We start from the raw sequence: 72089 nt of genomic DNA, 5'->3' as shown, positions 1-72089 counted from the left end.
CTTCAAAAGGATTTACATAAATTTCAAAGAGAGGAAAAAGTACATATAAGTTTTCAAAAGTTATAATTACAAATAAATGCTCCCTGATTTTAAATTATATTTGGAAGCTATAGTAATCAAAACAGCATGGTACTGGCATAAAAACAGAAACATAGACCAGTTAAACAGAGTAGAGAGCCCAGAAATAAATCTAAACCTAATTTAATTAACTACATTTTGGCAAGGGCCTCAAGAGGACCCAGTGGGGAAAAAATAGTCTCTTCAATAAATGGTACTGGGAAAACTGGATTTCCACATGCAAAAAAATGAAATTGGACCCTTATCTTACACCATATTAGAAAATCCACTCAAAATGGATAAAAGATCTAAATGTAAGACCTGAAGCCATTAAACTCCTAGAGGATAAGAGAGGGTAAAAGCTCCTTGACATTGGCCTTGGTAATGATGTTTTGGATATTACACCAAAAGCCCAGGCTACAAAAGCAAAAATAAATAAGTGGGACTACATCAAAATATAAAGCTTCTGTACAGCAGAGGAAGCAATTAACACAATGAAAAGGCAATGTACAGACTGGGAATAGATATTTGCAAACTGCATATCTAGTAAGGGGTTAATATCCAAAATTTATAAAGAACTCTTACAACTCAATAGCAGAAAAACAAATAAACCAGTTAAAAAATGAGCAAAGGATCTAAACAGATATTTCTCCAAAGAAGACATAAAAATGGGCAACAGATCCATGAAGAGGTGTTTAACATCACTAACCATCAGGGAAATGCAAATCAAAATTGCTATGAGATATCACCTTACACCTGTTAGGATTGGTGTTATCAAAAAGATGAGAGTGACAAATGTTGGCAAAGGTGTGGAGAAAAGAAACAGTACACTGTTGGTGGGAATGGAGATTGGTGCAGCCATTAGCAAAAAGTGCATGGAGGTTTCTAAAGAAGTCAAAAACAGAACTTCCAGGCCAGGTGCGCTGGCTCATGCCTGTAATCCCAGCACTGGGAGGCCGAGGCAGGTGGATCATTTGAGATCAGGAGTTCGAGACCAGCCGGGCCAAAGTGGTGAAACCCCGTCTCTACTAAAAATACAAAAATTAGCCGGGCGTGGTGGTGGGCACCTGTAGTCCCAGCTACTTGGGAGGCTGAGGCAGGAGAATCACTTGAACTCTGGAGGCCGGGGTTGCAGTGAGCCAAGATCACGCCACTGCACTCTAGCCTGGGCAACAGAGTGAGACTCCATCTCAAAAAAAAAAAAAAAAAAAAAAAAAAAAGAAAAGAGAAAGAACTTCCCTATGACGCAGCAATTCCTCTTCTGGGTATCCACCCAAAGGAGATGCAAACACCACCTTGTAAAGATATCTGCACTTTTATGTTCATTGTAGCATTATTCGCAATAGCCAAGATATGGAAACTACCTAAGTGTCAATGAATGAATGGATAAATAAACTGGTGAGTGTGTGTGTGTGTGTGTGTGTGTGTGTGTGTGTATATATGTATATGCACAATAGACTATTATTCTACCCTAAAAAAGGAGATCTTGCCATTTGTCACAACATAAATGGACCTGGAGGACACTATGCTAAGTGAAGTAAGAAAGACACAGAAAGATAAATATTACATGCACTCATTTATATGTGGAATCTAAGAAAAAAAAGTCAAATATGCAGAGAATAAAACAGTGGTTACCAGGAGTGGGGGTGGGATGGGTTAGGAAATAGGGAGATGGAAGTCAATGTATACAAAGGAGGAGACATGTAGGATGAACAAGTCTAGAGATCTAACCTATTAACCAGGACTAGAGCTAATAAAATTGTATGCTAACTGGGGTTTTTTTTTTTTAATGTAAGTAGACTTTAGCTGCTCTCATCACACACAATAAGGTAACTGTGAGATGATAGATATGTTAATTTGCTTCACCAGGGTAACCATTTTACTATGTATATGTATCCCATAACATTGTGTTGTAAACCTTAAATATACACAATACAATTTATTTTTTATAAAAGATGAAGTAAATGCTCAAAGAAAATTTAGGAAGAGAGAAAAATCTCTTCCCTTGTTTCCAACAGTGAGAATCAAGCCTCTTATTTTAAATTTGCTTCATCCTAGCAGTGTCCAGCTGCTCTCTCCCATATTTCTTTCCACGCTTAAGGGCTTAAGAGTCATTCTGATGCTTCTGTGTGCCTGTGGCATGGAAATATCAGGTGGACTGTGGCTCCATCTGCCCGGACACACTGTGCAGCCATAACCTATTTGGCTCTTGTCCCTTTCCTGAGGTTACAATCCAGGAAGTAAGGCACAGTTCTCCTAAATAGTTCCCCCAACTTACCTCCCGTTTTGCTGCTTTGTAGGGGCTCTGACTCAGAAGCAGGACCTGGGGCTCACCAATCAGGGACCCCGCTTTGCCTTTCCTCAGCAATCCTTTTTTTCTTCCCTCTCCTTTCAGTCCAAGGTAAGTTCTATTCTTGAGGGTGGGACGGAAAATCCTGCTTTTACTACTGGAACCTAAGCTCCAAGACCTGTCTTGCTCACTGCTGGATCACCACTTTCTAGCTCTGTGCCTAGCACAGAGAAGGCAGGCAATAAACGAGCGTCAGATGAATCACGTTTCTTTAGGACATTTTGTGTGGGCCCTGAGTCCTCTTCATTCTAAGACTAGACTGAAGGAACGCATTGCTTTTGTTTCATCCTCCCCTGAGACAATGAGCACAGATTAATTTATTTGCCTGAAGAAGGTAAAGGAAATGAATTACCTAAGTGGCTCAAAAACACTATAGTCCCCAAATTTGTAGTGTTTACAAACACAAGCAAATCAGACAGGCACCCATCATTCATCTTGGTGAATTTTTATGGAGTGATTTCCTGGGAGTTTGGGATTAAACTCTGGGAGAAATAACATCTTTTCTAACCTGTTTGTCCTTAACAAATGTGGCACACTCAAGAATTTGAGTTTTGCTTTGAAGAGGAAAAAATGTTAAAAAGGAAAATAACGGATTATTTTTATGTAATGCATTTGGGCACATACATTTCACCCTTTAAATCAATCTTGTACACAAGGATGTCAAACTCAAGCCATTTAATGTTTTTCCTGTCCTGCACATAAATGTTGTGATCTGTTTTTAGTCTAAAAAGTATAAAAGATAGAATGATGGCAATGTAAGTTTATATTAAGTGTTTTTTTCCTTCCAGGAAGTTGTAAATATGAATCTGTTTTCTTCAGCTAGACAGAACACTCCAATTGATCTTTTATAATCCCAGAGAGCTTGGGTATTATTTTATTTATGAAGCATAATTTCTTTAGCAGCTTAGGATTTTGTGACTCCCTCTTCTTAATCAAGCATGCATTTTCATAGGATTATAAAGGCATAATTAGTCAGCAAATAAAGGCTTTTTTTTAAAACTTAAAAAATTGCTATAAATGACAGGGCTTTACTGGCTTATATCCTTTTTGTTGTATTATTGATTTTTCTACTCGTAGGAGCAGGCCTCTACGTGATATCATTTAATCTTGTGTTTTATATATAAGTTAAGACTATAATTAGACGATAAAGAGTTTTGTGTGGGAATATGTTTGTCAGCATTTTTTAGCACGTTTTCAGAGTATGTGAGAGATGCTTACATGCCTTTCTATACACACTGAACATGCATTTCACATGAACTGATTAAGCAGGGTATATTATACATGCAATCTTCGTCCTGGCAGATACTCACTTCATTCTTTGCTGCTGTAACTCAAGGGCAAAAAGCAGGGCAGTTTTGCCAATCAAGGACTTTGCCATTGGGTCCTATTTTCTCTGGCATCTTCCAGATACTTCCAGGTGCTTCTCCTTCTTACCTTGTTTATTGAGGCCCAATACACACAGATGGTCAAAATGAGCTTTACTAGATAGAGGGTGAGCTCATTTTAGAACACCCAGTTTATACAATTTTGGTGTATTACAATTCATGATTTTTTTTCTAGCTTAGCAGACTATAGGCATCTTCCAAAACTATTCAGAATTTTCTCCATTCCTTTTTTATCTGGAGGTGCGTTAAGTCCCAATCTTTGAAGTCATAGTTGTAGGTTGAAACTGTGCTCCCATCTACTCACTTGAGCTACAATATTTACGTCTCCTTTCAAATCTCTAGAAGGGAGGTCTTTGTTGGGTTCTAAGTACATTGTCTTCACCAATTTGACAGGTGTTCCCTTAGCTCTTCCTGTCTTTGAAATATTGATTTTTCGAAACCTGCTTTCTATAACTTATGACATTGGCCCTGCTGTCTTCTATTCTGTGTCCTGATACTCTAGTCTTAGTCATTTCTCTGCATCTTAGTTTATTCTAGACAATTTATTTCCTTGCACTTGCATTTATCCTTTCTTGCTTTTTTTTTTCTTTGTTTTTTTTTTTCCGTAGATGGAGTCTTGCTCTGTCGCCCAGGCTGGATGGAGTGCAGTGGTGTGATCTTGGTTCACTGCAACCTCTGCCTCCTGGGTTCAAGTGATTCTCCTGCCTCAGCCTCCCGAGTAGTTGGGACTACAGGTGCCCGCCACCATGCCCAGGTAATTTTTGTATTTTTAGTAGAGATGGGGTTTTGCCATGTTGGCCAGGCTGGTCTCAAACTCCTGACCTCAGGTGATCTGCCACCTTGGTCTCCTAAAGTGCTGGGATCACAGGCATGAGCCACTGCGCCTGGCCTCTTGAATTTTCCCTCTGTTGTCTTTTCTCTTTTTGAAAATTTTTATTTTGTTTAAAAAAATTCTACTTAGGTCATTCTCACAGGCTTTCTGCCCTGCATATCAATTTTTAGCACCCTGACAGTATTTCCTGGACCCTCACCCCTTAACATTGCCCAAATCTTCCCAGGAATGCAGCTGTGAGCTTTCTTCTCCTCAGCCCAGACTGTACAGTATTCTGGACTTTATAATGTTCCATAGCCATTATTCAGTGGTTTATAAACATATGTTTTTAGTCATTCAAAAGCCTTTTTCATTTTTAGCTAAACTTTTGAGGTAACTGTGGATTCAGTTGTAAGAAACAGTACAGAGCAATCCCACATATCCTTTACTGAATTTCCCCGATGGCAACAGCTTGTAAAACTAGAGGACCATATCACAACCAGGGTATTCACACCAAAGCAGTCAAGATACAGAACATTTCCATTGCAACAATGAGCTCAAGGAAGGGCTTTCTCTCAACCGTGGCCCTGGCTCACGGTCCCTCGCACCATGAAGGACACAGAAGGAACCAGACCCTGACCCTGCCGCACTGCTCCAATTCAGGGTAGAAGTGGGAAGTGCCACAAGTAAGGCATCTCTGAAGAGGAAGTAATTGCCTTTTTTTTTTTTCCTGAGGGGATCAGAGAAGGCAAATAAAGGCAAACATAAATGAAAAATAAGAGACTTAATTCTTCCTGTTAAAAATAAGGGAAAAGACCCCCCTGTACTCCCCTTTCTTCGAGCGTTTACTTTAGAAAACTTGTAAATTTTTTCGCTGTCTCTTTGAAATGTGAGTAAATCTTTTAAAAAGTAAAATAAATCTTTTGCCAACTTTACAACCAAGGAATGCCTTTCTCAAGACTGGGAATCAAGCCTTTTGAGCGTAACCATCCAAGGACGGTTCTGTGGGAGAGCAGGACCTAATTTCGGCAGGCACCTTGCTCCTAAGCTACCTCCTATTATAAAGATGTGAGAAGTTTACTTTCCCTGTATATAAAGCCTATTAACTAACATAGATGGTCACCCAAATTATGGGTAAAGTTAGGATAAACCGTGTGTGACACATGGTGCTGTGAAGTCCTCTTATGTGAAGAGTAGCTGTTGTTCATCCTGAGAACATCCATGTAATGGGCTGTGTGTGCTTGGCTATGTAAAGGAAGAGCGATCTTTCTGTCTTTGCAGTCTCTTAGTGGATTGCTTGTGACGGGCATCACATTCTGGTTTAACGCTTATTCAATAGTAAAACGATTTTCTTTCTCATTTACCTTGGTGGAGAGGATTTCTAGGTTAGGAGATTTTTTTATTATTTTTTATTTTTTTTGAGACGGAGTCTCGCTCTGTCTCCCAGGCTGGAGTGCAGTGGTGCGATCTTGGCTCACTGCAACCTCCGCCTCTTGGGTTCAAGCGATTCTCCTGCCTCAGCCTCCTGAGTAGCTGGGACTACAGGGGCCCACCACCACACCCGACTAATTCTCTTTTCTTTTCTTTTCTTTTCTTTTTTTTTTGAGACGGAGTCTCGCTCTGTCACCCAGGCTGGAGTGCAGTGGCGCTATCTCGGCTCACTGCAAGCTCCGCCCGCCGGGTTCACGCCATTCTCCTGCCTCAGCCTCCCGAGTAGCTGGGACTACAGGCGCCCGCCACCACGCCTAATTTTTGTATTTTTAGTAGAGACGGGGTTTCACCATGTTGGCCAGACTGGATATTTTGTTTTTAATTGTATTTCCATAGCAAATTTCATGGAGGAGGTAGCGTCTGACCTTGGCTATGAAGGATGCTGTGTACATATGTTATAGGCAATTTATTTTAAGATATGTAACATTTCTCATTTGTAGTTTAACCCACACATGGGACCCTGTTTTAGACAGGTGGCAGGGGGTCTGCCTGGAAATTAATTTTAAAAAATCCAAGTGAAACTCACGCAACACAAAAATTAACCATTAAAAAATGTACAGTTCGTTGGCATTTAGTACACTCACCATGTTGTGTAACTAACACCTCTGTGTAGCTTCAAGCTATTTTCATCACCCCCAAAGAAAACCCAACCCATGAAGCAATCATTTCCTATCCTCCCATTCCCCCAGCCCCTTCAAACCACCAATTTGCTCTCTGTGGATAGCAGCACTATTCATCATAGCCAAAAGGGAGAAGCAACCCAAGTTTCCATCCATGGGTAAATGGACAAGCAAATATGTGCTACGTACATACAATGCAATGTTATTAAGCCATAATAGGGAGTAAAGTACTGATGCACCCTAAAAGGTGGACAAACCTTGAAAACATTACACTAAATGCAAGCCAGACCCCAAAGGTCACGTCTTATATACTGCTACTTATATGAAATATCCAGAATAGGTAAAAAAAAATTGTTTTTTGGAGGGTACATTTTAGCACATTTGGGAAGACATTTATATGGTAGACTTTGAACCCTTATGGGGGATGGTGTGGAGTGTTTTCTGGGAAACAGAATTAGTAAAGTGGAAGAGGCAGGAAATAGAAAACTTAAGGGGTGGCCGATGACAGAGGAAGCAAGAGTTTACAGAAATCCCTCCGCCTGGCTTTCAACGCCCACCCTACCTTAGCAAGCTTGTGTCTCAGTGTGAAGCTTCTCTGACAACAGGGACTGGTCCCTGTCCAGTCTTGGATATATGCCCTGCACAACTCTTGTAATAGTAACAGTCTAGTCCTCAGAATCAAACATTTAGTTTAACTTTACGTGTTTGAAATGCCTTGAATGCAGGACCCCGCTTTAGTTTTCCATTTTCACCCACTCTGGTAGCCTCCGTAGAAAGACTGCGTGGACAGCTTGAGGACACCTGTGCAGATCATGATCAAAGGGACCACGTAGTTCTAGTTTTTAAATAAAGTTCACGTATCTTTTTGTATTATTTTTGCTAATTATTTGCCTTTACCCAACGGCTTGAATGATTGAACTCTATTTTCAGGCTTAAATATTCCCTCTGCACTGCTGCAACTGGCCGGATAAATGTGCCTACTCCAGCAGCAAGCTCTCCACATCCCGTCCCCCTTTCTGTCTCCTCCTTACTTCATGCCCCCACTGCCTCCTTAGTTTTCAGCTGCCAGTGCAAAGCACCCCAGCTTTCTCTAGGCTGTGCTCTGCTCCCTGACAGCTGCTGTTCTCTCCCCATCCCTCTCTTCTTCCCTTGCTTTCAACTTCCCAGCCAGTCTGAGTATTTGAGCACCTTCCAGCTGCTTCACTGTTGTGTCATGCCGGGGGCCATGTTGCACAGCCGCGGCACACGTGTATATCCACGGGGACTCCTTTCTGAGCCTGCTGGGTGCGTAGAAACTGGTGTTCCAGAAGTGTACAGTTGAGTTTTTGACAAAGAGAAATTTTACAAACAAAATTGTGGCTGTACAAATTTTTTTTAAAATTATATTTTCCCATTGGCTTCACAGAAGAGATAGCACCTGACCTTGGCTATTAAATGCACAGTATTTAAAATATATGGATTAACAAAATTTTATTTGCTCACACCTTTAAGTGGGGTTAAATATACTTGGTAATTGTTTTCTTCTTAACCAGATTGTCCTTAAGGGCAAAGAGTGCGTGTCTTATATTTCTTTAAAATTTGCCCCATTTCCATCGTCCCACCAGCCCCTTAGACTTAGTGCTTAATGTTTTTAAACAAACAAATGAATATTAAAGTAGGCAACCTTTTATTGACTTTGTATCTTGTCTTGAAAAGGAGTTGATTACTGTTAAAATTCTCTTAAAAATATGTTTTGAGTTCTGGGAATATACATTGCAAGGTTCAAGTTTGTTTTGACTTTCTAATTGTATAATTAGAGAGGAGTAACTCACTCAGGAATTACTGTTGTGAATGATACGCTTTCCCTCTTGGATGTGAGGTTGTGTTCAGATTAAAGGCACTAATATGGTATACCAGCAATTACACAGTTTAAGGCAACTAAGTTACATCTATAGACCATATCACTTTACATGAATATAATACTTCTATTTCCATAAATAATTCCGAATGCTTGGAGAAAACACTAGTTTTTATTCCCAAAAATCATTATCTTTGAAACCTCCTTAAATAGCCGTAAGACTAGCAACTCATGCCTTGAAAAAGGTAGTCACTGATATCAACACTGTTTGAGAATTGGAAAAACATTTCCAGGACAAGCACAGTGGCTCACACCTGTAACCCCAGAACTCTGGGAGGCTGAGGTCGGAGGATTGCTTGAGGCCAGGAGTTCGAGACCAGCCTAGGCTACACAGCAAGACCTTGTCTCTCCAAAAAAAAAGAAAAAAAAAAAATTAGCTAGGCATGGTGGCACATGCCTATAGTCCTAGCTCCCAGGAGTTTGAGATTACAGTGAGCTATGGTCTCACCACTGCACTCTAGCCTGGGTGACAGAGCAGGACCCAATTTTGAAAGAAAGAAAGAAAGAAAGAAAGAAAGAATTAATTTCCAGTTCTCTTTGATAAATTCTCAGTGTTAACGACTAAGACAGAATCCATCCTTTTTTCAACTGTACGGTTCTATATGATATCTTTGATAGTTAAGCTATATTAGTTTATTACCATACATTTGGATAGTTGGCAATCAATAAGTTTTGTGCTATCTGTGAAAAATAATCTGGTAGTAAGATAAAAGTGTGTATAACTTATTTTCTGCTTCAGTACTTAACATAGTTACTATTTTCTTGAAGACTGTAGTTTTGTAATACCATGCTCTTTGGTGAGACAAAGTGTTCTGAAATTTGTGAACACTTCTTATTTCCTGGTAATTATTTTTTTTGTCCCCCCCAGTTTGACTTTTCTTTCTTTTTGGCTTCTTATATCACTGTCCCACATTAAAAAATTTAACAGATTTTAAGATGTCTTTTGGCTTAAATTGCAAACAATTACATTTGAAAATTAATGAACTTTGCGAAATTTAGTCCAGCCTATATGAAAAAGAAAACTGTTGTCAGGGTGAGAATAGATGATTCGTGATTTCAGATTCTGCCACACCTTTTACAAATATTTTTCACACCGTTGCCTTCAGAAAAATTCATTATGCTAATCCATCAAGCTTCAGTTCCTTCTTAATTGTTTTTTTCAAACGTCTCTTCTCACTGGTGGCTTGGCGCCATCTCTCACTGCTGACTTCAGAAATGAAATGTGATGATATGCTGACATACCGGTGTCACAAGCTTGGTTACCTTTGAAAATCATTATCTTTGAAACTTCTGCAAGTAGCCACAAAACGAGTGATTCATACCTTTTTTATTTTTTTCCAACTTTTATTTTAGATTCAGGGGAGTCCATGCGCAGGTTTATTACCAGGGTATATTGTGTGATGCTGAGGGTTGGGGTACAAGTAATCCCATCACCCAGGTACTGAGCATAGTACTCAACAGTTAGTTTTTCAACCCTGTTCCCCTCCATCCTGTGCCTCATACCTCAAAAGAGATGGTCATTGAAGTCAGTACTGTTTCAGAATTAGGAAAACATTTTCAGTTGTCTTTGAGAAATCCTAAGTGTCAATCTTAGAGCTTGAGGAAACAAACAAACAACAGCCAGAATTCACCACTTTTTCAACTGTGTGCTTTTTCTTTGATACCTCTGATAATTTAGCTATGTTACCTTATTACTGTACTTGCATGTTGTAAATGATCAATACGTGTTTTTTAAATTGAGTAGGGTATCTACAAGACACACTTAACTGCATAATTTATGTCTAAATATGTCTTGTATGTATTTTTTTTGTGTGACTCACTTATAGAAAGGACTTCCCTGTTGTGGTTCTTCGGTTGAGATAATTAACACCTCAAAATATCATATATAGTTCTGAATTTCTAGAGTTTTATTAGTTGTAAAGTGATTTTAGAAATGCACTCTGATTCTAAATGTTTGTCATGTGGACAGAAATTTTGCTATGAATAATACATTTTCATTAAAATAAAGACGTGTTTTTCATGCTATATATATATATATATATATATTTTTTTTTTTTTAGTGTAATTGCCCATTTGTTCTTTTTTTGTTTGTTTGTTTTTTTGATATGGAGTCTCACTCTGCCACCCAGTCTGGAGGGGAGTGGTGTGATCTCAGCTCACTGTAACCTCTGCCTCTCAGGTTCAAGTGATTCTCTTGCCTCAGCCTCCCAAGTAGCTGAGATTACGGGCATGCCCCACCATGCTGGGCTAATTTTTGTATTTTCAGTAGAGATAGAGTTTTGCCATGTTGGCCAGGCTGGTCTCAAACTCCTGACTTCAAGTAATCCACCCACCTCGGCCTCCCAAAGTGCTGGGATTACAGGCGTGAACCACCACACCTGGCCTGATTTTTTTTTATTGTATATTTCTAGTTAGGTGTTCCTTTGTTATATCAAACTCAGTATACCTATAGCTTGCCATATCATCTTTTCTTCTAATTCTGCTCTTCCTGCCAACTTTCCAACTTTTATTCCACCTTGAAATTTTAGAAATTTTGCTTAAACTGTCTTAGCTCTTTAAAGTCTAATAAGCCAAATCTTGTCTCCCAGATTTTTCACTTCTCCTGGGATTATTTCAGTCCAGAAAAATTTCAATTTATTGTTAAATTGCTGAAGTAACCTTCTGACTTCATCTCTAGTTTCCATCCCTACCACTCCAATTCATCTGGCATACAGATGCATATTAATTTTCTTAGGCAACCCTTGCATATTTTCTTTTGCAACCCTTGATAGATTACTACAAAGCCTAAGATTTCAAGAGTTCCCTGTGATCCTTAAGATGAGTCTGTACTCCTCAAAGAAGCTCTTAAGAGTCCAGGAGATCTCCAGGAGATCTCACTACATTGCCCAGGTTGGTCTCAAACTCCTGACCTCAAGCGAGCCTCCTGCCTCGGCCTCCCAAAGTGTTGGCATTACAGGCATGAGCCACTGTGCCCAGCCCCAGCTGCTTCCTGTTCATGTTAATACTTGGTATAGTCTTTTTAATTTCCACTTGTTGGTGGGTGTAAAATGCTATAATATTGGAGCTTTAATTCACAGCTTCATGAGTTTTTTACTGGCCTCTTTGGCCCATATTGAATTATTATCTCTGAGTTCCCAGGCACTTATCATCTGTGCTACTTACTACTTTTAGTTCTATGTGATATTCTGATGCCATTGAATTATTTCAAGAGTATCTCCCACATCTCCAGATGGGCTGTACCTTCTAAAACGGAATATTTGTCTCTTATTGTTTACTGTCTGGAGTCTGGAGTGCTTAGCCAAGCACTGGGCCCAAATTGATTGCTTCAGACCAGAGCTAAAAACTGCAAGGTTAGACCTTCTGAATTAGAAGTGTACTCATTTTTGTTAAGTCCACAAAGATTAAAAAATTCCAAAATGTAGATGGGTGCATTCACATGACTTTACTGAAGATGAGCAAAAACATTCCCTAAATATCCTGCTGGCTTTTATTTTTCCTAGTGTAAAAAGATGAGTATTGTTGAAATACATTCCCTTGTCTTCATGGCTTTTGCAAAGTTTCACTCTATACATTGCTTCAGTTATCCAATATACGTGACCAAGGTTAAATGGTTCTTGGTGCTTTATTTGTCTTAGTTTTTGTGGCTAGCTTGTGTGGTGCTCCTTAAACTGGTCTTTGGTGAACACCTCTTATTTGTGATAAAACAACAATGCCATCAGTCAGTTCTTTAACAATTGTGTTGTGCCAAAACATTTTGTTGGTTCTGCGAAAAGAAAGTGTTAGATCAATTACATGTTGATGGAAATGAAGTAAATTGATAAAGCATTTCTCTTTAATCAAAAGTAAGACAGCTTTCGTATTGGGTACTTATTAACTTTTCTACCTACTTTCAACAGTGAGAAAGATAAGCATATAAATCTCATTGATTTTAATCTTTGCTTTTCTAAAGCTTCACAAATTTGGAGTGATTTTGATAAAATTCAGTCAGAATTGTAGTTAATACTTTATGTTAGCTACATGTTTGCATATATTTTTCCTTCTAGACTGTAAATTCTCCGAGAGAGGGACCACATCTTTGTATCTCCAACACTTAACACAGGTGTTTATTAAAGGCGTAACATGATCTACAACCGCATCAGTAGCACAGATGAATCGCGCACACGGCATGTTGAGGGAAAGAAGCCAGACACGAAAAAGAACATACTGCATGATTCAGGGTTTGAATCCTAACTCTTCCCAAGTTACTGTATAACTTGGGAAAATTACAGTGTCCTTATCTGTAAACTGGGGATAATAATAGTACTCACTTCATAAAGTGTTGAGAGGATGAGAAATGGGAATGAGATTATCACTTGGAATTTTGGAACCTCAAAAGGTTTGATCCTGGCTTATTCTGTCCCAGATGAGCTTTGTGATCATGGGTGAGCTATTTAACCTCACTGAATTTCAGTTTCCTCATCTATGCAATGGGGATCATGCCCCATCTACAGAATTGCTGTGGGAATTATGTTTACATAGTGGGTGCTCCAAAAATGGTAGTTGTCTTTGTTATCATTGTTATAATACAGCAAGTCCTATGTAGAGAGGCATTGCAATGATATAGGCAAGAAAGTGGCATATGGTGAAATCATAGTGAAATTAGCTCAACAAACGATGAAGGGTTTGAATTCTTCTAGGAATGCCAGTGAATTCTCAGTCAGAGAAGGAAGTGACATCAAGAACAACAGCAAACAGATTCACAATCCCTTTCTCTTTCTTTCTTTCTTTCTTCTTTCTTTCTTTCTTTCTTTCTTTCTTTCTTTCTTTCTTTCTTTCTTTCTTTCTTCTTTGTTTCTTTCTTTCAATGGAGTCTTACTCTGTCACTCAGGCTGGAGTGCAGTGGTGTGATCTCGGCTCACTGCAACCTCCACCTCCAGAGTTCAAGTGATTCTCCTGCCTCAGCCTCCCGAGTAGCTGGGATTACAGGCATGCACCACCATGCCCAGCTAATTTTTGTATTTTTAATAGAGACGAGGTTTCACTATGTTGGCTAGGCTGGTCTTGAACTCCTGACCTCAGGTGATCCACCTGCCTTGGCCTCCCAAAGTGCTGGGATTACAGGCATGAGCCACCACGCTTGGCCCACAATCCATTTCATACAATTAAGTTCAAGTAAAAACTGAAAGGAAAAATAAAGAAAACTCTATAGCAAAGGCCATAACTTTTCCCATTGCAAGCCACAAGAACAAAGGCATCATTTTACATCATGGCCCAGTACACCCGTAATCCCAGCTTCTTGGGAGGCTGAGGCATGAGAATGGCTTGAACCTCGGAGGCAGAGGTTGCAGTAAGCAGAGATTGCACCACTGCACTCCAGCCTGGGTGACAGAGTGAGATCTTGTCTCAAAAATAAATAAATAAATAAATACATGCATACATACACACGTACATAAGTAAATGGATCGCAGCCTGCAGCTTGAAAAACACTGCCTTAAACTAACCTACAAGTTGAAACCTTTTTGTTTAATTAACTTTTTGTCTTCAATTATGCATCTTTCTTCAGTCTATCTCCTTTCCTTCTTCACCTCCTTTGACCTTTCAAAGAAAATATGGATTAAAATGCCTTTCCACCTTTTGATTTTGAGGTGAACGATGTTGAAGGGAAGCCATTTAAATGTGATATAGCAATAGCTTCTAAGATATTTATTATTGTTTATTTAGGTGTAAGTTGAAAGAAAAAAAATTACAATGCTATTTTGACAAATGTCTCAGTAAAAGTATTCCACAACCAGAGTCTTGATTTTATGACTCTAACTGGGTAATACAAACATTGGATTCATATAAAAACAACACTTTTAGACTTTGGAATACGCTGTTCCTCTGAAGAAAATGAAATAGAATAATAGAAAACTTGTATTTAGAACTTATCCTTGATTTTATTTCCTCTTTTTGATCCAGTTTCAAACTTATGACTGAAAAGAAAAATAGGATAGTCTTATACTCTGGTTTTGATTGTTGTAGATATCATAAAAATTGTAATATCTGAGATTTATTTTTTTAAAGCTCTATCTTGAAGTCTTTGAGTTTTAGTTTTTCTATGTTTTATTCGTTCTGTTTTTGAATTACACCACCCTAAATGACTATTTATCATCTAATATGTTGGATATAATACACTTGTTTCCACAGACGGTCTGGCAGAACAACAGTGCTGCCTAAATTTCAATTCAGGTGGGCAAACATTTGTGGTACACCTTGTAGCCGGTGGTAACGCATGGACTAGGGGCTGGGTTCATAAATCGAGGCCGTGGTCATTGCTTTCCTAGAGCTGGAATGGGGCATCGAAAATTGTCCTTACTGGTGGCTCACACCTGTAATCCCAGCACTTTGGGAGGCCAAGGCGGGTGGATCACCTGAGGTCAGGAGTTCGAGACCAGCCTGGCCAACATGGCGGAAGCCTGCCTCTACTAAAAATACAAAAAATTAGCTGTGTGTGGTAGTGTGCACCTTTGGTCCCAGTTACTGGGGAAGCTGAGGCACAAGAATCACTTGAACCGGGAGGTGGAGGTTGCAGTGAGCGGAGATCGCACCACTGCACTCCAGCCTGGGTGACAGAGTGAGACTCTGTCTCAAAAAATTAAAAAAAATTATCCTTACTGAATGAACCCTGTGGAGGTTGTTCAGCCCTGGTTGTATGTCCTTGTTGCGGTTAGCTAAAAATGTAAATAGGAGTCATTGAGACCTATACGTGCCCCAGTCCTAACCACTCTCCTTCTTTCCCATACCTACAGCTTCTTGCAGACCAGCTCAGCCCTGTGAGCAGGCAGTGGTTGGTCCCAGCTTCATTCACCAGGCACGCCTTGACCTTCAGCAGCTGCGTTTAGCCTGGCTCTGGTCCTTGGTCTCGCGATGCCCTTGAAGGAGCTCGGTCTCCAGGCACAAACCTCTACCTGAGGCTGGCGCTTGGCCTTTGATTCCATCAGCTTGGATTTGAGGGCTGTTTTCTGAGAGTGGAGTGAAGTTTGCCTAAGAGAAGAGATGAAATAAAGAGTCATTTGGATAGATTAGCATCAGAAAGTTTTCCTATTCTCTCTGCAGGAAGGGAATATACACTGGATGGATGTTACTGTCTCATCTTCTAACCTCTTCTCTTTCAAGTAATCTTCTATGCAGATGCAGAGGTAATCTTCTATGCAGATGCTGTGTTTTAAGAGGGCGAGGTTTTGATTTAACTGGAAGGAAAGTATCTCAGGCTGCCTGTCTTCTGTACCTAGTGCATCCCTATGGTGAAGGAAAATCCTGCTTTCTTAAGGTAGAGCAGTGATTTTCAGGTGATTTTGTGCCTCCCTTCCACCCTCATTTGGCAATATTTGGAGACATTTTTGGCTGACATAATAAGGGGTGGGGGGTGTACTATTGGTACCTACTAGGTAGAGGCCATAAACTTCCATAAACCCACAGGACAGCTCCCCAAGAATTATCCAACCAAAAATGTCTAGAGTGCCAAGGTTGAGACACTCTGCCTTAAAACCTGACATTTGGATGTTAGGCATTTCAAAAGTTTCAGGAAACTGCTTGAATTAGGGTGAATCTGATCTAATTTTAATTCCCTGTAACATTAATTCTGCCACTTTGATTTTTTTTTTTAAATTCAAACAGTTTCTATTTGCAGAGTCATAGATTTTAGAGCTAGACGATAGGTACCTTAGTAATCACCAACTCCCTTGCTTTTCAGAAAAAAATGAGGCTTAGAGATAGATACTTTTAGAGGAGTGACTTATCTAAGGTTACATGGTGAGCTTTGAGACAACCTGAGACTGAGACTCAGGCCTACCAAGTCAATGAAAAATACAGCAACTTCCTTATGTATTATTAGTTTAATCAAAGTTTCCCTATGGCTAAAGTGTAATTCCCAGAAGATAAAGATGCTGCTGCCATCCTCGTTCCTATTTCACTTCTCCTGAAACATTGGACAGTTAATAAATTCTTATCATGAATGCTCTTATTTTTAAGTATAAGTGAAAAATTGATTTTAAAAGTGACACATAGCTATTCAAGTTTGTTTATTTATTTATTTATTTATTTATTTATTTATTCTTTGAGACAGAGTCTTGTCCTGTTGCCCAGGCTGCGATGCATTGGCGCGATCTCAGTTCACTGCAACCTCCACCTCCTGGGTTCAAGTGATTTTCCTGCCTCAGCCTCCTGAGTAGCTGGGATTACAGGCATCACCACCATGCCTGGGTAATTTTTGTATTTTTAGTAGAGACAGGGTTTTGCCACGGTGGCCAGGCTGTTCTTGAACTCCTGACCTCAGGTGATCTGCCTCCCTCGGCCTCCCAAAGTGCTGGGATTATAGAAGACAGCCACAGCGCTCAGCCTGTTATTCAAGTTTAAATGTATTAAATCTTCTTAAAAAGGAGCATATATACTTCTTGATATTCAATGAAATCCTAGCTGACCTACATGCAGGAATTTTATCTAGATTAATTCTTTTAAGCTTTCAGCCAGGAGCCCTGCCTAATCACCTACCTGGAGAGAGAAACAGTGATCTCATTCTGAACATGGGCCAGCATTTCCCTAACAGCAAGTTCATGCTGACATTTGTGGTATCTCGGCTAATTCAGTGGCTGTCGTGTTTGCAAAATAGGGCCTGACATGTGCAGTTAATAATTTTGTTTCCAGGTGTTTTTCACACATTAAATGGAAATTTTCCTGTCCAAGTTACTAATTGGAAAAGCCCAAGATTTTGGCTTTTTCTTAAGAACCCTAAAAAAAACCCTTTTTAAAGGGAATATCATGTTTTGGAAACATATTGCTGAGAATTTATGTGAAATCGTGCAATTGTCTGTGTGGGCAATTGGTTTATGGTGTTTTCACCCAGGGAAAGATTTTTTTTGTTTGTTTTTGTTTTGAGACGGAGTTTCGCTCTTGTTGGCCAGGCTGGAGGGCAGTGGCGTGATCTTGGCTCACTGCAGCCTCTGCCTCCTGGGTTCAAGCAATTCTCCTGCCTCAGCCTCCTGAGTAGCTGGGATTACAGGCATGCACCACCATGCCTGGCTAATTTTGTATTTTTTTAGTAGAGATGGAGTTTCTCCATGTTGGTCAGGCTGGTCTCGAGCTCCCAACCTCAGGTGATCTGCCTGCCTCGGCCTCCCAAAGTGCTGGGATTACAGGTGTGAGCCACCGTGCTAGGCCCCACCCAGGGAGAGATTTTTATGTACCAAGTCTACTGTAGACTGTAGTTCAATCTCCAGGGCCTACAAGGCTGGCTCCTGTACATTCGTCTCAGTCTTAGCAGAATCGGATGCAGCAGCGGCAACCTGCTGTTGCAGCATTCTTTTCTGAAATACCAAAATAAAAACAGAGTCATTTATCAGTGAGGCGAAATTGTCCTAGATTTATTGACCTTGGCTGTGTTTTTTGTTTACTTTATTGTTGAATCTAATTTCAGCATCTTGGTGATTGTAATTGGCCATGGCTTCATAGTGCATTCTCATGTCATGAGGAGCTGTGTTAGATCAGCTCCAGGTGGGCTGACCCATTCCACCTGCAGCTCAGAGCCTGCAACAGCTGGTTGGCCTTTCATTTCCTGAATTGGAAACAACCCTCGCTCAAGGAATTCAGCCATTATGGTAAGAAAATAACTTCATTTATTAGAATTTTCCTTCACCTCATCAGACTCAAATTGAAGGCAGGAATTATGTAAGAAAGAGGAAAGTTACGACGTGCTGTATGGGCACATACCTCTTCCTGGTTCTTTTTGAGATGAGTGAACTCCTCTGCCGGGTTTCAATCTGCATTTCTAGATCATCTTGGACAAAGTCATGTCATTCCGGACTTGGTGCAGACTGTTGATGTCAGCTTGATGCTCCAGCGCAGGGTCAGTTCAATCTCAAACCTGGAAAAAGTTTCTAATGCTTTCAGTGGTCGTTAGGTTTGTATTATTAATATCATGCTGCATTTTAAATATTTTATTAGAATATTATAGAAATGCCAAACTTCTGTTCCTTATTTGTTGTTAATATAGTTTGCTATTAACTTTCCCCATTTTTGGCAGTATGATGGCACTCCATATAAAATGCTGCAAGCTTCGGGGAAGAACCTTTTCAGCATTTTTGTTTCTTAGAACACAGTGACCATACCTTGTTGGCCTCTTTTGTGTTGGGGTCTTCTACACACACATAAAGTAGGGAGTTAACTTAAAGAATCCTCAGAAACACATGCTGGTTCTTTTCAGAAACCTCACTTGAAATATACCTAACTAGAAATTCTTACTTACGGAAGAAAATTAAGTGGTGGTTCCTTCGGACATAGAATCAGCACAGCATTCTTGTAAATAATGTGCTTCCCTGAGGTTTTTAACTAAAATATTTTTCCATTGTTTAGGATTCTATCTGTTTCTAAGAAGAAAAATATTCTTTTATAACTGTGATTCCAGTGTAAAAAGAAGCATGGCTTCACATAGTGGGTTTTTTTTTCTTTTTTTTTTTTTTTTGAGACAGAGTTTCGCTCTTGTTGCCCAGGCTGGAGTGCGATGGTATGGCCTCAGCTCACTGCAACCTCTGCCTCCTGGATTCAAGCGATTCTCCTGTCTCAGCCTCCTGAGTAGCTGGGATTACAGGTGTATGCCACCACGCCTGGCTAATTTTTGTATTTTTAGTAGAGATGGGGTTTCATCATATTGGTCAGTCTGGTCTCAAACTCCTGACCTCAGGTGATCCGCCTGCCTCGGCCTCCCAAAGTGTTGGGATTATAGGTGTGAACCACCACGCCTGGCCTTACCTAGTGCTTATCTCCATAGCTTATGTTTTTCATCATGCTGCTAAGGGTAACTATATCACACTTTTGTCTGAAGTCCACAGCTGCTAGTTTTACGCTGATGGTCTGTAGCATGAAGTTGCATTGTCAGTGTTTGCATCTGAAATCTGGAAACGCAGGACACAAAAAGTTGTGTTTGATACACTTGCATTCTGAACCTCTGTATGCTGGTGTTGAGGCATGTCAACTTCAGGTCTTTCAAATAAATTTTATGTGTATACGGTTCTTTATGGAAAATAGCATATACCTCTGCTTTTGAGAATAAAAGAACTGTAAGGAATTTAGTTTACTTTTTCTTAAGTATTTTGGAAACATTTCTAGAATTCTTTCCGTAAAATGAACTATACAAAAGTAAACAAATTAGGAAAAAAAACATAGCTAAGAAGTATATTCTGTTGTTTGTTAAATTTCTTCCTTAATCTGCCAAATTGAGAAAAGTACAGGTATACGTGGAAGATGTTGCCAATCTTTTCAAATTTTGTCATTTTTAGTGTGGTTCTTTGTCTAGCAAAATGTCTTACCTTGTTTTTAAGTTCTGTAATTATCTGGTAATACTTCTTGTTGTCCTGTTTTTCTCCTCGATCATTAGCCCAGGCTCAAATTTCTTATTCCATTCTTTGATTTTATATTCAAGTGTATGTACTCTTTGCCTGCACCAGAGTTGAGAACTTGTCCAGGGAAACTGCAACATGGTCATCTAGATTTTACACTGTATCCTTCTTCTTACCAGAGAAGAACCCACCCACCTCCTCCCAAGTTGGTAGAAAATCTCCACCTGGGTCACATTTCTGCCTATAATTCTTTCTTTCCAATGATCAGTATCTAATTGCCATAGAGTAGATTTTGGGGCCGAGTGTGACTTGATGGAAGAGCTTAGCTCTACAAAGCCCAACAGAGAGAGTGGTAAGGGAATCATCAATTAGTAATTCCTCTTATGGTTGATAATGTGGCTGTTTCATCTCTGCTATAATTGTTTTAAATATTTTTAATGAAATATATAATAGTGTTATTATTTTGTTAATTATTTTTATTTTTTTATACTTTAAGTTTTAGGGTACATGTGCACAATGTGCAGGTTTGTTACATATGTATACATGTGCCATGTTGGTGTGCTGCACCCATTAACTTGTCATTTAGCATTAGGTATATCTCCTAACGCTCTCCCTCCCACCTTCCCCCACTCCACAACAGGCCCCGGTGTGTGATGTTCCCCTTCCAGTGTCCATGTGTTCTCATTGTTCAGTTCCCATCTATGAGTGAGAACATGCAGTGTTTGGTTTTCTGTCCTTGCAATAGTTTGCTGAGAATGATGGTTTCCAGCTTCATCCATGTCCCTACAAAGGACATGAACTCATCATTTTTTATGGCTGCGTAGTATTCCATGGTGTATATGTGCCACATTTTCTTAATCCAGTCTATCATTGTTGGACATTTGGGTTGGTTCCAAGTCTTTGCTATTATGAATAGTGCCACAATAATTATTTGTTAAACTCAATAGACTATCTTTTTATTAAAAGGCACAGAAAATGCCTTTAGGTATTTATTTCGTATTGGAGGGACAAAGCAGATAATATTTACATGATATCAGCCCAATTAAATTTGTGTTTTCCCTTAAGGAATTTCTGCACAAAGGAAAATACCTTTTTATAGGCACAATGCTTATAACACAAAGTCCTTTGGAATGATATGATAAATATTACTTATTTTCAGATGAAGTTATTTGAAACTAATTTTAGGGATTTCTGGAGAAGTAACAGAAAGGGGCAGATCCTTAATTTCTGTATCCTGTGTATTAAATATTTGAAGTATTTAAGAATAAAATTTAGGAAAATAATATGAAAATAAATGACATTCTTCTATTTTTTTCTTGAATTTGATTAATTCTAAGAAATAAAGATTTAAATTTATTAAAGCCTGTCTTAGAATTTTGAAATAGCTAATGATGTCTAACTTTTTCCCCTTATCTTATGAAAGTGTATGACCTCTCCCCTGCCCAAGAGAGTTAAAGAAGAATGGAGGAACTGACATAATAGAGTTTTGTGGGTGGATTTAATGTTAAATAGCAAACTTGTAAGTTTCTCCAGGTTCTTGTAAACCTCTGCAGTGACTGTGTCTTGCTCCTTTTGCAGTTCCTTTTGCAATCATAGAAAAAAAAAAAACATGATTTTTTTTTTTTTTTTGAGACAGAATCTCGTGCTGTTGCCCAGGCTGGAGTACAATGGTGTGATCTCAGCTCACTGCAACCTCTGCCTCCGGAGTTCTCCTGCCTCAGACTCCCTAGTAGCAGGGACTGCAGGCACCCGCCACCACGCCCAGGTAATTTTTGTATTTTTAGTAGAGATGGAGTTTCAGCATGTTGGCCAGACTGGTCTCGAACTCCTGACCTCAGGTGATCTGCCCACCTTGGCCTCCCAAAGTGCTGGGTTATAGGAGTGAGCCACTGCACCCAGCCCCCCATGATTTCTATATTACCAAATGCATTTTTCTTCATGTTTGTTGTCAGTGCAGTGAGATAAACCCAGAGGCTGATGGAGGATGTTTCTATCTATCGTTCGTCAATCAATCAATCTTTAATGAAAGCTGTTAGACAATATTTTTTGGTAAAAACAAATGTGGTGTGAGTTGATGTTCTTTCTCTGAATGCCTTTGCTTCATTTTACTTTAATGGAGAGTCTGAGTTCATCCCTATGGCTTCGAACATCCTAGTCACTAAATAAATATATTTTTTAACACTTTTGTTAAAATTGAAACAACTTAACACTCATTCTTAGAAAAAATATTCCAATGACAAATTTAGGAAACTCATATATCAAGCTGATATTGTTATTGGCAAGTGTGGGGCTATTGGTGGATGCTACTTGTATTTTAGTTCTGTTGCTTTTGCTTTTTTTTAATGACACAAAATATATTTAATACGTTAAATGAGAGACTAGGAAATATATTTAAATATCTTTCAGGCTGACATAATGACCGCAAATAAGTAAGATAAAAAAGCTTTGGTAAAATAAGTAGAATTAAAAAAATGCAGTTCTGTGAATTAACACAAGAAAACATCAGAGGAAGAATAAAGTTTCTCTGCCAAAGTTCCAGCTCAACAGAGCTGTGAATGTGATGTGGCTGCTGCTGTTAGACAATATTAAAAAATTTACAAAGCCCAGAGGTCATCTTCCCCCAGCTCTTGGCCCTTCTGTTTAGTTTTGCATGTCATATTCTAGAGAGAATATTTAAAAGCAAATATGTTAACTACATCCGAAACACCTGGCCCATATAATGAAGAGTATGGAAACAATGCCAAATGAGGCATGGCTAAAGAAATTAGGATTTTTGTCTAGAAAACAGGAGACACAATGGCCATTTGAAAATAGCTCTAAAGGGCTAAACCAGAATCAAAGAGCTGGAAGTTACACAGGGAGACAGATTTGGAAACGAAGACATTTCTAACATTACACCTGTTCTTAAATGAAATGGACTGCCTTACAAAGTCATGATCTTTCCAAGCTCCAGGCACCTTCAGCCAGAGACTGAAGACCTAGAATAATCTTTCAGGGAGAATTTCTGTTCTGGGTGGGAGGTTGGAATAAAAGTCACCACCCAACTCTTTAACATTCTGGGAATTTTATGTTGCTATGATTGTAATAGAAATCACAAAGCAATGATATTGAATCTTCATAGAAAATTTGGATGTGGAACAGCCAGTGGGGCAAGCAAAGTTACCTCATCTTGAATCGGTGTAACAAAGCCCTCATTTGCATAAAAACCATCATGGAGATTTAAAAGTCTAGTGTCTCGGTCTTAGGCAAACTAATAAAAAATCACATGAAGCAATTTATTTAAAATTAATAAAGATCATACGAAGCAATTTATTTACAGACACCTGCAAGCTAAAAGCAGAGTGTGTCTAAAGATGAAAGTGTTAGAATTAATTAACAAAAGTTGTGATAGTTATGGAAAAGCTCTTTCCACAGGTCAGTAAATTCTGGGCATTAATCATTTCAGTTATGAATTGCACAAGTAGAGGGTTTTCAAGGATGAGAGAGGATGCTTGGAAATGTGATTACATTTCTCAAAATATATGTTAATTTTTTAATAAAATTCTTTGCAGAGGATCACCTCACCACCTTACTGTTATAAAAATTTTAGAATGGCTCTTGCTTAGAATTACATATCATACGTACTTTCTGCACATATAAAGTTGGTTTTCGGCCAGGCGTGGTGGCTCATGCCTGTAATGTCGGCACTTTGGGAGGCTGAGGCAGGAGGATTACTTCAGGCCAGGAGTTGGAGACCAGCCTGGGCAACATATTGAGACCCTGTCTCTATTTTTATTTTTAAAAAATTGGTTTTCAATGAAATAGTTTCCTCCAGTTGCTACTACTGTGAGATTATGAAGCTCATTTCAAGATGCTCCTGTCCTGCTTAGAAAGCTGGTCTTCCCCTGGTTTTGCCCTTAACTTGAAATCCAGCTTCAGTTTTAGTGGCCAAAGGGCCATGTGGTAGCCTGCTTTCTATCTGAACTCAGACCAATGGGTATCTTTTTTAGTTCTTCTGGTCTCCAATGTCAACAGATTTCTCCTGTCTACATAGATAGAAAACTGTTCTGGAAATTTTGAAGCCTCCCTGTTTAGGCGAGGGAGAAGCGGTTTTGGAAAAATGAAAAAAAAAAAGTATTTTTGGGGGGTACCTTTCACAGAAATAGGCCACTTGGTGAGTCTAAGATATGAAACTACAGAACTTCACTTATTTTGGTAGAGTAGAATTCTAGCTCATGGAATTAGGAGATGGAGCTTTAACTTGTAATTTTTCCACTTTATTTAAAGGGAGAGGCCTTTAAATAAATGACCTCTCCCAGCTTCATTTTCTTTATCTATAAAATGGGAACAGTAATACCTACATCAGAGAGTTTGTGGATTAAGTGAAAAAAAATGTAAACATAGATACAAAGTGTTTATATACATAACACGTGCTTATGAAATATAAATTCCTTTTGCCCTCCTGTTTTTTCTCCTTTGGATTGCTCAAAAAGTTATTCTGCTTTACATCACTTATTATAGAAACATCTACATAGGTTAATTATAGACATTAATTTATTGTAATGCTTTTCCATCACAAGTGGAACCACATAGAGCTACACTTTCTCTAATTTTTTTTTTTTGTTTTTGAGACCGGGTCTCACTCTGTCACCCAGGCTGGAGTGCAGTGGTGCCATCACAGCTCATAGCAGCCTCAACCTCCTGGGCTCAAGCGATTCTCCTGCCTTAGCCTCCTGAGTAGCTGGGACTACAGGCACATGCCACCAGTACCAGCTAATTTTTGTATTTTTTTGTAGAGATAGGGTCCTACTATGTTGCTCAGGCTGGTCTCAAACTCCTGGGCTCAAGTGATCCTCCCGCCTCAGCCTCCCAAAGTGCTGAGATTACAGGTGTGAGCCACTCCTGTAATCCCAGCAAAACCCCATCTCTACAAAAAATACAAAAATTAGCTGGGCATGGTGGAGCACACCTGTAGCCCCAGCTACTCAGGGGGCTGAGGTGGGAGGATCGCTTGAGCTCAGGAGGTCTAGGCAGCAGTGAGCCGTGATTGCGCCACTGCACTCCAGCCTGGCTGACTGAGGCATGCAATGCACATCCTATCGCAATTTTGTCATAAGCTCGCATGTGCTTATAACAAAGCACATGTTATAAGCTTCATGTTCCTTGCGGTTCTGTCAGCAAAATAACTTCATCATGCCCCCTCTCTGGAAGTCCAAGCTTTGTACACAGGATACCTCTGGGCTTGTCCTTTACCTGCTATTTAAGTGCTAACTTTTAAAAAAGTGGTTGAACTATTAACATTTGCTTCTTTCCTGCCTTATCATTTCATATTGACATTGATATTACAAATGAGTACTTTGTTTTCAGAAGGGCTTGATCAATATTTTCTGTTACGCAAGTGTCATATCTCAGCCACTGAAAAGTTTTTAAAGTGGTTTATTACTTGTAGTATTTTGTTCCTTGAGGAGGTTGTGTGGATAATATTACTTGAGCTTCATTTTGGGTGATTTATATTCACCAGTTTGTCTCCTCCTGGGTGAACACTGTCTAATTCCACGAAGTCGTCAAGCCAGTTTAGGCCACTTTCCTTAGAGCTTCAAATACTTTAGCCGTTTACTCTGAGCTGCCTGCTGTGAACCTTGTTTCTTGTTTGTCATCTCTGTGAGGATGGATGCCACATCGACCATTCTCATCATTCTTGTGTATACTTCCCTGAGGTCAGAAAGAAAAAACAACCCTGTGAATCTCTGGATTAAAAGTCAACGGGTGAAAACCCATGTGCGAGGCTGGGTGCGGTGGCTCACGCCTGTAATCCCAGCACTTTGGGAGGCCGAGGCAGGCAGATCCCAAGGTCAGGAGTTCGAGACCAGCCTGGCCAACATGGTGAAACCCCGTCTCTACTAAAAATACAAAAAATAGCCGGGCTTGGTGGCGCGTGCCTGTAATCCCAGCTACTCAGGAGGCTGAGGCAGGAGAATCGCTTGAACCTGGGAGGTGGAGGCGAGATCGCGCTGCTGCACTCCAGCCTGGGTGACAAGCGAGAGACTCTGTCTCAAAACAAACAAACAAACAAAAAAGAAAGCCCATGTGCATGTGGGCATGAGCTCTCCCTTCTTACAGTAAATCCACTCTCAGAAAAAAGAAATGTGTTCCTCTCATTCAAAAGTTGAGGCTGAATGCAGTCGCTCATGCCTATAATCCCAGCACTTTGGAAGGCCGAGGTGGGAGGATCGCTTGAGCCGAGGAGTTTGAGACCAGCCTGGGCAACATAGTGAAACTCCATCTCTACAAAAAATAAACAAAATTAGCTGGGCATGGTTGCCTGCAGCTACTCAGGAGGCTGAGGTGGGAGGATTGCTTGAGCCCAGGAAGTTGAGGCTGCAGGTGAATCGAGATGGCACCACTACACTCCAGCCTGGGCAACAGAGCGAGACCCTGTAACAAAACAAAGCAAAAAAATTGCCTGGAGAGCTGAACTTTAGGGTCTCACAATAAACATATTCCTATTGTAGAGTTTTAAAATAATTTTAAGGCAAGTAATAATAATGTATGAACACCGTGTCCTTAACTTTTTATTCAGCACTGTAAATACGTTTTATGATCCAAAATGGTTGAATAGTTTCAGTTTTCAAAATTGAACATGCCCTTAGCAACACATTCTATTGTGTCTCAGTGTTCTAGTGTCTATGATTGGGCCTTTTCTATATTTGTAAACAATCATTCAGTACAAACGCAGCATCTTAACGCATGACAAGGAAGAACAGATGAGGGTTTTCACCTCGAGATGACTTTCAGAGTAGCCTTATACTTTTGCCTTGACATGAAAATAGTACTAGCCATGAACATAGGTCTCAGGTGGCCAAAATCCACAGCTAGAAGGTTAGACTTGAGAAGACCCACAGAGAGAGGCTTCGCTGATGTGGCCGGGATGGCTTAGGTTCTGCAGGCTGCTGACGGCAGATTTCCATTTCTGCTCTTGAGCTATGAATCCAGTTGGATGAGCTGGTTCAGACTTTTAGTATTTCAGCAGAGAAGAAGCATTCAGGGTTTTATTTATTGTAATGATTTGATGGTGGAAAACAGCTTTGACTTAAGCAACTTAACATTGCTCTTTTTCTTTGAGTAGTGGTTTAATGTTTATTCTGTGGTTAGCTATTAACCTTATTCTGTGGTTAGCTATTTAAGCAGAAGTCATAATGTACCCAGAGGTTCATTTTAAGTTTTATTCAATGTGCCCAGAAGATGAAAAACTGCATGTTTTGATGATAGGTTTGATATGCTCACACAATTCTTAATTGGTTTTATATTCGAAGATACATGTTCAGATTTGTCCTTTTATAACTTTACATTTGGCTTTTTATGCCACGTCCCATGTTCTTTCCTTGAGGACTGGCTTGTAGAGTTGATTCTCTAATTTGTGATATGGGCATATTAAATTCCTTGATTGAGAAAGCTCTTAGCCAGCCTGGGTTGGTGCTATGCCTGGTTCTTCCTGGGGCCCGTACCACCTCCTACCCAATCTTAACAGGTTTCATCATCCCAAACAAGACAAGACAAAGCCATGTGGCCTCAGGGATACTGTAGAAATGAAAGAATAGGGCTATGACCACCAACGGGATGAAAGATCTTAGCAGTGGAGACTGGGGAAAAGAAACACCAGCTTGGCGAAGTGGCAGGTTTTGGCTAAAGATGTGGCTAGATTTGGCAGGGGAACAAGTGCCTGAGGATCTCTTCTCTTTGGGGCTTTCAAGGTTTCAGGAAATCGGATTGCCATATCACATAGCCAATCTTATTTCTCAAGACTCTTTATTTGGCCCCTGTCCTAAATGTCCTGTAAACACACATGTCTGATTCCTATGTCACTTCTGATGCAGATTGTGAAATCAAGTCTTTACTATTAACAGCTTTTTATTGCTTGCTGTCTTCTTTGTGTTTTAGCTCTTCTTCTCTGCTGAAATGTGAGCTTTTTGAAGTAGGAGGGAGATTTTGAGTTTCTTTTTTACCTTATAAAATATCGAGTTCAGTGATGGACATATATAAACTAGACATTAATTATAAGTTGATTATTAAAATAATCACATCCTTCTTTGTGGGCTAAGCCGTTGACACAGTAGTCTAATTTCAGCTATCATGCCACTGAATTCTTGTGTGATGCCATTAAAAATGCCCACATTAAAAAAATGACTATAATCTGAATTGTATAAAGAAGGTAATGTGATACCCTACCTCGTTTTAACCTGATTGTCTCTCTTAGCTGAGAGAGCTGGACAGACTCCATTTTTGTTTCTTCACTTGCAGCTCCCCTCCCTTAAAGGCATAAGTAGTGCAAGCTGACTCCGAGCACATCCAGGAATGCACTTACTGATAAGATATCGAGGCAAGCTAAATCAGCAGTTCCTGAGGACGCGCTTGGGGGATGGCACCCAAAGCCCCTGCATTATCTCTTTGTGATAGTTTGAGCCCCTGCACCTGGAACTGTTTACTTTTCTGTAACTGTTTCTGTAACCAATTAATCTTTCTTAATTGGTTTGCCTGTTCTGCTTCTGTAAAAATTGCTTCAGCTAAACTCCCTCTCCCCTATTTAGACCACGGTATAAAAAGAAATCTAGCCCCTTCTTCGGGGCCGAGAGAATTTTGAGCTCTAGCCGTCTTGTTCGCCGGCAATAAAAGGACTCCTGAATTAGTCTCAGAGTGTGGCATTTCTCTATAACTTGCTCAGTTACAACAGTAAGATATAAAGAATGAACTGACATTAGTAATATAGTCATGCAGCTAGATCATAATTGATAGCTTCCTTCCTAGGTAAAATACTTTTTAAAAAAATAAGTAATAATTAACTTGCAAAAGTAAATTTATTGAAGCATAGAAACAATTAAAGCAAAGTTGTTAATTCAGCTATTTCAAGAGCATTCTAATGAGGAAATAAGAAGATGCAGAAAAATTGGCTAGTCATCCATTTCTGGACTGAAGCTTTTCCTGAAATTATCCAGAAAGATGCCTAGATTGATGCCATTTCTTCGCTTGTGTCCTTCTTGATTTTTTTTTCTTTGGAAGACACTTTTGTTGATCTGGAAGTTCCTTATTTAACTTTCACCTCAGAAATACTGCTGACTTGAGACGAGACAACCTTGCCATCCACCAACTCCTCTACGATGGTCTTAGTCACTCTAGTCTTGCTTGAATCTGAAAATCATGGGATTGCAATGTCAGTCTGGAAACTCTCACAGAAACACAGAGCAAGAGAAATTCAATCACATGCATTCAACGTGTTCTGTCTGGGTAAGATTATGTAAACAATAGCAGACCCTTTTAGTATGACAAGCAAAGTATGCCTTTACTTTTAAATTACAGAACTATTATCAATATTAAAAAAAGTCTACCTCGTCCTTGACCAGAACAGCTTCCAGATCTTGAGTCACCAGATGCCAGATCCCTGGATCCCATGTTTATGGATCGTGAGTTTCTACCACCAAATTCTGCAAAACTAGAACCACTGGAGAAAAAAAAGAATTATGTTTTCCTTTGCAGTTTGCAAAGGCAGGAGAAACCCTCCGCCCCGCGGATTCTTCATGATGAAGCTTTGGATGTGTTTATGTGTTTTAATTGGATTGTGTCTGTTGCTTTTTTGTTCAACCTTGCACTCCTGGGCTCAAGTGATCCTCCTGTCTCAGCCTCCCCGGTATCTGGGATTATAGGTGTGCGCCACCATGCCCAGCTAAGTTTTTTTTTTTTTTTTTTTTTGAGACAGGGTCTTGCTCTATTACCCAGGCTGGAGTACAGTGGCATGATTACAGCTCACTGCAGCCTCAACCTCCTGGGCTCAAGTGATCTTCCCGCCTCAGTACCCTGAGTAGCTGGGACTACAGGTGTGTGCCACCATGCCTGGCTAATTTTTGTATTTTTAGTAGAGACAGGATTTCACCATGTTGGCCAGGCTGGTCTCGAACTCCTGACCTCACGTGATCTGCCTGCCTTGGCCTCCCAAAGTGCCGGGATTACAGGCATGAGCCACTGTGCCCAGCCTCCAGCTAATTTTTTAAAAATTATTTTTTGAAGAGGAAGGGGTTTTGCTATGTTGCCCAAGCTGGTCTTGAACTCCTGGGCTCACGTGATTCTCCCACCTCAGCCTCCCAAAGTGCTGGGATTACAGGCCTGAGCCACTGCACGCAGCCTGTGTCTGTTACTTTATTACTCTCTATATATGCAAGTCTAACCCCTGAGTCCCATTTTGGTTTTATAAAATAAATTCACTAAGGTATGCATTTTAGTTTGTTCATGACTTTGGTTTACCCTCCCTCTCCATCGAGCAGGCGGCGGTAGGTCTCGATCTCCACCTCCAGGCGTGTCTTGATGTCCAGCAATTGCTCGTACTCTGCGTTCTGGCATTTAGTCTCACCCCGGATCTGGCAGATCTCCTCCTCCAGGGCACTGATCTGCGTTTGAATTTCTGACAGCTGAGCCACGTAGCCAGCTTCTGTGTCAGCCAGGGTTCCCTCCAGGGAGCTTTTCTAAGAGAAAAAGCAAATAAAAAATTCATGATGAAAATAAATCATTGGATGATTTTTTAAAAATGCAATTTTATGTGGCACTAGAAGTGCACCTTCGCCGTATAACCTATATTGTTATATCATTGCTTCTTTAATTTTAGTTGGCACTTCTTTTTAAACTAAATCTTTTATGCAAAATAGAGTACATTATCTTTAACTTTTAATGCTTTCTATAATCATAATGCAGTTCTCCTTAACACTGCCTTTTTTATGTGCCTAGTGAACCTCTTGGCAAAGAAAGAAAACTGCATTTGCTTAACTCCCTGTTGGAAAATGTGAAAAGCTATTTGCACATACCATGGCCAGTTGGGACTGAAGCTCAATTTCCAGGGCTTGCAGGGTACGTTTTAGTTCTGTTATCTCATTCTTGGCAGAAGTGGCTGCCCCAGCATCAGTGGAGATTTGTGCTTGTAGTGATGCGCTCTAAATACAAACATAATGCAGCTGTTGTAGGCTGATGAAAGGAGCAGAAGCGGCTTGTGTGTGGCTACTGGCTTAGGTGCTCAGCAGAGAGGATCTACCTGCTTGTTGAACTGCTCCTCAGCCTCTCGGCGGTTTTGCTCAGCCAGCTCCTCGTACTGCGCCCTCATGTCATTCAGTAATTTGGTCAGGTCGGTCCCTGGCGCAGCATTCATTTCTACGGTCACCTCCCCTCCAGAGCTTCCTTGCATATTCTTCATTTCCTAGCATGAAGGAAAAAAGACTATCGTGATGCAAACAGAAAAGCGATGACTTCCGAAAATGTGCCTAGACAACAACAATTTGAAAGTAGGACACTGAAAGGAAAAAAAAAAAAATCAAATCTAGGTATAATTTACTCATGATTACTTTTGTTTCCTGGTCATAGTATGTGGGAAATTCACTTAGATAAAATTGAGTTTATTTTACCTTTTTTTCTTTTTTTTTTTTTTTTGAGATGGAGTCTCACTCTGTCGCCCAGGCTGGAGTGCAGTGGCTTGATCTCAGCTCACTGCAAACTCCACCTCCCCAGTTCAAGTGATTCTCCTGCCTCAGCCTCCTGAGTAGCTGGGATTACAGGTGCAACAGGCGTGCGCCATCACACCCTGTTTATTTTTGTATTTTTAGTAGAGAGGGGGTTTCACCATGTTGGTCAGGCTGGTCTCGAAATCCTGACCTCATGATCTGCCTGCCTTGGCCTCCCAAAGTGCTGAGATTACAGGCATGAGCCACCGTGCCCGGCCTATTTTACTTTTTTAGAGACACAGTATCTCTCTGTTGCTCAGGCTGGAATCCAGTGGCATGATCATAGCTCACTGTGGCCTCCAACTCTGGGGTTCAAGGGATCCCCCTGCCTCGGCCTCCAGAGTAGCTGAGACTACAGGCATGAGCCACTGCACCCAGCCAATTTTATTTGTATAGAATGCATGTGGGGAGAAATATGTTAGCTAGAGTTATTCGTTTATGTAGAACATGTTCCTACCTCCTCGTGGTTCTTCTTCAGGTAGGCTAGCTCCTCGGTGAAACTCTCGATCTGCATCTCCAGGTCAGAGCGGGTCATAGTCAGGTCATCCAGGACTTTCCGCAGGCCATTGATGTCAGCCTCCACGCTCTGCCGGAGACACAGCTCGTTCTCATACCTGGAAGGGGCAGCAGTAAGGCAAAAAATACTGTGACCTCACCTGGCCGTGTTTCAAAGGGTAACTTCCATTCTTACATATTGAAAAAGTTCTCACCTGTGGGCATTTTAATAAATAAAGGTTATTAAGTTTTCTCTTGGGAAATTTTCCCTTGTAAAGAAAAATACCAATGTAATGTTAATTCTAATCATGTCTAACATTTTTAATAATAAAATTCTCATTCTAAATTTGCCTCTTTCTTTTTTCTTTTGCAGCTGTTGTAGGCTGATGAAAGGAGCAGAAGCGGCCTGTGTGTAGCTACTGGCTTAGGTGCTCAGCAGAGAGGATCTACCTGCCCCAGCATCAGTGGATATTTGTCTAATGGTCTAAAGTTTACCCTTGGGATGTTTGTAAATTTAGGTCATGATCCTCTAGTATATATATATATTTATTTATTTATAAAATTGAATAAAATTTATTTTTTTCCCATAACACTTGTTTTCAAGTCTTTATGTTTCTTACTTCAGTCTGAAGTCATCAGCAGCCAATCTGGCATTGTCAATGTGCAAAGTGATCCCAGCATTTTCAACAGTGGCAGCAATGATCTAAAAAAGATGTTAATAGTGAGTGAATCATGGATGATTTTTACCTTGTGTCTGCATGCCTACTTGTAAGGGTAGCTGTTGCCTGTGTTATTAGCTCTTTTTTGTGTGTGTGTGTAGAGACAGAGTCTCGCTCTGTCGCCCAGGCTGGAGTGCAGTGGCAAGATCTCAGCTCACTGCAACCTCCGCCTCCCATGTTTAAGCGATTCTTGCGCCTCAGCCTCCTGAGTAGCTGGGATTACAGGCGCTTGCCACTATGCCCGGCTAATTTTTTTTGTGTGTGTGTTTTTAGTAGACACGGGGTTTCACCATGTTGGCCAGGCTAATCTCAAATTCCTGACCTCAAGTGATTTGCCTGCCTCAGCCTCCTAAAGTGCTGGGATTACAGGTGTGAGCCACCGTGCCCGGCCTGTGCTATTAGCTTTTAAAGGTGACTTGCTTTGCAAACTTACTTAGTAATGACTAAGTATACAGCCCCAGACCTGTATATCTGGGGCTGGTATATTTAGGACTACATCTTTCTGCAAAAAGATAACAGTCTGCACATTTATTGGACTAGGCACAGGAACCTGTTTTACAGGACATAGCCCTCTGCATATTTCTGCAACTTTGTAAGATCATTATCTCATGAGCTTTTTCAGAAAATAGTGCAAAAATTGTATTTCACTTCCAAAAAAGTCTTTAAAAATATATTTCCCATACAAAAGTGGCTAAACATTTTAGATTCTACTACATTCTTATGTAATGTTTCCACCAGATTTTCTGGGAAGAAAAATAATACTAAAGAATATTTAAATCTTGTAAGACAATAAAATGTGTCAGTCTGTCAGAATTCATCATAAATAATTAGATTAAACTAATGTTGACTCACTGCCATCATTCTTATATATAAATGATAATTAGCTGCCTGGTATTGTATAAGTTTTACTCTTATGTAGAAATACTGAAACTGAGATGGAAACAGAAAATTAATGTGATTGGATATCACATAAGGTACTATAATAATTAAGACACATCAGGTCCCACTTTGCATATGTAACAAGCAAATATGTTTTCAAATAATTTCTTAAAATTTTCATTATAGTACATGATCTGAAAAGAAGTGAAAGATCCACAAATAATAGAAACTCAGGCACAGATAGTCTCACCTGGTTTCTGAGATCTTCAATTATTGAATAGTATTTGCTATAATCTCTTCCCAATCCACCGTCTCCAGACCCAGGCCCATATTTGTCATACCACTCCTTGATTTTGTTCTCCAGATCAGTGTTAGCCTCCTCCAGGGCTCTGACCTTGTCTAGGTAATTGGCCAAGCGGTCATTGAGGTTCTGCATGGTTTGCTTTTCCCCTCCAGAGAAAAGCCCCCCATCGCCAACACCACCTCCCATACCACCACCATAGCTGTAGAAGCCTCCACTAGCACCACTGCTGAATCTAGAACTCCCACAGAATCCAGAACCCCTGCCAAATCCAGAGACCCCGCCAAAGCTAGAACCCCCACCAAATCCTGTCCCAGAGCCTGAAGCTCCCCCAAAACCACCCCCTACTGAGCAGCTACCAAAGCCCCCTCCAAAGCTGCCCCCAAAAGCACCGCTAGACCCCCCACTCAGGCTGCAGCTGCTGGCTCCTCCTCGGAAGCCCTGGGCCGAGCTGCCCCCCAGACCACATCTGCTTCCACTGCTGAAGCTGCTTCCACCAGCAGACACCCTGGCTGAGCTGCTGCCTCCAGCCCTGGAGGAGGAGACGTGAGACGAGCAAGACATGGTGCTCCTGCAAACGTGAGCTTGTCCAGGCAAATAGGAGAGGTGATGATGAAGAGTGTATTCAAGGCTGCCTTTTTGGCCTTTATATACACACTTTGAGGGTGTTCCTTTTCTCTGTCACTTCTTAATCCCTGTTACAGTTTTGGTAATCCGTAATTGGATAATTTCTGTTTCTTGAACACTTCTCTGAAGCTAGGTCAGAGCCCTGGGGCATTTACTATATCAATTAAAAAAGAATAAGGTGGAGCAAAACAAAAAAATTTTCAGAATTACAGTTTTAATCTTTCAGAGGTTTTGATGATTGGTAACTTTTCTCTGGAAGTGTAGTTCTATTAAATTGGCTTCATGATTTCACATTTGCAGAGAATATCTCCAGGTTAACAAATGTAATTAAAATACTTAATATGATGAGAATAAAAATTTCCCATCAATCATGTAACTTTTTTGTTCATATTGTTCTCAAAAGTTGAAATTAGCTTTCACATCAGCAATAATTTCAGATTTGATTAAGCATCCGTCTCTTTGATTATTTCAATCAGCGTGTTTTTTAAGGTTGTTGAAGTTTGTGATTTTGTTATTGCTTTCTTTTTTTTGTATTTTGTATAATATACAAAAAAGCATATAATTTGTAAAAATTATGTTTTTGTAGTTCATAAGAAAAACATAAATAATAGTTTTCTAGGTAAGTATTATTACATCTCAGCAACATGTTTATTCAAGTAGCTAATGTCTAAGAAAGATTGAAAAGCTTTTAGGCAGATTGTTTTAATATGATTTTCTTTCTGGTTGAATTCTAGTCTGATATAAAGAGAGCAACTTCCTTTTTGAGTCAAATTTCAAGAAATGAAGAGATGATGCAGATATCTCCTGCCTTCATTTTAAAGATAAAAGAGGATTTGTATCTACTTCTGATAACTAGTGTTACAATTAGAGTTATTTTATAGATTCTGAACCCTCCTGAGTTCCCTTTGTGCTTCATGGCTTTTTGTCCCTTTGAATTTTAGACTGTTTCCATTCATGTCTTCTAGTCACTTCACCGGTTTAATAGTGTCTTTTTGAAAGACAGATACTGTATAATTCCAGTACTATGAGGTGCCTAGAGTAGTCAAATTCACAGAGACAGAAAGTAGAATGGTAGTTGCCAGTGGCCGAAGGGTTGGGGACAGACAGTTGTTGCTTACTGGGCATAGAATTTAGTTTTGCAATACGAAAAGAGTTTGGGGCCAGGCGTGGTGGCTCACGCCTGTAATCCCAGCTCTTTGGGAGGCAGAGGCAGGTGGATCACCTGAGGTCAGGAGTTTGAGACCAGCCTGGCCAAGATGGTGAAATCCCGTCTCTACTAAAAATACAAAAAATTAGCTGGGCGTGGTGGCAGGCGCCTGAAATCCCAGCTACTTGGGAGGCTGAGGCAGAGAATTGCTTGAACCCGGGAGGCAGAGGTTGCAGTGAGCCAAGATTGTGCCACTGGACTCCAGCCTCAGAGACAGAGCGAGACTCGTCTAAAAAAAAAAAAAAAAAAAGAAAAGAGTTTGGGAGATTGGTTGCACAACAATGTCAGTGCACTTAAGACTACTGAACTGTAAACTTATAAATGATGAAGATGATAAGTTTATGTTATATGTATTTTACCACAATTTTTAAAAAGTCTTAAAAAACAGGTGCTTCCAGAAATAGTTTGTATCCTCCTTAGCTTTAAACTTAAGTAGCTGACTTTTGTTTATTTAAGAATTTCTTCCTTCTTTTGCCAGTCTCTGTTAAACTATGTGCACACCTTAATCTTTATATTCAATCATTTGTTAAACAATGTTCTGCTTTAAATTTTTCCTTAAATTGCATTTGACTGGGACACATGATTAAATAGGTAATCATTCCCTTTACTATGTAGCTCTTATGTGGCTTTTATGCTCTACCTGTACTGTTTTCACAGGAGTATGATGTTACTCTTCTTCATATTTAGGGTGACACGTCTCCAAGGGGTACATAGTGTACAAAATTTTAAATTGTTAAGCTGGGAGTAATTTTTATAACGCCCTTCTAAAGTAGCTAAAAAATGCACCACACATAATGTGTTGGTCATCCTGCCTCGCCCATCCCTAAAGCTATGAAACCAAAGAAAACTAAACCCTAATGATTAAATGGTATGCAAATGCTGGCAACGGGAGGAACAGTCACAGAGTGTTTCTCCCTTTTAAAACTATGAAATGTGATCTTTCAATTTTCATAAAGACTTGCATTTGGCTGAAAGCACGTTTAAATCCCAGCTCCTTGGGAGGCTGAGGCAGGAGAATTGCTTGAACCCGGTGGGTGGAGCTTACAGTGAGCAGAGATTGTGCCACTGCACTCCAGCCTGGGTGACAGTGCGAGACTCCATCTCAAAAAAAAAAAAAAAAAAAAAGACAGAGAGAGAGAGACAGACTGAATCTTAGGTGTCTGGGTTCCCAGTTCAAATTTTGAATAGTTTGTGATTAGAAGTTTATTTCTACCTGTAAAGAAACATATAAAAGCTATATTTCCTTATAGAATATGATTTTAATAATAAGTGCAAAATGATTTGCAGATAGTAACCATCAATTTTTGTGTGTGTGTGTGTGGGATAGATTATTAGTATTTAAATATTTTTCAGATTAATATATTGCAGGTTTTTAGACTAGTAGGAAAACCAAATACTGAAATGCATGGCATATAGCTCCTGATGAATCTTTACAGAATTGAGAACAGAACTTGGGGATTCTATCTTCTGTTCATTCGAGAAAATATACTGTTTTGTGTTTTTCAAATAGAAGCATCACATCAGAGTAGTTAAGGGAAGTTGCTGGGTTTAGAGTATTTGTTGAATGTTGACAAAACTTTCTGTGGCAGACAGTAAAAAAGAAGGGAAAATATACATTTAAAAAAATTTTAACTTTTAACTTTTGTGGGTGCATAGTAGGTATATAGATTTATGGGGTACATAAGATATTTCGATATAGGTGTACATATCCCATCAGGGTAAATGGGGTACCCATCACCTCGAGCACTTATCCTTTGGGTTACAAACATTCCAATTATACTATTTTTTAGTTATTATAAATTATACAAGTAAATTATTATTGACTATAGTCACTCTGTTATACTATGAAACACTAGGTCTTATTCATTTTTCTAACTATTTTTGGTACCCATCAAGCGTCCTCACTTTTCCCCTACTCCCCCATTTCCCTTCCCAGCCTCTGATAACCATCATTCTACTCTCTGTCTTCATGAGTTCAATTGTTTGAATTTTTAGCTCCCACAGGTAAGTGAGAATACACAAAGTTTGTCTTTCTGTGCTTGGCGTGTTTCACTTAACATAATGACCTCCAGTTTCATCCACGTTGTTGCAAATGACAAGATCTCATTCTTTTCATGACTGAATAGTACTCCATTGTGTATATGTGCCACTTTTTTTTTTAAGACAGGTTTCACTCTTGTCACCCAGACTTGAGTGCAATGGCGCGATCTCGGCTCACTGCAACCTCCACCTCCTGTGTTCAAGCAATTCTCCTGCCTCAGCCTCCCGAGTAGCTGGGATTACAGGCACCCACCACCACGACCAGCTAATTTTCATATTTTTAGTAGAGACGGGGTTTCACCATGTTGGCCAGGCTGATCTTGAACTCCTGACCTCGTGATCCGCCCTCCTTGGCCTCCCAAAGTGCTGGGATTACAGGCATGAGCCACCGCACCTGACCTGTGCCACTTTTTCTTTATCCATTCTACTGTTGATGGTTGCTTAGGTTGCTTCTAAATCTTGTCAATAGTGCTGTAATAAACATGGGAGCACAGACATCTCTTTAATATAGCAATTTTCTTTCTTTTGGACACATTGGAAAGTATAAATTTGATGTGTGAACAGTCTCTTTGCAATGCCTTTGCAATGACAGATAGTAGATAGACAATAAATATTCCTTGAATTAATAAAAACTAACATGGCCTGATTTTCTTCATGAACAACTTGGATCACTGATTACTTTTGTTCTTTACTATGTATTGTGTTTTGTTTTCTGAATCTTTATGCTCCACTTCTGGGTTAGTGATTCTCAGTGTGTGGTGGCGGAGAGCGGGGCTTGGCAGTAAGAGGAAATGTTGTTTGGGAAGAGGGCAGAAAGGTCAGGCAAGAGTCAACCGGGGACCTTCCTGTAGGGAATCATTGTTTGGGCCAGCTTCCTGCTGGTGGCTGCTCTAGGCCCTGCCAGGTCAACTGCTTGGAAGATAAAAAAGGTTTTGCAATAATAACATGACTAAGAGCCCACTCCAGTAGATCTGGCACCACCCATCGATGGATTGGGTGTGTCATTGTCACACCCCAGAAATCCACCAATTCTGTGGCTGTTTCTCTTCCTTCATCACTTTCTCTCCTTCCCCACCACCCTCGTCCATTCTTTCTCTTCCTGGTTTCACTTAAGTGTGTCTATTTGAAGGCTTCCTCTTCTCCACCAGGAAGCATCTGCTTGGTCATGCCATTTTGCCAAATTTTGTTCTGGGAAGAAAAATCGCTTGGCTTTGTTCTTGTATGTGAGTGCTTTCAAATCTCTTTAAATAACTCAATTCTCTACATTTCCTGAAGATCATTCCGTGAGTTTATGGAGAATTAAGAGAATGGGTGAGTGACTTTGCGGGGGTTGGGATGCTTTGTCTTCCAGGCTCCACAGACAAGACAGTTTGAAATAAGCACAGTTTTCAAGGATTAGCTCTGCTTAAAAAGTCCTTTTGTGCCTTTCTTCATACCAGACAGACAGTAGTCTTCTCTTCAGAGAATCCAAAAGCATGAACAATCCAGATCATAACTTGAGCAGTAGGGCCTAGCCCCTGTGCCTCTTGCCAATGCTAAGTTGATACACTAGGCCTTCCTGCTCTGTCTCTTCCAGCTTGACCCCTCAACCTCCTGCTGCCCTCTGATGTCAGAGAAGCTGCAAATCTTTGGTCAAGGAATCCAGGGCTTAAATAGTAGCTTCATAGCAAAAGAATGGCATGGTATTTTATACAAGATCATATTTTATATGATCGTATTTTATATGATAGCCTCAGAAGAAAGTTTCATCAGTCTCAAGTCTCTTGTCCTCTGTCCACCAGAACTATAACACAACATTTGAGTACAGTCGATGTCTCTTGACCAAGCCACCATGTCCTCATCTGTAAAATTATTACATTGGTCTATCCACTTCTCAGGTTCCCTTCCAGCTCTAATTTTTAGCAATCTGGTAATTAAATGTATTACTTCTCAGATTTAGAAAGTGTTTTATATTACTATTAGGTGAGATTTTCTTTTTTTCTTTTCTTCTTTTTTTTTTTTTGAGACACAGTTTCGCTCTTGTTGCCCAGGCTGGAGTGCAATGGCGTGATCTCGGCTCACTGCAGCCTCTGCCTCCTGGGTTCATGCCATTCTCCTGTCTCAGCCTCCTGAGTGGCTGGGACTACAGGCAAGCACCACCATGCCCAGCTAATTTTGTATTTTTAGTAGAGGCAGGGTTTCTCCATGTTGGTCAGGCTGGTCTCGAACTCCCGACTTCAGGTGATCCACCTACCTCGGCCTCCCAAAGTGCTGGGATTACAGGCGTGACCACTGCACCCAGCCAGGAGGGATTTTCTTCACTAGAGCATTAGCTGCAAAAGTTCAGTGCTTGTGCTTGAGAACTGGGTAGAGTGGAAATTGTGCTTAGAGGTCCCCTTAACTGGCCTCTACGTGTCTACTCCAAGGAAAGCTCTTATAAAGGCACCCAACTGAGGAAAAGAATACTTGCCTAGAGATTCTTTCAAGACAATGTTCTTGATCAGAGTTACAATTAGAAGTAAGCAATAAGAAAGACAACCAGAAAAATCTCTGTGAGTTGATACATTCTCTTAGATAACTGTGGTATAAAGGGAAATATATATTAATGATGAGAGTGTCTTTTGAATACTGATGAGATGGCTTGTGGCTAGGGGCCTCTCAATAGCTTCAGGATGAGGACTGGTCTCCAGAGGACCAAGCCTTGATTAGAAGCTTAGAACTTTCAGCCACATCTCCTAACCTTTGGGGAGGGGAGAGGGGCTGGGTATTGAGTTAATCACAAATGGCCAGACTCATGTCTGTGTCATGAAACCTACATAACCCTTAAGTCAGGGGTCCCCAATCCCTGGGAATTGTATGAAGGAACTGGGCCACACAGCCAGAGGTGAGTGGAGGCTGCACGAGCATTACCGCCTGAGCTCCACCTCCTGTCAGATCAGCAGTGGCATTAGATTCTTATAGGAGCATGAACCCTGTTGTGAACCGTGCATGCGAGGGACCTAGGTTGTGGGCTCCTTATGAGAATCTAATGCCTGATGATATGTCAGTCTCCCATCACCCCCAGATGGGACTGTCTTGTTTCAGGAAAACAAGCCCAGGGCTCCCACTGATTCTATGTTATGGTGAGTTGTATAATTATTTCATTATATACTACAATGTAATAATAATAGAAATAAAGTACACAATAAACGTAATGTGCTTGAATTGTCCCGAAACCACTCCACCCACCTGGTCTATGGAAAAATTGTTTTCCACAAAACCAGAGGCTGGTGCCAAAAAGGTTGGGGACTGCTACCTTAAATAATGGGGCTCAGAAAGCTTCTGGGTTGATGAACATGTGGAGGTGCTGGGAGTATGGTATGTCCAGAGAGGGCATGGAAGTTCTGTGCCTGTTCCCCCATATCCTGCCCTATTTATCCTTTCTGTTTAACTGTTCTTGAGTTGATCCTTTATAATAAACTGGTAATAGTAGGCAAAGTGTTTTCCTGAGTCCCGTGAGTCATTCTAGAAATTATCAAAACTTAAGTGGGGAAGATTGTGGAAACCCCAAACTTTGTAGCGAATCAGAAGTGTGGGTAACCTGGTGTACAAGTCTGTTCTTGCACTGCTATAAATGAATAAATACCTGAAACTGGGTAATTTATAAAGAAATTGGCTCACAGTTCTGCAGGGTGTACAGGAAGCATGATACTGGCATCTGCTTTGCTTCTGGGGAGGCCTCAGGAAACTTACAATGATGGCAGAAGGCAAAGGAGAAGCAGACATGTCTTACATGGCCAGAGCAGGAGCAAGAGAGAGAAGGGGGAGGTTCCATACACTTTTAAACAACCAAATCTCACAAGAACTCACTCACTATCACAACGACAGTACCAAGGCGGGGATGGTGTTAAACCACGAGAAGTGGCCCCCATGATTCAATCACCTCCCACCAGGCCCCACTTCCAACATTGGGGATTACATTTCAACATGAGATTTGGTGGGGAGAGAGATCCAAACCACATCACCTGGGGACCTGATACTTGTGACTAGCATCTGCGGTAAGGGCAGTCTTATGAGGTGGAGCCTTTCAACTTGCAGAGTCTAACACTAATTCCAGATAGTTAGTGTCAGAATTGATTTGAATGTTAGTATACCCGCTTGGGTATCATAGGAAAAAAAGAAGCCTTTCATAACTGTTGGATCAAATATGACAAACCAGAAAGTAGTGAAAAAGTCCAGGCATGGTGGCTTACGCCTGTAATCCCAGTCCTTTGGGAGGCCAAGGCAGGAGGATCGCTTGAACCTACCAATTTGAGGCTTGCAGTGAGCTACGATTGTGCCACTGCACTCCACTTTGGGTGACAGAGCAAGACCCCGTCTCTAAAAAAAAAAAAAAAAAGTTAAAAGAAAAGCACTTCATACCTGGACTTTTGGGATGTAGCTAACTTTGAACAATGAAGAAAATTTATAGCCTCTAATGGCTGCATTGTTAAAAAAGAAAGACCAAAGATGAAGAAATTTAGTATGACAATTTCTTTTAAAGAACAGCAAGATAAACTAAAAAATGTAAAAATAAATTAGTAAAAATAAAGGCTGAAATTATTCAAACAGAAAAGAAAAAAATACATAAATACGTCGAAAAGCTGATCCTTTTAGAGATCAATTAAATAGACAACCTCTTCATGAGCCTGATTAGGAAAAGAGAGAGAGGTCCAACACACAAGGTTGGAAGTGGGACAGAGACATAACTGGGTATAGAACAGATTAAAATAATTATAAGAGAATACCACGTATAAGGCAATGGCAGCACTCTTGGAGATCTTTCTGGTAGTTAGCCAAATTATTATTACCCAGTGGGTGATCTCTGTGCTCATCAGACAAGTCCTGGCAAGACTCACCCCAGGGACAGTGACAGGGACAGGCTGGGGTGCTCAGCCTACCTGCAGTGGCCCTGGGGCATGCTGGGAGAGAAAGGGGCACAGTGCTTACCCTAGGAGGAGAGGGCCCTGGAGAAGCCATGGCAAAGCTGTGACCGTGGGTGGGCAGAGCTGATCAGAGTCTGCAGATTTGAGCTGGGCATAAGAGGCTGTGGGATTTGGACACAGGGGCCATCCATATTGTTACCAGAACATGGAGAAGAGCCAGTAGGAATACTGGCTATGAAGCCAGATCCTTCCAGAAAGGGAGAAAGGAAGAGGACTCTGTTGTGATGTGGAGGCTGACTAGGTGGAGTGAGGAGAAGGTCCTAGCAAGCAATTGTGCTTGTCTTTTGGTGCCCATACCCAGGAGGGAGACAGAGAAACCAGGTGCCCAGGAAACCTTGATTGAAGGGTGCCAGGTAAGCCCTGTCCTTCCCACAGTGGCATTCAACAGCAAGTCCGGACCTACCATTATCTTTCTGCGTGTAGAGTGGACACAAGCACATATTTCTAAAGAGGACTAATGGATGATCTTTAGGTACTAACTTGTGACCCATTCATTGGAGGTCACTGGGTGTTTCTAGAAGTACTTTTGATGTGACTGATCTTGGAGCAAGGCCTCAAATCACACCTTATTCTGTTCTTTCTATGTATCCAAGTTTTACCACTTTTCAAGGGCTATCTCTTCTGGAACACTCTTCTGGAACACTCCAACCCTTCATTTACCAGCTTCTCCTTCTCCCCACATAATTTTTCTTTCTTATTATTCTTACGGTTTCTACCACATTACTTATCACTTGGTCCTTCTTGTATTTTTCTTTGACAATAAAAAAGGAGAGGTTGGGCATGGTGGCTCATGCCTGTAATCCCAGAACTTTGGGAGGCCAAGGTGGGTGGATCAACGAGGTCAGGAGATCGAGACCATCCTGGCTAACATGGTGAAACCCCGTCTCTACTAAAAATACAAAAAATTAGACTGGTGTGGTGTTACATGCCTGTAGTCCCAGCTATTCGGGAGGCTGAGGCAGGAGAATTGCTTGAACTGGGGAGGTGGAGATAGCAGTCAGCTGAGATTTCGCCTCTGCACTCAGGCCTGGGTGACAGAGCGAGACACCATCTCAAACAAGACAAAACAAAACAAAACAAAACAAAGAGTATTCATTTAAAAAAATTTAAACATACAGATGGTTTTTCTTTAAAGATTTTTAAATTTTACAAGTTCTACATGTTTACTTCAGAAAAATGAGAAAATGCATGTAAACATGCAGCAGGAAATAAAGATCACTCATAATTTCACTATCCCAAAATAGTCACTGTTAACATTTGGATGTATATTGGTTTTGCTTCTTTAAAAAAAAAAAAAAAACACACACAAAACAAGTAAGTACAGTGATACAGTTTGGGCCTGTGTCCCTACCCAAATCTCATGGTGAAGTGTAATCCCTGATGCTGGAGGTGGGGCCTGGTAGGAGGTGATTGGATCATTGTGTAGGGGGCGGTTTCTCACAGTTTAGCACCATCCCTCCTCCAGGTGCTGTTATTGTGATAGTGAGTTCTTGTGAAATGTGGTTGTTTAAAGGTGTGCGGCACCTCCCTGCCCCTTCTCCCTCCCATTCTGGTTATGTGAGACATACCGGCTTCCCCTTCACCTTCTGCCATGATTGTAAGTTTTCTGAGGATTCTCCAGAAGCAGAGGCCGCGATGCTTCCTGCACAGCCTGCAGAACCGTAAGCCAGTTAAACCTCTTTTCTTTATAAATTAGTCAGTCTCAGATATTTCTTTATAGCAGTGTGAGAACAGACTAACACATACAGTGTTAATATACACGTAATTACGTTCTTATAAAAGCAGATCATACTATACATATTGTCTTAAAACTCTGCTTTTCATTTCTCAATAGACGATTGACATCTTTTTAGGTCAATACGTGAACCTGAACATTCTTAATGGCTGTGTGACCGTCCTTTGATGGACTTTTATGGGTGTTTCATAACTTAGCCTATTGATTCTCCATTGTTGAATATTTTATTATAGCTAACGTTTCACTATGATGAACAGCTGAGAGGAGTATACATATATTAATAATTGATTATGTAAGAATAAATTCCTAGAAATGAAACTGCTGGCTCTAAGGATATGCTCTTTTCTTAAAAAGGCTTTTGATACCTGTTGCTGAATTGTTTTCTTAAAGGTTTTGCTAGTTTACACTCCATCCAGCAAGGTATTAGTGCCTTTTCCCTACATCCTTGCTAAAATAGGTATTTATTATTATTAAACAAATTGGACCTGTTTTGATGCTGAACATGGCATCTCATTATTTTAATTTGCCTTTCTTTGATTACAAGAGATGTTGGACATCATCACTTTTTAAAGTTTGTTGGCGATTCGTATTTTATGAATTTCTTGTGTGTACCATGTATCCATTTCTTATTGATATGGTTATCTCTGTTCCTGAGTTTATATATGGGGACATCAGCTCTCGGATGGCTGTATATGACAAGTGCAGTGAAAACCCCGGGTACCATGTGGCATTGCTGAAAATCTAGACTTAAAGTGATTGGCTGTTGGCTTCCATTCTACATGCAGCCCCCAAGAGGGTAGGCTAAAGTTCTTATCTTCTGGAGTGTTGGGGGGATATATGGCAGGTGGACAGGCGGATGCGGAGGCTAGGGAGAAGATGGGGAATGGGGAGGCTGAGGATGAGTCAGGGCAACTAAACAGGCTGCCCATTCCTGGAACTGCTGCTTTCTTGGAAATTTGCAAACCCCCAAATCCTCTTGATTTTAGACAGATAAGACAGCAGACAGCAGGTGGTGCCAAACTGCAGCTAGGGCATCGTGATTTAAAGCGTGCGGTCCACGTCTGGACTCTGTGGTCTGGCTGCACAGACTTCCCTTGGTGTTGGAGCAGGTTTTCACCATACTTCACTAAATTTATTTTTTCTTTTATTTTTTTCTTTTGCTTCTTATTTCATGTTATTTTCTTGATATAAATCTGTCCTCCTTTTCCTTCATGATGTTTTTGTTTTTGATGAAACAAGCCATCACCATTCCCCAAATACATAATTTAAAACATTTAAAGTCTGTAAAAGTTTATTTTCTTTTATTTCTGCAATTTCTGTGGAATTTATTTTGGTGTGTGTGATATAACTATTCAACACCCTCCTTAGCCTCATCCCCATCCCGGCTCCCATCCCTTAGTTAACTAGTTATTTCAGCAGCCTTTATTGAATAATCTACTTGTCCACAACTGATTTGAAAATGTCATTCTTATATACCGATGGGCCTTTTTCTGGGGTGTTCATGCCTGTGTCAGTGGCACATTGTTCTAATTGCTGTAAAGAATACTTTTTTTTTTCTAACTTGTGTTTCCTGGAAACAGACTCTGAGATGGAGAGATGTGTGCCGAAGTTTATCAGGGAGTTCTTTTGTGAGATAAACTTGTCAGCAGATGGGTAAGACTGGAATGGGCATAGGGAGAGGCCTATGCAATGCTGTTTTAATGAAGGCTTCCGCTGATCCTTTGGGGAGCTCTGGACAGGGCTCGCCCTTCAGAGTTATCCTAATTTGAGACAGGAGGCCAGAACTTTGTATCCCCTACAAGCGAGTTACTGGCCCATGGGCACTCTCCTGAAGGGGCATAATCCTGGACAAGGCAGAACCCTGTGAGGGTGGCTGTTAGCAGCCCATACGCCAGCAGCTGGAGCTGGATGCATCTGCCCTGGGGAGTATCCACACTACATGAATGTTTTGCTATCTGGAAGCTCAAGTCATTCCTCATCATAGGTCTTGTATTTTTTTTTGAGACAGGGTCTCACTCTGTTGCCCAGGCTGGAGTGCTGTGGTGCCATCTCAGCTCACTGCAGCCTCAACCTCCCGGGCTCAAGCAATCTTCCCACCTCAGCTTCCCAAGTAGCTGGAATCACAGGCATGCACCGCTATGCCCAGTGCCTGGCTAATTTGCCCAGGCGGGTCTCAAACTTCTGGGCTCAAGCAATCTTCCCACCTTGGCCTTTCAGAGTGTTGAGATTTCAGGTGTGAGCTTCCGCACCCAGCCCTGATTCCTCTTTTTAAAAACACTTGAAGTCTTCATTTTCATTTGTATTAGCACTATCTTTACAGGTAGAGTGTAGGTTTTTAAGCCTGGGCACCATCTTAATATGTATGTATTTTTGACACAAGAAAGCTGGAAAACTGCAGCCCTATCAGATATTTCATAATTTTTTTGGAGTGGTTTTGGACTATATGAAATAATAGATTTCAAGAGTCAGTGTGAAACTACAGTGAGATACCACTTAATATTCACTAGGATTGCTATAATTTAAAAAATCATTAACAAGTGTTGGTGAGGATGTGAAGAAATTGGAACCCTCCTACACTGCTGGTTGAAATGTTAAATAGTGCAGCCACTTTGGAAAATAGTCGGGCGTTTCCTCAAAGGTTAAACACAAGGCTAACATATGACCCAACCATTCTACTCTAAGGTATATTCCCAACAGAAATGAAAACATGTGTCTTCACAAAAATTTTTGTGTGAATGTTCATAACAGCATTATTCATAATAGCCAAATATCATAAATAACCTAAATTCTCATCACCCAATGAATGGATAAATAAAATATGGTATATCCATACACTGGAATATTATTCAGTAAAAGAAAAGAATGAAGTACTGATACATGCTACAATATGCGTGAATGTTGAAGACATCTTGCTAAGTGAAAGAAGCCAAACACAAAGACCACGTATCATATTATATGATTCCATTTATGTGAAAAGTCTAGAATGGGCAAATATATAGGACAGAAGATGCATTACTGGTTGCCTAAGGCTGGGGGTGGGGGTTTGTTGGGGGAAAATAAGGACTGACTATTGATGGATACGTGATTTCCTTTTGAGGTGATAAAAATGCTCTAAGGTTGACTGAGGTGATAATTGTACCACTCAGTGAATATGCTGCAAACCATTGAATTGTGCACTTTAAATGTGTGAGTTGGGCCAGGTGTGGTGGCTCACATCTGTAATCCCAGCACTTTGGGAGGCCAAGGCACGTGGATCACTTGAGGTCAGGAGTTCGAAACCAGCCTGGCCAACATGGCAAAACGCTGTCTGTTCTAGCAATACAAAAAAACATTAGCCAGGCATGATGGCATGCTCCTGTAATACCAGCTACTTAGGAGGCTGAGACAGGAGAACTGCTTGAACCCAGGAGGTGGAGGTTGCAGTGAGCCGAGATCGCACCATTGCACTCTAGTCTGGTTGACACAGTGAGACTCTGTCTCAAAAAAAAAAAAAAGAAAAAAAAGTGTGGATTGTATGGTATAGGAATTATATCTCAATAAAGCTGTTATAAAACAAGTCAGCGAAACAAAAGGACAAAGATTGATGCAGCTGATTTGCAACAGGCAAAAAGTTTATTGACACAGAATGATTAAGAAGGAAAACACATTTTGCAATTTAAAGACAAAACCGAACCAATAAGACAAAATAATCTGAGAAAGGATTACAGGAGTAGCTGCAGCTCTGTGGCCGCAGGTTTGTTGCAGTGCTTCAGCACGCCTTTGTTAGGTGTCATCATTTACATCCTGGGGACAGGACTCAGCTGCCTGCATCTTACTCTTGAATTTTACATCAGAAACAGTGTTGAGATGAAATTAGTTGGTCGTTATCCGTCACCAGCCTGATTCCTCTGCTTTTATGTGAATCTAAAACAGAAATAGGGAGAATTTTAGAACTGGAAATGTAAAGGTTGGTTCACAAGTCATGCTTTAAAGTGAATGACTGTAGCCCAGATTTTTGGGGGTAAGGAAAGCACACTTTATTCATGATGGATGCTCATTAAATAAGCAGAAAGTATTACTTTAAAAAGCGACTCTTCCCCTCGATTGAGCTGTATTGGTTATTCCTTTGGAGTCCACAGAGAATCATCCTTTAGATTCAGCTTCTCTGGCCTCAGAGCTGTTGACAAATAAAAGAAATGATTGTTGTCAGTTACTTCTCTTTGGCCAAAAACTGTAAAGAAGCAGACATATTTTCTTTCTGAATGGAACGAGTGTTGGTGAGGGTGTGAAGAAATTGGAGCCCTCCTACACTGCTGGTAGGAATGTAAAATAGTGGAGCCACTATGGAAAATAGCCTGGCAGTTCCTCAAAGGTTAAACACAAGGCTAACACGTGACCCAACCATTCCACTCTAAGGTATACACCCAGTAGAAATGAAAACATATGCCCACACAAAAATTGTATGTGAATGCTGGTGCCAGCTGAGCATTATTAACAGCATGCTGGGCGAATGGCTCATGCCTGCAATCCAAGCACTTTGGGAGGCTGAGGCGGGAGGATTGCTTGAGACCAGGAGTTCGAGAATAGCCTGGGCAACATAGTGAGACTCTGTCTCTACCAAAAGTAAAAAAAATTAGGCCAGACACGGTGGCTCATGCCTGTAATCCCAGCACTTTGGGAGGCCAAGGTGGGTGGATCACAAAGTCAAGAGATAGAGACCATTCTGGCCAACATGGTGAAACCCCGTCTCTACTGAAAATACAAAAATTAGCCGGGTGTGGTGGTGAGTGCCTGTAGTCCCAGCTACTCAGGAGGCTAAGGCAGGAGAGTCACTTGAACCCGGGAGGCAGAGGTTACAGTGAGCCGAGATTGTGCCACTGCACTCCAGCCTGGTGACAGAGCGAGATTCCGTCTCAAAAAAAAAAAAAAAAATACAGGCATGGTGGCTCATGTCTGTGGTCCCAGCTACTCAGGAGGCTGATGTGGGAGGATCATTTGAGCCCGGGAGGTCAAAGCTGCAGTGAGCTGTAAACACACCACTGCACCTAGCCTTGGTGACAGAGTGAGACCCTGTCTCAGAAATGACTGCAATTATCTAGGAGATACAAAAAAAACTAATGAACACTTTGAGGAATAACATGTAATTTCTTATTTACATTCAATTATCAAGATATAGTTGCAGAAAAATTTTAAAGGAACTAACACCCAGTGTCAATTACATTCTAAATAAATCTAGAGTGATACCATGGAAAGTTGTGTTTTTTTTTCTTTTCTATTTTCTACTAGCTTTTCAGATTGTACTTGATTTGAAACTTGCTGAAACTGTAAATCTCAGTCTCTGAATAAAAAACAATTTCTTCATTTTTAAGAAAGTGATTTTAACAACAAAATCATGGTATCGGTGACTCACCCTCCCTCTCCACCGAGCAGGCGGTGGTAGGTCTCGATCTCCACCTCCAGGCGTGTCTTGATGTCCTGCAGTTGTGCATACTCTGTGTTCGGGTATTCAGTCTCGCCCCGGATCTGGCAGATCTGCTCCTCCAGAATGCTGATATACATCTTAATTTCTGACAGCTGAGCCACGTAGCCAGCTTCTGTGTCAGCCAGGGTTCCTTCTGGGGAGCTTTGCTACAAATGCCCATGAAAATTGAAGCATTGTCAGAATAACTGCTCAGTATTCAACATATGAATCCTGAAACATATATTTTGTACAGTGAGGGTGTCTCCAAATGAACCACTTAATAGAGATTTACCTTTGATAATTAATACCAAATAATAGTAATGATAGCAAATATTAATCAGAGAGTGCTACTGTAACCATATAGCAATTCCTACTCAATATTAGGCACTGTTCAAGTATTTTATAAATATTGACTCATGTAATTCTCATAACAACCTTACGAGATAGGTACTATTATTCCCATTTACAAAAGCCAACATTTTGCTAGCTTGCTTCAAACAGTGTCTGCAAAACAATTTTTTAAAACTATAGAAGAAAATTGAGTGAGTGCCCCTTTCCCACCTACCATGGCCAAGACAGACTGCAGTTCATGCTGGAGGGACTGGAGGACTTGTTTCAGCTCCATTATCTCACTCTTGGCCGAGCTAACTGCTTCAGCATCCGTGGAGATCTGTGTCTGCAGGGATGCACTCTGCAAGCATGAAATCAACAAAGTACAGTGAAATCAAAGAAGCTCCAAGCACTCTGCCTGGCTTTCTATCTTCTCTCACTTTGCCAGGTTAGGGTTCATGTTAGGATTAGGGTTGAGCTACCTGCTTTTTGAACCACTCGGCCTCCCTAAGGTTTTGCTCAGCCAGTTCCTCTTACTGTTTTGCCTCATGCAGTTCAGCCGCTTGGTTAGATCTGCCCCTGGGGCCGAGTTCATTTCTACAGTCACGTCCCCACTGGACTGTCTCGGCAAAGTGCTCATTTCTTGGCGGAGAAGAAACACAAAGTCACAGTAGCAAAAATCCTTTGAGGTTGGGGACCTTGCTGAATGGTGATGGTGATGGGAAGTCCCTTGATGGGTTTATTTCTCCTACCTCCTTGGGGTTGTTCTGGAGATATGCCAGGTCTTCTGCTAGGCTTTCGGACTGTATTTTAAGGTCCCATGTGGTCACATTCAGCTCACTGAGTACTTTTTGCAGACCATTTACATAGGCTTCAACTGACTGGCATTAGATAGAGCTCGTTTTCATACCTTAGGAGATCTTTGGAATATGATATATGAATTAGATTAACTACTTTGAGAAGCTTTATTTTAAAAAGGACTTGTCCACTGACATCCAGCTCAAGTTGAAATTCTTTTGAAATATTTAAACAAAGACTATGAAATCATTTTTATTTCTTAATTAATTAATTTTGAGAAGGAGTCTTGCTCTGTCCCCCAGGCTGGAGTGCAATGGTATGATCTTGGCTCACTGCAACCTCCACCTCCTGGGTTCAAGTGATTCTCCTGCCTCAGCCTCCCAAGTAGCTGGGATTACAGGTGCCTGCCACCACACCTGGCTAATTTTTGTATTTTTAGTAGAAATGAGGTTTCGCCATGTTGGCCAGGCTGATCTCAGGTGACCTCCTGACCTCAGGAGATCCACCCTCCTTGGCCTCCCAAAATGCTGGGATTACAGGCACGAGCCACCATGCCCGGCCTGAAATCATTTCTAAAAATTCCAATTTTGAAATCTCTTATCATTAAATATACATTAAATTTGGCCTTTTTTCCTTCAGTGTAGATATTTTATACTAATATATTACATTTATCTGATACTTGGATCTAATTGCCTTTATATACATTTTATGTTAAAAGTAAAAACATAAGTCTTATTTTTTGTCATGGTAACAACTGATATTTTGAAACAAACTCACTTCATTTTGAAGTCATCTGCTGCAAGTCCAGCATTGTCAATTGGGGAAGTCATGCTGGCATTATTAATCATGGCTGCAATGATCTAGGAGATGCAATAAAACTCATGAACATTTTAATGAGTAACATGTCATTACTGATTTACCTTTGACTGTCAAGATATAGTTGCAGAAAATTTTTTTAGTAACTAATGTCCAGTGTGAATTACATTCTAAATAAATCTAGAGTGACATCATGGAAAGTTTTTTGTTTCTTTTCTCTCTCTGTCTCTCTTTTTACCAAATATATATCTGAAACATTCTGCATGGAACAATTGAGCAAAAAATAAAAGAACAATTTCACATTGTCTTCAAATTAATAAATAAGTACAAAAGAGGTACCATCACTGAGTTTCTCACCTGATCCCTGAGATCTTCAATTATTGGATAGTATTTGCTGCAATCTCTTCCAGATCCACTGTCTCCAGACCCAGGCCCAAATTTGTCACACCACTCCTTGATTTTGTGTTGGCCTCTTCTAGGGCTCTGACATTGTCTAGGTAATTGGCTAGGCCGTCACTGAGGTTCTGCATGGTTTGCTTTTCCCCTCCAGAGAAAAGCCCCCCGTTGACACCACCACCTCCCATACAACCACCATACTGCAGAATCCTCCACTAGCACCACCGCCTAATCCAGAACTTCCACAGAATCCAGAGATCCTGCCGAAGCTAGAACCACCTCCTACAGAGCAGTTATCAAAGCCCCCACTAAAGCTACCTCCAAAGCCACTGCTAGACATCCCCACTCAGGCCATAGCTGTCGGCTCCTCTTTGGAAGCCCCGGACAGAGCTGTCCCCCAGACCACATCTGCCTCTACTGCTGAAGCTGCTTCCACCAGCAGACAGCCTGGCCAAGCTGCTGCCTCCAGCCCTGGAGGAGGAGACATGGGAAGAGCAAGACATGCGACGTTGAGCTTATCTAGGTGTGAGAGATGGAAGTGAAAAGCACACCGATTTGAACTCCTTGGTCTTTATGTACACAGGTTTTAGGGCATTCATTTTCATTTGGCTCTGTCCTTGTTTCACGTTTCCAACCTATTCTGAGTTAATTTATTTTGAGTTAACCCCTCCTTGTTGGGCCAAATAATATTTGAAAAATTGGGTAAACATGGAGTAAGATTAGATTTGTTATTATTTCATTAGAATTTATTAGTGCTGTACAATCCATTATTTCCTGGCTATCATTTTTTCACCTTCCTAGACCTCTGTAGTTGGCAAATCATACATTTCTCTAGGTCCATTAAACTCATGCATTTTTCCTTTGTGATTCTGGGAAGATTATTAAACCAGATTCCAGTGTTAGTCACAATTCAAATACTCAGAAGTGATTTGTCAGGAAATATTTCTTTCTTTTTTAACCTAGTGATAATGATGAGTAGCTTCATATTCCCTTAACAATTTTTGGGAACAAATTGAGCATTGTAACTACTCTTGCAGAAAGAAAGCCTGACTTTGCTAATTTATGAGGATTAGCTTGGAGAGCACGCTTCGTTGATAAGGGTGGGGTTGTTAGTAAAGTGTCATTGGATTCTTCTGTGCAAGACTTTTGAGCAATAATAATGTTTCTTTTTAGCCTCCTGATTCAACAGCCAAAGGAATTGTTCCTCTTACTTAAATCCATTAGTTTTGGCCTACTCCTAAGGATTTTAAAAACATTATTCAGATTTTGTAGCCATAGTTTTCATTAAAAAAATTCCAAGATAAGAGCCCACTTTCCTCATTAATTATGGATGTCTACAGTATTTTATTTTACTCTGAAGAGGTAAGCCTATAATATTTACCTCTGTCAGCTACATAGGTGAAAAGGTGATTTCAATGTTTTAAATGAAATACGATAGAAAATTGAATTTATTGAGGTGGATAACAAGTGCCTACACTATGCGTGTCTTGGGTTTTCCTGCATATTACTGACGGAAGGACCCAACAACCCTGTGTGGTAGGCACATCTTCTCTCCCTCTCTCTCTCTTTTTAAATCTATTTTCAGTTTTTAGATGGTCTTTTCCAATGTGTAGGGTTTAATATCATCCACATGTTGACAACTCCCACATGTATATCACCAGTCCAGATTTCTCCTGGAAATCCAGATTTGCAAATGCAGCTACCTACTTGACATTGACACTGGGGTGCTAAATCAGCATCTGAAACTCAACGTGTCCAATATTGAGCTCCTAAAATTTTGTTCCCTCCTCTTCAACTCAATAGCTTCTGCAGTCTTCCCCATCTGGGTTAATGACAGCTCTATCTTCTAGCTGCTTAGGCCAAAAACTGTGTTGCCATCCTCTCTGGTCAGGAGTACTGTAGTAGCCTTCTTCTTCTTCTTCTTCTTTTTTTTTAGATGGAGTCTGGCTCTGTCACCCAGGCTGGAGTACGTGGTGTGATCTTGGCTCACTGTAATCTCTGCCTCCTGGGTTCAAGAGATTCTCCTGCCTCAGCCTCCCGAGTAGCTGGGATTACAGGCATGTGCCACCATTCCCCAGCTAATTTTTTATTTTTGGTAGAGATGAGGTTTCACCATGTTGACCAGGCTGGTCTTGAACTTCTGGCCTCGAGTGATCTGCCCGCCTTGGCCTCCCAAAGTGCTAGGATTACAGGCACGAGCCACCTCGCCCGGCTATAGTAGCCTTCTAACTGACCTGTCTGCTCTTGAGTTTACCCCCAAGCTTCTTTCAACACAGCAGAGTGAGCCCACCTGAAAGACATGCAACTCTGTAAAACTTACTAGAGGCTTCCCATCTCGTGCAGAATGAAAGCCCAAGTTCTCCCTAAACGACATGTGTTGTCTGGCCTCCAGTGGCTCCCGATATCAGCTCCTACCTCTCTCGCCCTCACTCACTCAACACTAGTTCCTCAGGCACACCAGGTCTCAAGGTCTTTGTGTTTGCTTAGCCTGGAAAGCTCTTCCCTCAGATACCTGCAGGGTTTAGCTCCCTCACTTCCTTCAGGTCTTTACTCAAGTCCACTTTGGAATAGTAAGGGCTTTCCAAGAGAATGTATCTAAAATTCTGCCCCGAGTCTTCTGCTAGTTCACATCTCTCTGCTAGTTCACATCTCCCTGATATTTTACATTCTTCTTTCATACTTTTTCTCTTTGACATTTATCAGTAACCCACTATATGTTTCATTTATTTATCTTGTCCATTGTCTTCCCCAGCCTACACTAGAATGTAAGCTCTAAGCACTTTTGGGGTTCTGTTTTGTTTACCCAAGAATCCCCAGTACCAAGAAAAGTGACTTGCATGTAGTAGGTGCTCAACACATATTTTTTTGAGTGAGAGGATTAATGAATAATTAAGTAGAAGCTGCGACAGACACATAGATGACAGACATAGAGATGCTCAGATCTCCTTTCAAGAAAGGACTCTCTGCCAGCTGCGAGTGTTATTCATTCCTGCAGGGTTCCCCGGTCCTTATTCTTGCAACTAACCCTGGCTGATATGGTTTGGCTGTGTCCCCACCAAAATCTCATCTTGAATTGTAGTTCCCATAATCCCCACGTGTCATGGGAGGGACTCAGTGGGAGGTGATTTAATCATGGGGGCCGTTATCCTCATGCTGTTCTTGTGATGGTGAGTGAGTTCTCATGAGATCTGATGGTTTTATATGAGGCTTTTCCCCCTTTTGCTCAGCACTTCTTGCTGCCGCCATGTGAAGAATGACATGTTTGCTTCCCATTCCACCAAGATTGTGAGTTTCCTGAGGTCTCCCCAGCCATGCTGAACTGTGAGTCAATTAAATCTCTTTCCTTTATAAATTACCCAGTCTCAGGTATGTCTTTATCAGCAGGATGAGAGTGGACCACTACACTGGCCAATGACTCAGCAAGACAGTGGTAGCCAAGGGCATCCTCTTCTTGGGGTGGCCACCAGCCAGTGTCTGACTAAGGGGTCTGAACAGGGCTTAGCCATTTTTCCAACACAAGGCTTCACTAACACTTGATATATCATCAGGAGCCACTGGACCCACTTTAATTTTTGACTGTCTTTTTAAAGTAGTTTTAACTATTTGTAAAGACTGATATTTTGTGACTTATAGTCTTATTAGTCTTCCAAAGAACAAAGAGAAAATTTACTTATTTTTTAAAAAGTAGAATAAAGTTTATTCTATCTTATAATTGCCATAAGGATTCCCTGGATCCTTTCATAAATCTAAGACACATTTATGGGATCTTAATGGTTTCATTTTTTTCTATATCTTGAAACATTTTGCTATTTCATTATCCTAAAAGTTATTTCATCTTCACTCATCAGTTATTCCTAACTATACTAAAAAAGGCTAAAATAAGAAAATGAAAGAATGATGGAATTGCCTGGAAGGATGATACAACAATGAAATAAATCATCATTATTCCATCATCAGTTTTCTCAATACATTGCCCAAAGTATTATATCACTTTTCAAGAAGGTATAAGAGAAGTATGGTGATACCAGCTTTGAGTCTCTCTTTTTTTAATTATAATTGAACAATATTGAAAATTTAGTTTTAGAATTTCTGCCCATAATGGCAAAGAGAAGAAAATTGAGGAATATGTTTGACAATTTTTAGAAAAATCAAAAAATGACGCATAGGAGAGATAGCAACACTTTAGACTCTAAAGAGAATGGTGAAGTTGATTGCTTAAGCAGATCTTGGACTATGAATGTCCAGATGATGATATTCTAGAATAATTTTCTCTATATCAAGATTTAAAGAGTAATTTATTTATGGTTTGGCTGTGTCCTCACCCAAATCTCATCTTGAATTGTGGCTCCAGTAATCCCCACATGTCATGGGAGGTACCTGGTGGGAGGTAATTGAATCATAGGGGCAGTTTTTCCCCTTGCTGTTCTTGTGATAGTGAATAAATCTCACGAGATCTGAGGGTTTTATAAAGTGCAGTTCCCTGCACCCTCTCCCTTGCCTGCCGCCGCGTAAGATGTGCCTTTGCTCCTCCTTCACCTTCTACCATGATTGTGAGGCTTCCCTAGCCATGTGGAACTGTGAGTCCATTAAACCTCTTTTTAAAAATAAATTACCCAGTCTCTTGTATGTCTTTACTAGCTTGAGAACAGACTAATACATCATCTATACTCATTCGACAGAAATAATTTCATCATACAATATTTTGCCACAAGCTCCTGGGCCATTCCATTTTGCTGAAAGAAGGTGGACAGTATTCTTTCATCTTTTATGATGTTTGTTCCAAAATTTATGAGATATGATTTGCAAGTGCACAGGTGTTAAAGACAGGTGTGTATACAAAGGTTGATTGGGAGGAAATAGGTAATGTAGAAATAAAAAATATTAGATTGATTATACAATTGATATTTATAAATATATATATACAAATGAAAATGTTTTGCAATTATGGAGCAAAGAGGGTGGCTCCTCTCTTAAAAAATCTTGTGAGCTATTAGAGTTCCCAAACTTATTGCATTTTGTAGCTGCAAGTGCAAGAGTTGAAAGTAATGATGAACTAGAACCTATTACAGATGCATTTGAAATCTGGAATCCATAAATACAGAATGGGTATGTTCCAGGGGCATGCATGACATGCATTCAAAGATGTTGCCCATTTTAGGTATATATACTTCCAAACCACAAAATTATAGAATAAAAATTTGGATTTTCTATGTTTTAGTTTATATTAACATTTTAAATAAATTCGTTTTGTGCTGTCTTTTAAATCTTCTGTATATTATTTGCAAAAGTCACTTGAAATTATAAAAAAATGGGCATATCTGATGCAGTTGATAAATGGTGATGACTTATTTTTGGGGCATGCTAGGGGCCAATGGGCAATCTTTGTTCCAGAACTCTCACGGGGCTGACAGAGACTTTGGTCTGCATCAGTCTGCTAACTATCCTGCAAAAGACTAAAAGCCTGCCTGGTCTTGCTTTCTCCCTTTTCCTTTCATAAGTATTACTCCTTAGGATACCTTTTGATCCTCAAACTCAGTCTCAGCATCTACTCACTGAGAGTCAACCTGCAACAAAACTCAAAGAAATGAAGTGACTTTCCCAGGGCCAGATATCTGGGAAGTGTTGGAACTGAGATTCCAACTCAGGTCTATGCACTCATATTATTTGCAGAAGTCTGCCTGGATTTAGGGTCAGAACTAGTAGAGTCCTCTAGTGGTAGAACTCTACTAGTTACCAAGAAGCCTTAACTTCATCCAGAAACTTCGATTTCTTGAGCCATAGTTTTTTCACCTTTAAAATTAAGGATAATAGTTCCTGCCCTACACATGGCATAGGATTATCACTTCAAATGTGAGAGCGCAGAGCACTCTGTAAATTGTAATTCCTTATTCAAGCATAAGGTTTCATCATTTTTATTGCTGTTTTCTTGCATTTGTACTGTATTAGTTATTCCATAAGACCATATGTTTCTAAACCGGGAGGTCAGCCTAACTTCATCTATTGAAAGGTCCGTCATAGTCCTCACCATTTTTCTATGTACATTTGGTGTTCCATTTGATGTCTTTTCTAAGGGGTTTATCTTTGAAATTTTTATATATAATTATTTACAAAAAAAGATGTAGACCCTATCTATGGATTCTTTCTGATTTAAGTTTGAGGTTGTATTCAGCTGCTCTCACATACCTTAGCTATTAGGGATTGTAGTTCAGTGTCATGTGTGTGAAGAATACGTTTTTCAGTTTCATGATCTCATATCTTGCTGCTTCAGTGGAGAACTGAGCTGGCCATGACTTACTCTGAGCTATAACATCTTGGCAAAACAGAGCTCTGAAATATACCCCTATTTTATTTACACTTATATATTTGACTAGCTACTCTATTAATTGAATTGTTCTTTAGCTTCTTAATAGTTTTGCTTGACAAAAATGTTGCGTTACGTTTATCAACATTCAAATGTTAAGACCGGTCGGCAGCTGGAGCAGCATTCCTTACAGTAATTATATGACTACTAGACTATTCCGCAATCTCATTGCCTAATCAAAAGGAACAGAAAACATTACATTAAAACAGGAAAAATCTATACTTCTATTTTCTCTGATTTTTTTTTTTTCTAAAACAAACCCTGAAGAAAATGATTGTTTTGGAGGAGAGGTGGAAAAGCATTGAGGCATGATTCCCTTCTGTGGTGAGTCACTTTCTTCAGTTTGGTTTCATATTCATTTCCAGGCCAGCAGTTGTGAAAGTTTTCAGGGCATTGCCTGTGTCGTTCACCTCCATTTTGCACTTTAGATAAACCCTGTTTTGATGCTGGTGTTTTGGAAAAGTGGTTAAAATTGTTTCAAATAAAAATATTTTCCCAAATGTTTTCTATTAAATTACGTTTATTTTTTTCCCCCCTGTTATCAAGTCCAGTAACTTCAGGCAAATTTAGTGAAATTCTCTACCATCTAGAAAGGGATGAAGAACTTAAAGGAAGGCAGATGAATTCCTTCCTTTTTTTTTTCAGACGGAGTCTCGCTCTGTCGCCCAGGCTGGAGTGCAGTGGCGCGATCTCGGCTCACTGCAAGGTCCGCCTCCCAGGTTCACGCCATTCTCCTGCCTCAGCCTCCCGTGTAGCTGGGACTACAGGCGCCCGCCACCATGCCTGGCTAATTTTTTGTATTTTGTTTAGTAGAGAAGGGGTTTCACCGTGTTAACCAGGATGGTCTCGATTTCCTGACCTCGTGATCCACCCGCCTTGGCCTCCTAAAGTGCTGGGATTACAGGCATGAGCCGCCGCGCCCGGCCTCCTTCCTTTTAAAATTCAAAAATCTTAATTTTAAAAAGTCTTAACTCAGAGTAGTGGTTTCTTTAAGATCTCAAATGAGTTAGTGACAGTGCTTGAACAAAGATCCAAGACACCTGCACTTTTGTTTACTGACAAGATGAAGATTATTCTTCCTTACATGGCTTTGTAGATTTTGGTGTTGTATCCAAAGAGGAAGTTGTATTAAAATATCTGAATAAACTGGAACCACATCTTCCTGCTATAACACACAGATTTTAAAGATTAAAGATGGAAATGTTGATAGCTTCAGAATAATTTATTTTGGACAAGGATACATGTAATGCCCATGTTGCTCATATTGTATATTGTATAACAAGGTAATATGAATATTTCAAACTCACTGTGCTGTTTATGATGAACATAGCAGTTAAAAGTTGGTGCTATTGCTTCATTCATTTACAATTTGTCTATCACTCCATTATTCTGCTTATTTATTATTCTTTTATTATTCAATTTATTATTCTATTCATTTATCAATTCTATTTAGTTATTTTATTATTGTTATATATTATACATCTTATATATAATATATAAATAAATATATATCATATATAAATGTAAATTGTATATATATATATTTGAGACAGGGTCTGGCTCTGTTACCCAGGCTAAAGTGTTGGGGAGCGATCTTGGTTTACTGCAACCTCTGCCTCCTGGGCTCAAGAGATCCTCCCCCTTTGTCCTCCCTAGTAGCTGCATGCACCACCACACCTGGCTAATTTTTGTGTTTTTTGTAGAGACGGGGTTTCATCATGTTGCCCAGGCTGGTTATTTATCTTCTATTTTACATTATCAGTAGTAAGTCAACTTTTATCAATTATTTAATATTTATTGAGCATCTTGCAGAAACATTCTGCTAAACCTTGGGAATAAAACTAACAAGTAATAGTCCCTGCTCTTAAAGAATTTCATATATAAGCCTGGTCAATATATCGAGACCTTGTCTCTACAAAAAGAAATTAAAAAGTTAGCTGGGCATAGTAGTGCATACCTGTAGTCCTGGCTACTCAGGAGGCTGAGGCGGGAGGATCACTTGAGTCCAGGAGTTTGAGGTTAGGGTGAGATATGATTGTGCCACTACATTCTAGCCTGGGAGACAGAGGCGGGGGGGTGTGGGTGAGGCAGTGGGGAGAAACCCTTCATGTATAATTTTTGTTGTATTTTATATAATTACAGCAAGTCTTCTCTTACATATTCTTCACCATGTTCAGTAAGTGTCCGAAAAATAATTTGCATTTTTTTTCGCCTGCTGAGAAACAGTAGGGAGATATTATTAATTGTCCAAGTGTTGACCTAGAGGCAGACTCTGGGCTGCAGATGGCTGATTTATCATCTTCCCTTGTTGGCAAATAGCTGCCCTAGTTACAGACCCAGTTTCCATGTGTCTCGGTACCAGAAGCTCACTTTGCCATCCCACTACCTACTTCCAGTCCACCTTCTGCCACAGACTTGCAACCATGTCCTGCTGCCCAGTAGAAACCAGATTCTCTCCCCAGTTTGCTGCTGAAGTTTTGTGTTGCAGCTTTGCTGCTAAAACCAAAACCCCATCTGTCATCTGCTGCTAAAAAGTTGTGCCATCTCCATAAGGTCCAATCACCCAAATTCCTTTCCACCACCAAACCATTGAGACCAGTGTAGGAGACGCTGTAGGGGAGCACGTCTATGTCTCTGCCATTGACTGCTCCAGTGTTCTAGAGTGTTAACATCATAAGTGGGGCACCTATTCCATCTTAAATTCAACAACACTATTGAGCACTTCCTCTGTGATAAGTACTGAGCTGGGAGCCAGGGATAGCACTTTGATAGATCAATAGAATTTCAGCTACATGTGGTTTAAATAGGGTATTGTGGAATTTTATAACTATTTATACCATTGCTTCTGTGGAGAATTACATCAAGTTCTAAAAGGTCAGCATGGCATGGCAGCTAAAAAATCCTGGAGCCACATTTTTGTACTTCCAGCTTCCCACTGATCATTTGGCTATTTACTAGATGTGTGACCTTCAGCACATGACATAACATCTCTGTGCCTTCATTTTCTCATCTGTAAGTTGAAGACAATAGCTCCTGCTTCATAAAATTATCACAAGGATTAAATAAGTTATGTTTGTAAAGGACCAGGAGTAATTCCTGGCGTACAGGATGTGTGAAATATATTATTAAATAAAAACATTTATTAACAACTCTTGGAATACAACCTTCCTTTGGATGATTGAGAACTGCTTTTGTTTTTAATGACAAATGGATGTAATCAATAACCATTATGGCTATCTATAAGATTTTAATGACTAGCAGCTGTTAACTTCAAAAATAGAAAGCAAGATTATGTTGCAATGCATTATTTTTTTTTTATTTTAAAAGCCCCTCCAAACAATTACATCTAATAAAGAGGTTGAAGAGTGTAGGTTTTTTTGCTTGACTCATCAATTCTTCAATTAGTGGATAATATTTGTTGTAATTTTTGGCTGGACCAAATCCCTGCTGACTTTGTTGAGTGAGCAGCTTGTTTAATACTGTACCCTGGTAACTGAGGGTTTCCCAGACCATCTGTTCTTCATGTGGGAAAAGCCCACTGTTGTAGAAGTTGGCCTTTACATCTGGACACTACCTAAACTGCAGGTCTGTTCATCATCATGGAAACCTACACCACCTACACCGCTATCCCTAATCTGCCTCAAGTGCCACTTTTCAAAAATATGTCCTAATGATTTATCAGATTAAACACGTTTGGCTCCTTTAAATAAGACATCATTTTCTTGTCTAATCTCTTCTGCTATCAATGCTTTTGCATTTCTACATCACTTTTGCAGTTTTCAGCTACATTTGTATGTGTCATTGTAACTGAATACTTACTAGAGCTGTGAGAGGCAATGAGGGCATTTTACAGAGAAGCAAACTGAGTCTCAAAAGTTATGTTTTCCTCTATGCAATACAATCTGTTACTGCAAGAATCAGGATTAGAATCTGAGTCTCTTGATTCCCACCTTACACTCATTTTCCTACCTAAAGTCCCCTGAGATACAGGGCTTATGGTTGCCACCTTCGCTGACAGTCTCTGAGGGTGTGTCACCGACCACCCATTTACCTTGAGGAGGTGCTAGGCTGAAAGGTGTACACGCCTGCAGAGATGAAGTTTATGGGTAAATAACATGGTTCTCCCAGTTTTTATGATTCCTTACACATGAAATTCAGTGTTCCCCTGTAAGTTCTGTCCCTTTGTAGTGATTTAAAAATTATCACCACATATTTTATGTTTCATAATATTTTATTTTTTGGGGGAAAGAAAGAACCTCTTTGTGTATGTTTGTGTTTTAACTGTGAAACAGGCAGATATAGTAATGCGGTTTTATAGCATTAAAATTTTAATCCTTTTTAATGAGTAATATTTTCTTACCTTTTACTCTAATTTCACCAACTTTGCTTTCAGATCTTCCTTGTGAGACAAGTTTGGTGAAATTATAATTCAACAAAACTTCCCATGAAATCTACCAATTTTCCTACGATTCTGAGAATCACACTTGTTTCAATAACCGAGAGGCATTCTGTCTTTGTCTTGGTGAATTCTCCTCAGTGAAGTGAATATATTTTATTTTCTCTTCATCGGCATTAACCAGTGGCATAAAATTAAACATTTTTGGTTTGCGTTGAAGAAAAGACGTGACATCTGATAGTTTGTTGCTATGCCTGCCCATAAGTTTTGAAATCATTTTCTATAAAATTGCTTTTTGTGGAATAACTTTCAAGGGGTTGAGTTTTTTGAAATCCTTGCCAAATTCCTGGGGTAGTGTGTTGAGTGGGAAGAACACTGGACTAATAATTCGTAGACCTGGGTTCAAATTCTGTACTTTCACTAAATTGCTTGTGACCCAGGACAAAACAAGTAACATCTCTAATCTGGATCTTGATCTATAAATGATCATCACACTTCTTGTAAGGGTTTTGTGAAGATCAACTTTTACTTTTTGCCTGTATATTAAAATCCTAAACTAATATATAAATGTAAAGTATAATCACTATTAAATTAATTGCCAGTGTTTGTTTTCTTAAGTTCTGTCTCTAGACGTTAAGAAAAATCTATATTGTAGGTGAAGAGGAAGGGAAGAGTGGGTTTTATGTCTTGGAAGATAAATTTTTATGTTAGATTTAAGGCAGTACCCATTTGTAATTTTGTCTTGCATTTCTGGGTCTAGAAACTTAATTGTGGCAATAGATTGAAAATACTACCTTCTGATATGTTTGAAACATGCCTATTTGCATTGCTTGAATTTCCCACTTTTGCTTTAATCACCTGGAAAATGGTTTCAGTGAATGTAAGTTTTTCTTAAGCTTGCCCTGATTCAATTATTTCTCACACAAAAACTTCATCCCTCTTCTATAGTCAAAGCTTCCGAACACTGTTAGATCCCTCTAAGCCTGAGTGGAGATTTAGGTACTCTCAGGGGTAATTGTCTTTATTTTCTGCTGAGGTGACTTCTGTGGAAAGATCTCAAGTCTTTTCTGCAATTGGGCTTTGCATACATGCATGTGCCGAAGATTGGCAGGAACCCAGCAGATGCTAAACATTAAAGACGGTCTCTAACAGAGAACTCTTTTTTTTTTTTTTGAGATGGAGTCTTGCTCTGTCACCCAGGCTGGAGTACGGTGGCGCAATCTTGGCTCACTGCAGCCTCCGCCTCCTGGGTTCAAGTGATTCTCCTGCCTCAGCCTCCCCAGTAGCTGGGATTATAGGTGCCCACCACAAGGCCCAGCTAATTTTTGTATTTTTAGTAGAGACGGGGTTTCACTGTGTTGGCCAGGCTGGTCTTGAACTCCTGACCTCGTGATCTGCCCTCCTCGGCCTCCCAAAGTGGTGGGATTACAGGCATGAGCCACTGTGTCCAGCTTTTTTTTATTTTTTATTTTTGACTGGGTCCTGCTCTGTTACCCAGGCTGGAGTGCAGTGGCATGATCTCGGCTCACTGCAACCTCTGTCTCCTGGGTTCAGGCGTTTCTCCTGCCTCAGCCTCCTGAGTAGCTGGGATTACAGGCGCCTGCCACTGCACCAACTAATTTTTGTATTTTTAGTGGAGATGGGTTTTCACTATGCTTGCCAGGCTGGTCTTGAACTCCTGACTTCAGGTGATCTGCCTGCCTCGGCCTCCCAAAGTGCTGGAATTACAGGCATGAGCCACCATGCCCAGCCCAAGAGAACTCATTTTAAGGAAAGATGGACTCCATCATGAGCCGTATGTGACAACAGAGCCTAGATGTCCAAGGGTGTGGAGGGCTTGAATGTGGGGTGCTCATGCATGCTGGCAGTTGGGGGTAGGACTTGTAGGGGATGAATGTGCTGAAGTGAAACTCCGTACTATCTTGGGGCTCTGCACAGGAGACCTCTTCTGCAGGAAAGGGTTAACTCAGCAGGCTTGGGGTGTTTAGATCTTGCACATACCAAAGAAAGGCGTAGCCCTTACCCAGCTCTTGGGGAAAAAGCTCTCAGCTTTGGAATATTCTGCCTGATAGGAGTGTCTTTGCATACCTGGGGCTTTAGGCCACGGCAGAGAGTTTATGCTAACAGTGTGACTTATAGTGGCGTTCTTGGGCTACGCTGTATCAGTTTGACTTCTGGAGGGGCTGCAGACTGAGTAACTGAGGTGAATCATGTGGGTGTCCCATACCTAAGTGACTGACCCCCAATAAAAACTCTGGACACCAAGGTTTGGGCAAGCTTCTCTGGTTGACATTACTATGTATGCATTGTCACACATCATTTCTGGGAGAATTAAGAGCTGTTTTTTGTGACTCCATGTGAAAGAACAATTGGAAGCTTATGCCTCGTCTCTCCTGGACATGGCCCTATGTGCCTTTTGCCTTTGCTGATTTTAATGTGTACCCTTTTACTGTAATAAACCATAACCATGAGTATAACATTTTTCTGAGATCTGTGAGTCCTTCTAGTGAACCACTGAAATTGAGGATGGTCTTGGGGGCCCCAACATACCCCTATAGAATGGAGCTCAGAAAAAGTAGAAGGGTGTTTCTTTTCTCCCTTTTTGGATAGAAACTTCCAAGTAATTGTAGCATATCATGAGACTTGAGAGTATCAGTGGCCTAGTGCAGAGCATTAAATTATAGTGGAAAAGGCTGGTAGCCAGAGGTTTTGTATGTAGTTTTTTATAGGTGGCAACTAAATAACTAGAAAAATTAAATTAGTGCATCAATGTTAAGAAGACTTCATGGATACCTGTAAACTGGTGGAGAGTGAGGACTTCTGGTTATGTTTCAGTTACTAAATCCTCTAGGTAATTTACAAATTATAGCCATGCTCTCTTAGATATATAAATATACCTCTTTCCATATTAAGCAGAATGCCCTCAAGAACCAATGTGGTTACATTTTTCTTCCCTTTTTGGAAAGCTTTCAATTACTTCCTGCCTTTGACATAGGAACCTTGCCACATAGAACCTCCCATCTGAGCAGGAAGGTTTAGGCTGCAATGAGCGCCGTGTTCCTGCTGGTATAAGTATCACAGAGGACAGGATTAGGAACAGTGCTCTCTGTATGTTCTTTGTAGACTTGCCATTTTGGCAACACAGTCATTGGAACTAGGTCATTTTCTCCTGAATATTTTTGTTTTAATTGGCTAATTTATTCAACTCATTGTCTGAGTCTTATGGTAAAGTAGGGAGAATTGTCATTCACCTTTAAGAGGATTGATAAGACTGGGCGTGGTGGCTCATGCCTGTCCCAGCACTTTGGGAGGTTAAGGAGGGAGGATTGCTTGAGCCCAGAGATTTGAGACTAGACAAGGCAACATAGGGAGACCCCATCTCTACAAAAATAAATAAATAAATAAATAAATAAGAGAATTGATAAGATGAAATCTCTCATTCTTCGTACTAGAAATGCCTCTGAATCAACCACTTCTCATGGGGCATTAGTTTCCTCAAGGGGAAATGACACGGACTAGTCTCTAAGCTCTCTTATATCTTTAAAGTTCTCTGATAACATACAATTAATTTTTAAATTTTTATTTCCTTTTCACCGTAGTAGCTACATTGATTGAGGGTTTAATATGAACCAGACACTCTCCAAAGCGCATAGATTAGATATTTAATCATCACACCAACTCTCTGAATAGGTGTTAATATTATTATCACCATTTTACAGGTGAGGAAATTGAGAGACAAGGTAATCAGATAACTTGCCCAAGAAAACACAGCTAGAAAGGGGTAGAAATAGTTTTAAATCCAGAAAATTCGAGGCTTGTTCCCTTAACCACTCTTCAGTGTTGCCTTCTCTGACAAGTAAGGGACTACATTTTCTTTAGCTTGATATATTCCTTTGATGCATTTATAAAATGAATTGGAGGAAAAGGTCCAAGCCATGGTGCTCTGACCTGCTCACTGAGGCTGGAACCACTCAGCTGTAGTCTGAATCCTCATAGGACTACCGCTCCTGATCACGTTCTCATGCCCTGGAAATTGATCACCTGGAATTGTGGAAATAGTTCTATGTACAACCACTAGGCCATTCCTGAGGCTACAAATGGTTTCTGAAAGATTTTCTAAGACGTGAATAAGAAAAAAGCAAGGGAAAATGAATAAAACCAGGTGTGATATCCAAAAGAGTTAACAATTATATGGCATGGGCATGGATGAGTCAGAATGAATACTAGCAGCTGGTAAGTCTGGATTGGGGTCCTGGACCCCCCCTGCTGTGCCTAGCATGTTTGGTTACTGATGGTGTACAGGGGGTCATGGGCAAGCCCTGCGGCCATCGCTGAGGCCATTCAGAGGGCCTCTGGGCGGTGGCTACTTATCATCCCTATGAGCTATTTTGGTATTTTATTATATTATTTATTTATTTAGAGACAGGGTTTCAATCTGTCACCGAGGCTGGAGTGCTGTGCTCACTGCAACCTCGACCTCACAGGTTCAAGCAATCCTCCTGCCGCAGCCCCTCAAGTAGCTGGGATGACAGGAGCACACCACCAGTCCTGGCTTATTTTCTGTATTTTTTGTAGAGACGGGGTTTTGTCATATTGCCCAGGTTGATCTCAAAATCTTGAGCATAAGCAATATGCCTGCCTTGGTCTCCCAAAGTGCTAGGATCACAGGCGTGAGCCACTGTGACCGGCCAATTTTGGCATTTTAATGACTTGTGCCGGCACCTTTGTGGCCCTTGCTGTAACTTTGTACAAATTAGAAGAATACGCCTCCTTTCCTGGGCCCTCAGCTTGGAACATGGAGTGTGGGCTGGGCACCTTAGTGCAGGGAGTAACCTGCCAAACCTCATAGGAGACCTTTGTAATAAATATTCTCTGTTGAGAGTGGAAAGGGAAGTGCGTATCAGAACTTCTAGTAGGGCTGGGATGCTGTTTCCACATTTACACCAAAGGGACATACATTCAGCTGAGCTGCTTTATAACATGATCAGCAATGGTCATTCTTTGGAGTTTGGCTACGTTACTACAGAATGGTTTCTAGTTATGATACAGATTATGGCCAAAATTTTTGCCTACATTATCTCAGGAAAACTACTGTATAATCTGCCCCTTTTCCCTGATTGATTATCTGATTGTCTTTAATAGATGCCTTTGGATATTTATGAAGCTAAGTATGGTACAGGGTAGAGTAATCCTAGTTTATTTTGGTACTGAAGAGCTTCAATAATTAATTATTTAAATTCCTTTTAGGGTGAATCTGAATAAAGTCTTTAGTTTAGTCGATAGTACTGTACTAGCGTTAATTCTTAGTTTTGACAAATGTACTGTAGTTACATAAGATATTAATACTAGAAGATATTGGATAAAGAATATGTAGTAACTCTCTACTGTCTTTGCAACTGTTATGTAAATCTAAAATTATTTCAACATAAAAGGTTTTAAGACAAAACAAAACAAAAATTAAATTCCTTTTAGGCCTTAGGTGCTGCTTCGAATTAGTTTTGATACAACTTGAGTCATATCATTCATTAATTCAGCTCTGAGTCTAGTACTGTGCTAGGTGGTAAGGATTTGAAGATGATTGAAACAGCCCCTGTTTGCAACAGCTTACACTGGGCCAAATCATGAGATGAATGGATAAACAGGCAATTCCAACATAGAGTGAAGATAGGGTCCAAAGGTGCTATAGGATGGGTGTTCTGGGAGGACCCCCACAGGAGAATGAGTAGAAACCTTCACAAACAGCCCATGCTTCTACCATATCATGTGTAGGTTACTGCAAGAGTCCCCTGCATCCACTTCAGCCTTCCTGCATTCTCCGCACTGCAAGCGGAGTGATTTTTCCAGAATCATGGCACTCTGGGGTCTGAACATACCCATGGCTTCCCGCTGAACTTTGAATGAAGTCCAGATTCCTCCATGGCCTCATCTGATCCTCCCTCTTCTTTGCTCGCTCTGCTCCGGGCACTCTGGCCATGCTTCTATTTGTGGGACATGCCAGCCTTTTTCCTGCCATGCTGGGATCTGTGCGCAAGCTGCCTGCAGAGCTTCTTGTGATTGATTCCTTCACATCATTTGGGCCTCAACTCAAACGTCACCCCTCTGAGAAGTCTTCAGTGACCACCCTTTTCAAAGGAGCCACCCCACTCCTGTATTGGTCATGTTTTTAATTTTCTATATTTTATGATATTTCAATACCTCCAAAACTTGCTGGCTGGGGAGAGAACGCCCCTCGCTGTGCTAGCCAATTTTTAGAGGTAGCAAAGGGCTCAGCCAGGAGCACGTCTTTCTTCCACAAACCAGTTAATCCTGAGTCTGGAGCTCCAACCACCTCCTTATCTAATTCACACACCAAGCCATATTTCCCCTGCCCTACATCACCCCAGGAACAGGTACCAGGCACCTTATAGACCAAAGCACACTGGAATTAATTCAAACCAGTCTGTCTTAAGCTGCCTACCCTACCCTGCCTTGGCTCTCCCATGGAAACCCCAATAAAGGCTCTGGTCTAGGCTCTTTCTCCTCATTCCTTTCTGCCTCCTGGCCCACATCGGTGCTCCCCATGTGGTCTTGCACAGAATGACATGCTTCCTTCTCTGGGAAACATAAGTAATACAAATCTTTAGTGGCACTGTCCCCTCTGTGTTGTCACTCAGTTGTGCCTGTAAATTAAATCCCAGGTATCATCTTAATACACAAGTTCCATGAAAGCAGGGGCCAGTTTGTCTGGATTCCCCTAGATTCACGTTCCCGTAGGATTGAAGTGGGCACTGTATTGATATCTGTTGACCAAACTAATGGATAACAGACATCGGTCATCCTTTGCTCAAACTGATGTATCCACATTTTTCTACAAAGATTAAAGGAGAAATGGAACCGAGTTGGAATTATTCCACACAAAAACTATGAATACACAGTTTTTAGTTAATATTTGTAAGCATTCTCCAAGGGGCAGAGTGATAGGTGTTTTAAAAGAACAAATCAGAAATGTTTGCAGAATAAAGGTGGTGACTATGAAATATCAATTTCAATGCTATCTTCCACCTTCTCTTAGCTTATCCCTAACTGAATATACATCCACCATTTGGGCAGTTTTATTACCTGTGCAGGTCTATGTGGATATAACTTTAAGCTTAAGTGAGGACAGATGCAATATTATAAGATTTGGTTTCCCTATGAAGTAAGACTTTATCTGGTAAGACATTAATGTAAATACCTGAAAATCTCATAATTGCTGTGAACCAAGAATTAGCAATGACAGCAGCCACAGTGGCAGATGGAAGAGAAACAGCTTTGCTAGGGAGCCATGAAGACACACTGGCTACACTGTGTTAGTGGAAGCTCTGGAAACATCTCCAGAAAGTTGTTTTCTTTCTGCAACATAGTAATTATTCTATTTCAAAAATCACTTTCCAAATGAAGTAGTTCTATTACTGAATAAGAGTCGTATTTTTTAGAACATTCTTCATTATTGTTATTAAATGGATGGGAACAGTGGCACAGAACCCAAGGGGCATAAAACCAACAAAGTGTTTTCTATTTAGTGGGGAATGTCTTTTATGCACACATTTGTTGGGGCTGCATTGTTTGTTCTGGGAACTGAGGACAAACAATGCAAACAAAGTCTCCTGACTTACCTTAACTCTCCTCCCTCCTGGGTTCCTCTGACCCTTTTTTTTTGTGTGTTTTTTTTTTTTTTTTTTTTTGAGACAGGGTCTTGCTCTACCACCCAAGCTGGAGTTCAGTGGTGTGATCATAGCTCACTGCAGCCTCCATCTCTGGGGCTCAAGTGGCCCTCCCACCCCACCCTCCCAAGTAGCTGGGACTATAGGCACTCCACACAATGCCTGGCTAATTTTTTTTTTTTTAAGTAGAGATGAGGTCTTGCTATGTGGCCCAGGCTTGTCTAGAACTCCTTACTTCAAGCCATCCTCCCCCTCAGCCTCTCAAAGTGCTGGGATTACAGGTGTAAGCCACCGCTTCCGTCCTAACCCTATTTTCTAATTCATGTCTATCTGCATCCTCATCCACTGCTCAATGTGTTCCTGACCTCGGATCTTCATCGTCTGCAGAGTTCTTCTTTCTGATCGACTTTCAAGGTATCAGTGGTTACCTCTCTCCTATGCAATCCAAAACCTCCCCTCCTGCTCCAGTTCTTTCTCTTAGAAAATTGATTGATTGTTCTCACCTTCGTGCTTGTGTTCTAAGCTAAACTCACCACCTTTCCATTCCACTGACATCCCTTTTCAGTTTGCTACATCTCTCAATAGCGTCATTATTTTCTAGTCATTAGTCATTTTCTTTACTTAAAATATTGGTATTATTTTTGTCATCTGCTTAAAAATTTTTCATTGTATAATTTCCTGCATGCAAAAAATTTAGAAATTGTGTAGTTTAAATGATAAATAATAGTAAAACATACCTGTATCTTAGAGACCCTGCTGTTTCTCCCCAGTGATATCTCCCCTATTACTGCTCAGATGTCATCACTATCCTGAGTTTTCTTTATTACTTGCTGTGAAATAATAAGAAATATATAGTTGGTCTTTGTCTCTATTTCCTGGCACAGAGCTTCTAAAATCCTTGTAATTTCCTCAGTGATAGAAGCATCTTCTCTTGTCCTGACACAGAGCTCCTAAATCCTTTGAAATTTCCTGTGCGATAGGAGCATCTTTGGTTCTAATAAGGTGACTCTTGGTGGGCTGCTAAGTAGCTTTAGGATGGGGGCTGGCTGCCAGAAAGACCAAACCTTGATGAGAAGCCTAGACATTTCAGCCCTAATCCTTCCCCACCCTCCAGAGAGGGGACAGAGGCTGGAGACTGAGTTAATAATCGATCATGCTTACATGATGAAACCTCAATAAAAGCTTCTAAATGAGGGGGTTCAGAGAGTTTCTGGATTGGTGAACACATCAAGGTGCTGGGAGGTGGCCCACCCGGACAGGGCATGGAAGCTCCATGTTCCTCGCCCCTGACCTTGCCCCGGGCATCTCTTGTATTCAGCTGTTGCTGAGTTGTATCCTTTATAGTAAACCCACAATAGTAAGTAAAGCACTTATCTGAGTTCCGTGAGTCATTCTAGAGAATTATTGAACTTTGCGGAGGGGGATGTTGTGAGAACCCTAAATTTGTAGCCATGT

The 72089-nt window shown here is 40.5% G+C and overlaps 2 protein-coding genes across 2 annotated transcripts; both read right to left on the bottom strand.

Annotated features, from left to right (window-relative positions):
- Positions 1-28771: 28771 nt before the first annotated feature.
- Positions 28772-34486, bottom strand: LOC101154074 (keratin, type I cytoskeletal 24). Its single transcript, XM_004041778.5, has 8 exons — positions 33813-34486; positions 32585-32667; positions 31927-32083; positions 31007-31168; positions 30783-30908; positions 30229-30446; positions 29319-29431; positions 28772-29121 (listed from the first exon to the last, which is right to left on the bottom strand). Exons 1-8 carry the CDS (start codon positions 34425-34427, stop codon positions 29018-29020), a joined length of 1578 nt encoding a protein of 525 aa, XP_004041826.3. The 5' UTR covers positions 34428-34486; the 3' UTR covers positions 28772-29017.
- A 5897-nt stretch (positions 34487-40383) lies between these two features.
- On the bottom strand, positions 40384-52698 carry KRT24 (keratin 24). The gene is given in 12 exon segments (XM_063705964.1): positions 40384-40456; positions 49805-50022; positions 50421-50546; positions 50668-50727; positions 50730-50830; positions 50940-51069; positions 51071-51095; positions 51761-51843; positions 52157-52263; positions 52266-52400; positions 52403-52532; positions 52534-52698. Coding segments are annotated over 12 exon segments (1353 nt in total).
- Positions 52699-72089: the final 19391 nt, after the last annotated feature.

The sequence above is a fragment of the Gorilla gorilla genome, chromosome 4, assembly GCF_029281585.2.
Source record: "Gorilla gorilla gorilla isolate KB3781 chromosome 4, NHGRI_mGorGor1-v2.1_pri, whole genome shotgun sequence".
NCBI lineage: Eukaryota > Metazoa > Chordata > Mammalia > Primates > Hominidae > Gorilla > Gorilla gorilla.
Note: the sequence above shows the minus strand (reverse complement) of the source record. Positions and strands in the feature narration are given on the sequence as shown.

Excerpts from the sequence above, each read along its gene's own strand:
- LOC101154074 (XM_004041778.5), bottom strand. The coding sequence starts at position 34,427 with ATGTCTTGCTCGTCTCACGTCTCCTCCTCCAGGGCTGGAGGCAGCAGC. Across the intron at positions 30,909-31,006 it reads AGGAGCAGTTCAACAAGCAG|AGCGCATCACTACAAGCACA; the intron begins GTAGATCCTCTC and ends GTTTGTATTTAG. Across the intron at positions 30,447-30,782 it reads TTCAGTCCCAACTGGCCATG|AAAAGCTCCCTGGAGGGAAC; the intron begins GTATGTGCAAAT and ends TTTTTCTCTTAG.